Consider the following 71,404-nt stretch of genomic DNA (forward strand, 5'->3'; position numbering starts at 1 on the left):
GTATTCCTAGTTGGCAGACAGAATACCTCTTGGACCAAACATCTTCATGTAGCAGTGTGAACAGTATGGTTTCTCGTCATACTGAAACACAATAAGTTGGACATATTTACTGCCTCATTCCACTTACTTATTTTTTTTCTCAATATTTTGATCGTATATTTTTACATTTATTGTTCTTATAATACATACCTCAGCATGTTGTCCAGCTGTGAGCTGTCTGTTACACTTCTGACACTTTAGACACAGAGGGTGGTAGTCGCGACCTAAGGAGCGCTTCTTCTCACCTGGAATAAATAAAAGATTTAGGCTGTGGTAATGAGTGGCAGAGTGGAATACTGTTCATTATCCACTAATTCAGAATTGTATTTTCTTTTAACAAGATCAGATCTGGGTTTTTTCATAATTTAGGGCAGTCTTTTCAATCAACCGAGAGGAAGCAGCATGATTCACTTGTCTGGTTCACAATATGCAGACTGTTACTCTCATCAGCACAAATAGGCCACAGAATGTGGTGTTGAAAGAAACGAGGTAAGTAGGCCAGGTCACATCAGAGAATCTGAACTTAGCTGGCACACGAATCGGAAAGTACAGCTATTAGTAAAAGAACAACAAGACAGACTTACAAGTTATGGTTTGAGTGCCACTGTGCATCTATAATACTGAGATGTGTGGGAGAGCATTCAAAAAAACAAAAAAGAGACAGAAGGTAAGGAGGAAGCCCAGAGAGCAGCATGCAAGCTTGTTTGGCTAGACCCACATCCTGTTGTTATCATGGATATGTCTTTGTGTGTGATGGTGTGTGTGTGTGTGTGTGTGTATTTGTCTGTATGTGTGTACTTGAATTGAAACCATAGAGAAAGTCTGTTTTTCATTCAAACACAAAAATAAATATTAATTAACTGTTTTTTGGCACTTTTTAGAGCCTTTTCAAGGGAGATATTTTGACTTGCAAAAGCACATGTGTAACTTATAGGGTTAACAATGATTTAATTTCATTTATGCGTTTTAGTGAACCAGCATGCACAATATCATGGTATTGGTGGCATATCTGAATGGCTGCGTAGAAAGTTCTTTGTAAAAAATGCCATTATTATTCATTTTATCAAGAGATGTTGCCTATTTTTAGCCCCGTAGACTCGACACTGACTTTGTATTTATTTTTTTTGTCAAAATGTGTATAACCAATTTTCTTACTAATTCTCTCTCTCTCTCGTACTCTTGTGAAAAAACGAAACACACAAGCAGAAAGTAGTACAGAAATAACCAGCCAGAGACATACATATAGAGAAAAAAAAGAAAGAGGTCAGACTCACCGAAGTATACTGGCTTCCCACAGATTGGACAGTAGCCTACCATGATAGTATATAATTATTTATCATACAGTGTATGCCTCCACTTTAGTTGGCCTAGTGAGTAAATAAATCCTATGAGAGCACACGTGTGCATAAGTCTGCGAACTGAAAATTAACAGGAAAACCGTTAAACTGCAGTTATGTTGACGTCCTGTAAAGTCAAAACCAGGATGTGGTGAGTGAGACGTCACAGGAGGCGAGACAATGTCATTTCAGAAATAAATACTACTATCACATGTAAAACAGGGGACCTTCAGTATTTTTAATAGCAAGTTTTATAGAAAGTCATAGGAATAGCCATCATTTTGTAATTAGTTGTGTTCCTGTACGCGTCCATCAAATGTAAAAGGCACCGTAAAAGGAGAAAAAGTGAGAGAAAGAAAGACAGAGGGGTCAGGAGAGAAGGGACAAAAACAGCTGTCAGGGGCTCAGATTCCCAGCTATCTTCTCTCCTTTCCTGCTCTTTTCACCCTCTTTTCTAGATTAAAACAAGGAGTTGAGCCTCTGTATTGAAAGGGAAACCTGACACTTGGGCCTTTCTCTCCTTCTTTTGTCGATACTCTCTCTATTTCTCTGTCACATTCTCACACACATGCACACCCCCGCACACTGACGCACATAGACACACACCGTACACCCATTCTCACACACACTCAAAAGGCTGTACTTCTCCTCAATGACATCACATAAAGAGTCTACTGCCAAAGAGCATGAGGAAAGGTAGGGTGAGGCCGGGTTGGTTGAGGGATAGAGAGAAGTGTGTGTGTGTGTGTGTGTGTGTGCATGTGTGCACGTATGTGGAGGCGGTTATTCACTCTGGAAAGGTGATGGAAGAAGACCTGGGGAGGCCCAGGGGTGAGTAGAGATGAGTGAGATGAAGATGGAAACAGTGTCCAGCCTCAGCTCTGCAGGGACAAAGAAGATGAACTCTGATGAACTTCGCAGAGCTGAACGAGGGACTCACGTGTGTGTGTTTCTGTCTATCAAAGGAACTAATAAAACTAGACAAACTTTACAAACAATGCATTAAATATAGCTGTAGAAGAAGTGTTCAGATTCTTTATTGCAATGCCTTATGGCGTAGTTACTACATAAAAATAATAAAAAGTTAAAGTTTTAAATATTATCATTTGGAAAAATTAACCTTTAAATTAAATTAACCTTGGTCTTTGCTGGATTTCTTTCACATTACTTTGGGCCTATGCAGGATTTTATTTAGGAGTTGGCTGTTTCTCAACCTTACAGATAAACTCCACTAGTTATACACATCAAAGTCTGTTAAAAAGTCTTTAGGACCATTACAGCATATTTGAAGTGGTGTAAAGTCTTTTATTGCTTCAGAGTTGAGTGAAATAAAAACAAAAAATAAAAAAGCTCGAGTTGAAGCTAAAGATTACAGGTTTAAAAAATCTGGGGTTGTGAAGTTAGAAAGAAGACAGCTTACCAGATTTTAAGCGAGAAGCTCCAGGTTAACCACTACTAGCATAGCACACCCAAATCTCTCGCTGTCATTAAGTTGCACCGTGGGTAATGTAGTTGCCAGCTTTAGACATCAAAGAATGAATTAAAAAAAAATACTTTTTATGTTTTTTTCAAAAGTTCTATTCTAAAAATCGGCTTGTTGTGTCAGTGGCAATTTAACTATCTTGAAAAAAATGAGGAGTTATTAGGATTAAAGCTCAAAAATAACAATTGAGACTTCTGAAGGTTAGTTTTATTTACATATTTAACTACCTATTTTAAGCAAGTAAACAAGACCAAATTAACTGCCATGCTATCTGTCCATCATTTTGGTCCAGGCTGAAAATCTATACATTTGGATCAATTGGCATTGCTGCCTGTCTTAGCCTGGACACTCTTGAAAAAGAGATTATTAATCCCTATAAGGTATCTATAAAAATTGGCAACAGCATAATTTATTAAGAACCAACAAACCTATTGCCTACTTGGTTTAGGGCAGATGCATTTAATACATGTTTAAATAACACAAATATGCTCAAAACCAAATTCAAAGTATGCAAAAGTTGTTTATGATGAGCAAAAGCCAATAAAGTACTCATGCTTAAGGAACAACAAGACAAGACTACAGTAATGTAGAGAATAAGAAAAATAATTGTAATTCTGGTTAGTTTAATCAATAACAATGCATCAAATTTTATGAATTAATAATAAAGGGACAACTTTGGTATTCAAAACAAACATACATAGTGGACTGAAAATATTTCCTTCTAAAATTAAATAAAGTAGAAGTGTTTAGTACTGTACAAGTAAAAGTACAGCGATTAAGTGTCTGCTCAATTACTTTGCACCACTGATGTCTTGAGTGATATTTCCACACATTACAAATCTATCTGCATATCATTTCTGTTGCAGATGAACTTCAGAAGGTCTGTATGAAATATTTCATCATTTGCATATTAGCCAGCAACCCTCTCCTGTGTGTCATGCTTTTCAGAGGGATGGAATACCAAGTAGCTGTTTCATCTGACCAGCCTTCCCTACAGGATAACTTATCATGTCTCTCCATCAGCATTCATTGTGTGTGGACAGTGCTAGGAGAGTTCCATCCTGAACTGAAAGCCCATGTGCATACACAGTTTTCAATGTCTGTTGATGCAAATGATGATGTTTTGATTTTAATATAGAGCAGACAGTGAATATACAGAGAAGAGAGGCAGAGTTTGGTGTTATTAGAGTGAGAAGGTGTAGGAGGGCAGGATGTCCACAGGTTGAATTTGAGGGAAAATTAAAGGGAAAGGAGTGAAACTGTAAAAGAAAAGAAGGAATGGACCATGGAGAAACAGAGGTAATGTCATTGTGAAACACAGAGAGAAAGGAGACAAGAGGAGAGAAGAGAGGGGGCGTTAAAACCACATTTCCCAGTGGATCTTTTGGTAAGACTGTGTTGAGAAAACTGCCAAAACTCTTAACACACACACATTCCCGCACTGGCACGCACATATGCAAGGTTCACTTCTGCCAAGTCATATGAGATACACCAACACACTGGACGGAGGGATGTGGGGATATTTTGTGTGCGTTGGGTGTGTTAACAGGATTTATAATAACATTCAGTAAGTGGTGGAAACAAGCTAAGATTGGAGGAGAAAGAGAGAGAGAGAGAGAGAGAGAGAGAGAGAGAGAGAGAGAGAGAGAGGGAGAGAGAGAGAGAGGGAGAAACGCTGGCTACTCTCCTCCTTCTCCTCTGGTGGGTTGGATCTTTCCGAGGCCAAACCCTCTGATGCCGGCTTTGAGAACTGTGTGCAAGGGGGACACAGGAAGAGGCTCAGGAAAGAAAGCGGCTGGAAGGATTCCTTCTTCCTACACATGAATGCACTCTCGATCACATGTGCATACACATGAACATTCTCACACACACACATGGGGCAAAAAAAGGAGCCTTTGGAAGGATTCCCTTTCCCCCACTCACTCTCACACACACCCACTCGTCATCACGTTTCAGTTCTTGGCATCCTCTTTTCTCCTCCAAGCCCAGAATATGACATGGCTCTGGGGTTGCATCTCAGCTGCATACACACAATCAGCCTCGCAGTACAAGACATATGGCAAACAGAATCAAGCAGCATTTCAAACATTTAACAGATAAAGATAGTATCATTTGCTTTGTGGTACCTGTTTCACTTAGATTTGTTTTTTTTGCCAATTTAACCTGAAATTTCCATTAACTTATATTATTTTACACAATTACTTTTCCTTGCTTCTTTCGAGTTGTGGTCAAGGAGCAAAAAACAGCCTACGTTCTCTCATCCTTTGCTGTTACAAAGTCACTCTGGTGTTTATTTGGCACAGTTGAATAGATATTTTGGTGTGCTGTGCACCGTGGTGTGGTGAGCCATTACTGGGGTGTGTTTTTCCACAAATATCCCCCTCTGTGACGGCCTTTCTGGAGTCAGACGATATAAACGCTATAATCCTCTACTTAGGGTTCCAGTGGATGGAAAAGTCAGGAAAATAAGTCCTTGTTTTTCACTATTAATCTGGTAAAGCCTTTAAATCCCCTCATGTCTCTGTATGTGGTGATATGAATATAGCATGGAGACTATTACTACATGATTAGTGCTGTGAGTGGCCGGGTCAGTCAGACTACATTATAGGATATTCTGTTGTTTTGTTTGGTGTGTGCAGAAACCAAAGGAGGGATGCTCTTTGTTTGGATGTTTAACAGGTGCCGCTCTGGCTTTCAGTTCTCCATAGGGATGATACGCAACAGACACTACAACAACTCATGTGTAATGTTGCCCATATCGACAACCTAAAGAGTTTTTTTTAAATACATTTAAATACATTTTTAGTCCTTTCTTATAAGTCTTTCAGTCCCCATTTGACAACAATTTCTGGATGTATGGCCATTAAACTCTGGACATTCATGATCCTCAGGAAAATAATTAGATTGCCTTGGTAATTCCTCCACGGTACCTTTTATTTCAAATGTCTATCAGATGTTTCAGCGTGAGTTCTCATATATTAAGTGCCATATGTAGATTGCAGAACTTACTGATAATTATATATTAATATGATATATCTTGGCATACATTTTTTTCAGACATTCATTTAGCCTTACTTTGTAGATTTCCCTCTATCGCCAGCATTACGTTAAGTTGGTATTGTGTCCAATACTTTGTTTCATAGGCAGCATTATCAATACAACATTTTCTAAATTTAAAGTATTTTCTCCAATCCCTATACATGCACTAAAACATGCAACAAATTTCCTATATTATTTATATTTCCATATTACTGAAGTATTGCTATTTTTAATCACAGCCTCGTAGAGATGATAGCATGACCACAGACTCTTGGTCTTGTGTTAACATAACACACCTTTAAAGTGTGATAAAAAAAGGTTTTAAAGTGTTTTTTTAACGCTAGTAACATACTGTGGCCTGCAGGTGGGCCAGACCATACAAACTCATGCTCTTCAGTCAAACGGTGTTAAAGCCCAAAGAGTTTTATACTATATATATTGGTATTGATATATTGGGGAAAACAAAGTGTATTAAATGATGCACACGACATTTACAGCATTTCCATTTGATCTAGTGATACAACATTAAATAAATATTTTTGGTCTAAATGTTTCCCTCAGTGTTAATGCAATACTGCTTCACTGAAGACTTGGAACAAGTTGGTGCAGAATGAAATGGTTTTGCTGTGTGCAATACCAAAATTATACCAACCTTTAGCTATGGGGAAAAACAAATGGCAAATATGCACACCAAGAGAAGACCTGCTCCTCATGCAGAGATTCAAACTTCCAGAGTTGACTTTAGCCATTCAGCAGGGCAGGGCAGGTTCTGAGTATATAGTGCTCAGTTCTCAAGGTTAGTCCCACCTATTGTTTAGATCTGCTTGGGGAAACAGAGAGGCAGGCAGAAGGAAAGAACCTAATGTGTTGCTTCTTGCCTGTGCATTCTTGGCATAGCTCTTTTGCCCTTTTCATTTTTTGACTGTGATTTTTTTTTCTCCCTTGCTTTAATAGTCAAGCCAAGGGTCCACAGCCAGCCAAGTCCCACCGCTCTAGTCTGGCTAAGCCACAGAAAGCTTGGCTTCGTCTACTTTCTGTACTCTCTTTCTCGTTCTTCATGTAAAACTACAGTATGCATCCCTCTCTCTTACTCTTTTTCGTCTCTCTCTTGGTCGTCTCCTTCCTTTTTTGTGTCTGTCTGCATTGGTTAACCTGCCTCTTTGTCTCAATTTCTGATTTATTTTGTGTCTTGTTCTCTTCACACAAACACACACACACACACACACACACACTCTCTCTCTCTCTCTCACACACACACACACAAACACCACACTCTCTATTTCCCTGCCTGTCAGTCTGTCACAGGCAGCGGACTGGTTTAGCAGGCGGGGTTCAACTGGGCTCCACAAACACATGGCTCTCAATCTGCCTTCCTGTGTGTCCTGGAATGATATTTCTTTTTCTGTGCTGTTCATACTTTCTGTTTAATGTCATTTTAACTTTATGGACATGTTTAAAGACAGTCAAGCCTTTCCTTTCCACTATTCATATGAACATATGGCAGGCCATATGTGTCTTTTTTGTAGCAAACATTGTTTCTAGACTAAAACCTTTCAACCACTCTTATAATCTGAAATGTCTTTATTGTCAAATACAATCTTCAAAAACATATTCCATAACCAGTAGGTAGTGCTGTTTTTAAAGCCATGACGTGTCAAAATTCAGCTGCTCCACAGAAAACACAATGCAAGTTTGAATACATGCAAAAGAAACAGTGTTGGCAATTTGCTCCTCTTGGTCTCTCAAGTGACATTAAATTATAGATCAAGGACCCCTCGTGTGCATAACAACAGAATTCTCAGACAAAGCCGGCTCCCTGTTCTACTGTGCCTATTTCTATCTGATCAGCACCATTCATTCCGCCACTTATACAGGAATTTAATTAGACCAGAATATCAGCATTAAAACACATATCTTCCCCCCTCCCTCCTGTCTCTCCTTGTTTCTCTGCTCTTCACTACAGCTGGTGAGAGTATGGTTTGTGGCTGCCCCTCCCCCAGTATTTGAACAAGCCAATAAGAGAGCATGTCAGCAAAATACCCCCCCTTACACACACACACACATACACACATACACACCATCACCATCACTCGTTTTCCCTTACCACCCTATCCATTCCCAACCCCATCCCCCAGAGCCCTCTCTACACCCCATCCCCCTTTCCAACCACCCCTAACCCACTTACTCATCCTGCCTACACCCTCCCAAACACCCATGAGACTTACCCACCCTCTCTACTTTCTCACCCAAGCTCACTCGCCCTAGTAACTGCTCCCTAGTCTTCTTCACCCTTCGTCTCCCTCGGCCCACTCACCCATTTTTCTGGACACCCTTTCATCTAACTACCTCCCCTTCATTACACCCACTCACCATTTTCCTTATTCCCATCCCTGCCTCTCCACTTCCTTCACCAACCTTTCTGTCTATCCCCCCTCCTATGTGGCCTTATCTTATGAATATCAGTAGCACACTGGGTGAAAAATTGATCCTCCCCGCCTGTCTGTGGACGCTGCCACAGAGCATTAGCTTGTGTGTGATGTGCGTGCATGTGTGTGTGTGGGGGGGGTGAGGTGGCGGGGAGGAGTGAGGGAAAAAGGGTGGGAGGGATATTTGCATATCATCAAAGTAGGGAAAGGGAGTGTAATGAGGAGAGAATGTGTGTGTGTGTTTTTAGTGTATGTGTGTATTAGGAGTGGTACTGATGGGTTGGGGTTGAGTGTGTGTGAAATTAGAGAACAAGACCAAAAGAGGAGGGTATGGGAAGTGAGATGAACTGGGATAGGTTTAGGTGTCTGTGTTTGTGTGTGTGTGTGTTTGTGAGTGTGAGGACAGGCAGAGATCATATACATGTTTTTCCTTGCATGCCATCCATCACACTACCTCGCACACACATGGATATAATATCATTACTTCATATTATTACAGTATTTATATACACTATCAGAATGGTTTTATACACAGGGTGAATCTGTGACTTTTGATAAAAGGATCTTAAGTGTTTCAAGAAAATGTAAACTTCTCTCTTTAACTTCACTTATTGCTAACAATTGCCCTACCTCAACATACTATATTATATTACATAAGAAGTTAAGTTTGTAAATGTAAGGTTGATAAAGATAAAAATATTTTTTTTCACAATTTCTTCTTCAATTCCATCATCTTTTCTATCTACTGCCGAATTAGAGCATATGTAACATTAGCAAAGAGTGCGAATACTTATTTTTAAAGCGAACTTTCAGGCTCCAGAGGAAACAGCTGCAATGGATAGGCTTGGTATTTGTAAATAAATAATTTAAATCCCCTTTTAGCCTGCCTCTCTGCTATCCACAGCTTCTGATTTATCAGGTAAAACTAATCAAATACCGAGCCAACACCTATTCATAACGTCAGCAAACATGTAAAGTTATTGCGACGTGAATAAAAACTATCATCATTCAGAGCGTTTAAGTGGTGTATCACGTCCATTTGCTGTCTGTGAATAAATATGAACGATGTGCTATATGTTACAGACAGCTACAACTACAAACGCTTTCTGTTTTCCGGTATCGATTGGTCAAGGCTGGTGAAATCCGACTTGAGCGCTGACGGTCTGTCACATTTCACGCTGACACCAAGCGTTCACTGGGCGCACACACACACATTCGCTCACACTAACACACAGGGCACACAATATTATCGGCACATTCAAGTCAGGAGTACAGTCGAGGAGAGCACACTGAAGGTGAGTTGTTAAAAAAAACTACTCAGGGCAGAGACATTAGACCGGAATTCAGCCATAGACTCAGAGGCGGGGTCATTGGTTAAGATCGCGTTAATTTTAGCCGTGGTTCTTTCTTTGTAATTTTAGGTTGACCACTTTTTTATCTTTCTCTGTGCGCTTTGCTGTTTGCCCCTCTCCAGCTGGGAAAACATTGCCGGGTTACTCTTATTCAATGAAATCACCTCGAATAAGTTTTAACTTGATAGCTTTTTTGTTTTGTTACTATTATCTAAGCATTTTAAAGGGATTCATGGCGTGGGTGGCTAGCTACGGGATTTTTCTCTGTGTTGGTCGGCGCAGGAGGAGGGGTTGGTATGGCTTGCCAAGCTAACAAACGACATTACGCAGGCTGACTAAACAAGTTTAAATGTGTGTTAAAGTGACCAAAGTTTCCTTAAACTCAATTTTTGGAATAAACAGGGTTGTTGGTGAGCGACCGGATAGCACAGAACGGTTGTTTTACAGTTAGAATAAGCGTGATAACCGGTTTACTACAGTATGCTATGCGCACTAATGTTAGCATGTCCCCCCAATGTTAGCCTCCTGTGAGCTAGCGAGCCATGGCCGTACTCACTGTTCGGTTGTTACGGACTTAACGTCGTTAATAAATCATGAGACTTAACGTTGCTGTCCCGGGGTGGGGTGGGGGTAGCGAAACAAAAAATTACAAAAGTTACTGACCCCTGTCCTCAGTTGTGTTTAGTTAAAACACGAAGTGTCAATGGTGTCTTTGATTAGACAACGTTGTGTAACGTTAGTTGCTGAACCAGTTTGGGGAATCGTACTGTGTTTAGTAACGTTACTGAGACAAACTTGTGGGGAAGTGGCTATTTCAAAGTTGCAACACACACACTAAGTCAAAATAAACAGTGGCTTTTAATATTCAATGGTGACAATTTAACGTACATTTAGATTTGCAGCTCGTTGCCGCACTGCTCACTTTAACTGCTAGCTACACTCCAACCTTGTGTTTTTAAACAGTGTCTCAAAGCTTCTTCTGTGAGAGGAAACGAGAGGAAAACGCAGAAAAAAGAAACAGAGGAAATCCCCCGAAAGGAAATGCCAATCGCAGCAGCTGGCCAGCCAACGACTCAGGAGCCCAGAGTTTGCCCCCGGCTGCCCTCCACCCCGGAGCCTGTCCCTAAAGGGGCTGATTTATTCGACGAGGCGGGGGCGGCAGAGTCGGCAGAGCGAACAGAGTACGGGGGCGCGGAGGGGGGCAGAGGACTCGGGGGCTATAGTTACAGCCAGAGCGGCGCTAGGGGCTTTGTACAGCCCCGATCCACCAACGGCTCTCCGCCGCAGTCTCCGGCCGCGTCCTCCTCTTTCCACATCCACCCCTTTCACCCACATCAAATGGCCATGGAGCCTCCAAGGACTCGATCGCGTTCTCGGTCTGGATATTACCAGCAGTACGGTGGTGGGAATGGAAATGGAATTACTGGCAGCACAGTAATGACTAACCATCACCACCACCATCATCAGCAGCAGCAACTAAATCCACAGCAGCAGCAGCAGCAGAACGGTGCCGGTTGCGCACCACTTGGAACTCACAGCAACCACTCTGAGAACCAGCAGCGACCCCCAGGAAGTAACCCCTCTCCCGGCATTCAGAGGGTTTCATCGGTTCCCGGAGCGCACCGCATCCAGGCGGCAGGTAAATGTCCCCACTTGTCATTGTCAGTGATTGTGTATATGATAGTGTACCCTCGACCAAGAGTGGTGGAGGAATAACACGTTTATAGTAGACTTTTTTTTCTCCCCACAAGCACCGTCTAGAAGTGATAGAAGTCGAGGTGTTTTATACCTTGGGGAGATTTTGAAAGGCAAAGTGAGAGCAGGAGAGAGGGAGGGAGGGGTGGGGGGGTGTCCTACGGTTGGCATAACAAAAGTGTCTGTGCATGTGCGAACACATTTGCTGTATTCTAATTAGACGGGGTGTTTAACGTGCCTGCCACAAAGCTGCAGTGTGAATGGTGTGCACATACAGTAAGTAAATGAACAACAGCAGTCTGTGGTGTGGGCAAGGCTTGCCTGAAGTGTACTGAACTGCTGTGTATAGTTAAGTTAGCCAGACTGTGTTTCTTAAGGCACTGTGGCATGTCTACTTTTAGTTAGCTACACAAATATTGATGTATCTAGGTAACAAGCCTGAGAGTTTGTAGAGGCTAATCTTTGTCTAAACTAGGCAGGATCTATTCTTTTTTCAAAAGACTTACGGATACTTTGAGTCAAAATGAGGCTTGATAACCTATGGGTTAGAATTTGTGGGCTGCAAATGTGAAGTTGTGAATAAGAAAGAAAATGGACTCTCCTTGTATACATCTGTGGTTACACTCGTGTTCGTTTTGAGTACAGTCTTGCACAGCTTAGTGGGCGGATGGCTCTAACTGATGCAGAGTTTTTTTTTTTTTAACATACTCATAGCGTTGTAAATAATCACATGCTGTAGTCAAGAGAATCAGCTATATGACAAAATAGCATGTGTCATGTTACACAGAAGAGGTTGATCATAGGCTCTAATTATAGACATACAGACTCTATTGGGTTGTATGGGTATTTGCTTTGTCAGATAGTGGGGTTCTATATGTATTCACCTAACTGCCCAGAAAAATTTTGCAAGTGTGTGCATGGACTGGTGCTGGGTGTACAAGACATGTGAGGGCACTCTCACACAGTGAATGCAGTGCAGTGAAGCACAGGGCATAGAAACAGCACAGCTAGAGTTTCACATTCAGAGAGGTTATGGGAAGGCTTTTCTTTCAGCACACCTAACGGGCTTCTCAGGTTAGAAAAATTCTGGGTGGGTATTTGTCTCCTGTGGCACTTTTTATAGTGCCACAGGAGAAATAAGCTTTTTATATCGTGTTCAATTGAATTGCTAAAAGAATTGGTTACATGCATACATACAGTAAGTATACATTTAAATATTCACTACCGAATTGTAATTACTAAATGAAGTTTTCTAATAATTCGTTTGTTCTAGTCAGATGTGACAACTTACATGCTTTCTACATGTTGGAAAGAGTTATCATACACTTAGAAGACTCAGTTCAGCCATCTTTGTTATTGAGAAAGTCCTGTTTGACAGACTATGTGCTTAACCATGGAACAGACCAAATAAGTCCCAGAGTTGGCTTAGTCACCACACACATGTATTTTTGACTTCAGGCCACGTCATTCAACGACAGAGTGAGATGAAGATAATTGGTATATAAAAGCACAATGCAATGTTCTACCCATCCAAATTCCACACATACCACCAGCACCAAAAGTCTGTTTTGGTTTTCATTCAAATAAAGCAAGAACATATGCAAGTGTGCATGAGACACTGTTTGGTGACTGGAATTACCGGTCTGGGAAAGTGAGTGAGTTGGAAAAATAAAAAAGCTGATTAGACACACAAAATCTAAGGTCCTTATTAGGCTCCCAACCTATAGGCATTCTAACAATCTTTGTGATATATGTCTAGCTTTGTGTATGTTTGCTTGGTTACAGTAAACTCCAGCTCTTTCTTTGTATGGTTGTGATCTGAGACACAAGGTATGAAAACTGAATAAAACACAGGTCAGTTTGCCAAGTCAGAGTCACAGGAGTTGATCTACCCATCGTAAGACTTTAGTGTTGTGCCCTTGACCTGTGACCAACACTCTGTCATAGCATCTTGGCTATGAAATGAAGGATAGCACAAATCAATGGGAAGAATTTCTGTATTGCTTTTGTTTTCATCCAAATAGATTTCGATCTACAGGGAAAGGACATGACTAGAAATTCCTTAGACACTCATTGTCATAATTAATTTTAAGGCCTGCATATACACACATTTTTATTTATAGCTATACATGAAATAGGCCAAAAAATCAGTATGTAGCATGTATGTGGAAAAAAGGGTTATGTGTCATTTAGTAGCTATGAAAGCAAAGCAAAAAAAAATGCAGTTATTTTACTTTTTTGAACTGTTTACATTTTGAGTGAGCCAAATGAAGCCTCAGCACTAATTATTAGTTAAATATTCTCAAGTGAAGCAGCTGGTTAGTTACATCTTCCCCAGCACTACACACCTTTTATTAGACCCTCTTTCCTATCCCAGAATGGGTCCTGCTTTTTAGAAAAAGCAAGAGAAGCTGAGCTACTCAGTCTATTCTTCCCATGCTAGTCACCTGCGTTGGGCATGAAAGCTAATGATATCCTCTACTCTTCAGCCCCTCCCGTACTCTCTTCTTCTTGTAGCCAACTCGGACTCTTTTGGCCCCTCTTACCCCTTTGTTTCCTGTTCTATAAGGCCTCGAATATACAGTTTGGAGCTATCAAACTCTTTATTTCTTTTTTATTATCTGGTTTTAGGCACATAACTTTGTCTGCCATGCTGGGCAAATTAAAATGGGCTAGAAGATAGAAAGGCTCCTAAAAGATTATGTCCATAAAGTTTAGGGTCAAGGTGCAAAAAAAAAGAACCACAGAAAATGAAAAAGTACTTAAGTAAAAAAAGCCCACTGTAATGCTTAGATCTGCTGCCAAATTGGCCTGAGTGGATAAAAACATCCTCTGTAGCAGTTGATATGCTATCCTGATCCCAACCCACCACTGTCACAGCCTATCTTCTGTTAGTCACATTCATTTCGCCCTCCACTTTGGATCAGTCAACCCTTGCTGTACCCCTCCGGTCCATTTTCTCTGGCCTCCTCCATCACATTTGGTTAATGGAGGGATCGTTTTAATGGATTGCCCAAAGCAGCAGAGCGGCAGACGCTCCTGCCACTCTACCTTTACCCCTCCACTCCACTCATATCCTCTTCTCCATCCTTCTGTCTGCAAAGGACATGGAAACATGCACTCTGTTTTTTTTACTTTCTTTTGTCTTGTCACCCAGGCAACCCCCCCAATTCTAAGAGAAACAGTTTCACTTGGAAAGACCTGGTAGCAGGAGTTCCCTGCTACTCGCCATCACTCAAAATAAACAACAAAGCACTCAGTTTGGGCTGCAAGAGAAGATCTTGGCGATAGAGGACAGCAAACTTAAATTAGTACTAAATTCTAGATACAGGTCTGATCTAGTTTGGCAAAAAGATATACTTTTGAGAAGGGCTGGGAACAAGGCTGCCTGCCAAAGGTTACTAAAAAGGGTCCAAAGCTGTACTGGAAAAGAGGAGAAATAAGAGAATCGGTTTCAAAAGACCACATGGGTTATAAATTAGCAGTTGATGTAGGGAGGAAGTTAAGTGTGTGTGAGTTTCAGGAAGGGCAGGTGCCGACAGAGGATGAGGAAGGGAACAGAGAGATGATTATTCCAAAGCACAGGAAAATTGGCAAAATGAGAATGTGAACAAATTTTATTGGCTATGGCAGACTGTGGAGGAGACATAGGATGTCGTGTATTGTAAGGGAGGCCCGCCTCACGCAGTTGAGTGTGCAAGCTGGGAGGAGGCGCTAACTCTGACCGAAAATAGAGAGATAAAAAGCATTGGCTGGGAGCAGATGGAGGTGCTAGGAGGTGATGCTAGAGATGATTGAAGCCAAGTCCTAAGCTAGTGAGTGTTTGTGTAGCTGAAGGTGTGTGTCATAAAGACATGAATGAGTGTTTAGTAAGTGAAGAAGAAGGAAGAGAAGAGTTGTTGTATGTTACCCTTGCAGTTCCTATTGATGTAACTAGGAATGTCCACCGGAAGCAACCTGGTTTTGCTATGTGTCCAAAGCTGTGGTTCCAGTGTCCATTAGATGTAATTCAGAAGGAGTATGGATACCAAAAATTCTTGTTCTCTCACTTTTGTATTTTAATCTCCAGTAGTGTTTTGTAACAGTTCTGGGTCTGAACAGATCATCACCATCTTCAGCGTTTGCTTGTCATTTCAACATAACCTCTGTCTTTGTTCTTCCCTATTTCCTCATCTTTTTGTCCTCTTTCTGCTTCAGTTGTAACTGTTAGGCAATGAGATGGAACTTCCTTCAACCACTTCATGCCTGTATATGTTTACTAAAATAGTATCTAAGCTTGTATTGGACATTGTCTTCTGTCTGCACACATGCTTTTTCAGGATTATATATATGATAAAATAAAAGTAGAAAAATAAAAACATTAGACTGCAAATAGTTCATTTATTTATTAATTAAATTATTTTTATGAATGAAAGAACAAAACCTCTCAGACTAACATGACAACATGACAGGATCCTTTTAGAGTGAAGATGCATTCACCCTGTTGGATTTTCTGAAGATACAGAATCTTTCACGCAGTGGTTGTACAACTGTGTTACAGAGTGCAGTGTCTTCTTACGCAAACAATCTTTATGTAGTAATTCAAAGTATGCAAAGATGATTTGAATATAACTAAATGTGGATCAGAATGTGTTCTGATTTATTTTGGGTGGGACCACTTCTTTGAAACATGTTTTGATCGGTGCTGATCTTTAGTTTCAAAGCATGCAGATAACTACAATAATTCTGACACCTTTTCATATGCAAGCCATATGGGGAATGCATGTCCACATAATATCTTACTCTAAATAAAGTGTTCTGTCTTTTATGATGTTAGAGTTTAGTGCGGTAGAGCACCCATGGATAGAATGAAACATTTCTATATACTGAACTGACACTTAAACTACAACTACTGTATGAGCTGTGCACTTGCTGACCCAAACACATGTAACATGAACATTTTCCCAATTTCCCATTAAATTTCCATTTAGCTCCTCGGAATGTAGCTTGAATGAGTTGATGGCTCAGTTTGTGGTAAAAAGAATTTGGATGGTCATCTGCCTTTCTGTCCACTACTTTCCTCGCGACTAAACACTCAGCTGGTTTCTGTATTTCAGTGGGGGAGAAGGAGGCGAGGTAGGATGTGAGGACAGAAGGAGTGAGAAAGAGTAAAGCCTGTGAAGGATGGGTTAGCTGCGAGGTGTGTGTGTGTTCATGTAGCACTACTGAATGTGTGTATATGTGTGCACACACCTTGTTTACTTGCTGCTTGGGTGGGCTTTGAGCAGGAACAGAGCCATCCAAAAGGTATGCATCCATATAGAATGATGTCATTGTGGAAACCCTTTCAGAGAGGGAACTTAAAAGGCATCTAATCTATGTATTTTGTAGCGACATTTCACCGAAATATAAACCAGCAGGAATACTCTAATTGACTATACACTAGACTATGTGGAACTCAGACAGGTGGGCCGCTAGTGTGAATTGAGCAGTGGGTGCCTGTGTCAGCTGTAAACTACTTTAAAAGTAGCATTGGAAATCAAAACAGCCTGTTAGGTATGTATTTATATAATGGATAGTGTTTTTTATGTTTGCAGTGCAGGTCAGCATTTCAGAGTTGGCAAATGTTTATTGTTGCACAGGTTTCCTGGTTTTGTGACCAAAAATATAACAGCAGTATGACAAGATGCAGTATGACTGGGTTCCTTTTTAAGAGTTGCCAAGGCCAGCCCTGATTCTACCACTGAGAGTCTCATAAAGGAATGTGGTAACCGTACACACATTGTGTCTTTGAAGTGAGTAGAAGAACAAATTTAACATTACCTTGGAAAAGTTTATAGAGCAGTGACTCTTACTTTGAGCTTGAACCTTTTGCCTTAAAGATACCATATGCAATTTAGGCTAGAGCGAGCGTGAGACACTATGTAGTGTTTTCTCTGATTGGTTAGAAGGACTAACCCTAACCTTGCTGTGAGTCTGACTTAATGGAATGACTTATAAGAGCTGTCCTTTTATAAGATACATTTTAATGCATATGTGTACAGAAAAGTTGCATACTGTGTGCATACTGTCCGCATGTTGATTTGGCACAGTTGACCGTGGGCTTTATGTGTGGTTTTCAGACTTGGGAAGAAGTGCATGATGGAGGTGCAACCCCAAGGACTGCGGCGGTGACAGAACAGGGGAGAAGATAATGAGAAAGATAATGAGAAAAGGGAGAACAATAAATAGATGGAGGACTATGAAGTGGCAAAATCATTTCTGTTTCTATATGCACTCACTTGAGATCAGGTCTGTGTAAAGCAGTGTTGGGCAGGTAATGGCTGGGCAGGCGTTACATACCCGCCTATTTTAAGCCTGTATGCCAGCTTGTTACTCGACTCTGCTTTGCACTAGGGTGTGAAGTTTGCTGTGACATGTGTTAAGAAGGCGGGGGTGTGTGTGTGTGTGTGTGTGTGTGTGTGTGTGTGTGTGTGTGTGTGTGTACACATGTATATGTCCTCACTTTCTACGTTATAGAAATTAGTACAATATCTGCAGCAGTCAACAAGGTTTCCATCCATTTTCCCTTCTGGTACTGATAAACTGGATTTGTTAACCAAGCCTGTCACTTATCTATCATCTTATCTATCCATCCCCCCTCTCTATTCTCCCAACCTCTTCTGTGTTTTTGACATGAGAGGGAGAAGTGACTTAATGGAGAGACTGCGTAGAAAGACGGTGATGGAGATCATGGACAGAGATGGTGCGATAGGGAAAGCAAGGAAATAAGAATGCTGCAAGATAAAGCAGCAGGGAATGTATAGGAGAGACAGGACGGTAGATAGGGAAATAGATCGGTGGCACTGAGGGATGGTGATGAAGTGATGGAGAGTGTGAGGAGGAGGAGGACGTGTGAGGAGGGTGTCTGAGCTCAGTGCAAGGAGGGGGGATGAGAGAGAGGGAGAAAGAGAGGTGGAGGAAATGGATAGAAATAGCTGATGCACTCTGAGGCTTACAGAAAATCAATAGCAGTCAAGAGGGGAAGCCACAACCCCTATCCTGCTCCCTCTCTCTGACTGCTCTCTCACCCTCCACTCCCTCCAGTCATCTTCCTTATGTTTTTTCTCCTCTTTTGCCATTTCTCCTTCCCTCTCAGCGCTTTCACCCTTTCATGTGACTTTCCAGCCTCGTCTGCTTCTTTGCCACCTCCACCGTGCCCTCCTCTTGTCCCCTGCATTTTTCTCTTTCACACTCCCTCTTTATTCTCACCTCCCATTACTCTTGCACCCATATTGTCTTTTGACCTCTTTCCAAAACATCCTGTTTATTAGTACAGACTATTGCATGCTTTGGATGGAGCATCAGGGACTATGAATGCGTTTGTTCATATTTTCAGGAGCAAGAAAAAGATTTGATATGAATATTTTCCATCAAGATGCATAATAACGCATGAACAGTTAAGTTTGTCTAAATGAAAGTAATAGTACCAGCATCTAATCTGTCACCTGGGACTACGTCCTGTTTACAATCATCTCTGTGGCAAACATAATCTCATCCTGATTCTAAGATAGACGTCTTCAAATAAAACCTGTTCATTCTTAAGGGTTGTAAAGGAGCATTTTTATTTTTATTTTTTTATTCATGTCTAATTGTGCAGTTGTTCCACTGAATTCTTTTATAGATCTTGCTGTTATTCTTGCAGCTCTTTTCCAACAACATTGGCAACATGCGCATGTCTATTTTATAAGTTTTGGTAAGTGTCTTCTTAGAAGTGTGTGTGTGTGTGTGTGTGTTTCCGTGTATGTGTGCTTGCTTGTGTGTAATTGCGTCGTCTCTAGTAAGCTAAGAGTCACAGTGTGCCCATGCAGACAATCCGACTCTGGTTCTTCTCTCCAAGTCTCTGCTCTGATGCACTGTGTCTCCCTCTTGAGCTGTGCTGCAGCTCACACTTTTTTTTTTCTCTACACACAGAAATTTGACTTAAGGGTTCACAAATACACAAACAACAATACTACATTTAAATGTCAGCATTTACCCTGTCTCAGCAATTGAAAGTGGATTCAAGGGGAGCTTGTGCTTTACAGAATCCCTGTTTTGCACAAATGAATTCATACATGAGAAAATCTTTCATATTACCATAATTCTATATTAGCATTCTGTAAAGTGTAACATCACGCATATTGCAATTCTACCTTTCAACTTTCCTTAAACTAGATTGTGTGTACTATGCAGTCTGTGGTAGTATAACAGTGGACATGATGTCATTTAACATTTTTAAACTGCTCTGTAGCTTCTGTATTGTACTCTGTAGAGTGACTCTGACTAAATGACTCGCCTCTGACTCAATTTACCAGACTCTGACACTGTGCAAGTAAGACCACATTCAGGGAGGGAGCTGGGTTTTTGCCTATTGTGAATGGTGAATGTGTGTTGTACAGAAGAGCACCATGCATCTGGCAAGTCCAATGAATGCTTCAACAGTATTCCGTCCCAAATCATCTCTGTGAAAATAGCCGTTTAGCTGTTTTTTACAACTCTAATATAGGCTTTACTTACCTCAACCTTTTTCAAGCACTTTACTTTGCCTGCTCTTGGGATTGGGGTATGAAAGGAAAGGATTTTTTTCTTTTTTTTTTTTTAAGGACTGAGGAATTCAATTGTGAAAACCTCACTGTCTGCCTCTTCTTTCTCTTTCTTTCGCCCCTATTTTCTTTGTTGTCAATCATAGCTTTTCTTCAAAGACAGAGGCTGCAAGCTGGCAAAATCCCACAAACAAACAGCCAAGAGGTGAAAATGCTCTTTTTAAAAAGGCTGTTTTGCATCTATTCCTTCTAGGTTACCTTTCTTCATGTCTAGCGTAAAGGTAGCCTTGTCTGAAGTGCCCTTGGGAGCAGTTACCCTTGGATTCTATACCACTGCCACCATCTGTGGTGAGGACGTGCCCATGACAAAGGAACAAACAAAAGCCAGAATAAATAGTAAAGACAATAAAAAGATGAAAGGATTGTGGTGAAACAAAAGAGTAAAAGTCTTAGGCATGATGCAAGCGGCGGTATCATCAGAAAGCTTTTCTAATCCTGGATTACTGTGTTTGGTGTGTGTGTGTGTGTGTGTGTGTGTGTGCGTACGTACATACGTACGCATCTACATCTACAGCCTCTGTTTTGAATACACCATATGTGTTTTGGTCACTTTTGTGCTTTGCACATGGTCCTCACCCCTTGTCATAAACATGTTGTCATTGTTTTTATACTCTTGTGTGTTAAGTCCAAGTTGCATGAGAACAATAACAACAAAAGGATTAACTGTACTGTATGCAGATAAACATTGGATTGATTAGAATGGCTGAGTATAAAGATGCTATCAGTTTCAACAAAAGGTATTAACATGTTTTGTGTAGTATATTGCAAAATACATAACAACAATTGATACAGTAGTGTTCAAACATTCATACATCTGCTTATCTGTAACTGAAGGAAATTGTAGAAAAGTGTAGAAAAATTGAAAATGAGATCATGATTTGGCTGACAGTTTACTTTTAGGAGGCCTTTTTTTTCAACCACTGAAGCAATCCCATGCTTTCACCAACTCAAGGTCTATGTGTTTACATGAAAAACAGTACATTGTTGATGAATCATAGGTAAAGTTAAATGCGTTTGTAAGAAAATGATCACGTTTTCAACGGTTTCCAATTTCACTTTTGTTGGGGCAACATTGTAGCACTAAGAGGTCTCAGTTTTGAATGTTACAATGTGTATTAATAATTTATCTCACAGTGTGACCTGTTCTGCCCTTTCCTCCTCTGTAGGAGCCTCTAGCGGGGCCTACCACTGCCACCCAGACCATGCATATGGAGAAGAGAGTGATAAGGTAAGAAACATGGTTATACTAGCAGAGAATTTTTTTTATTTTTATTTTTTAAACGTCACATCATTGTGATTTAGATTATCCTAAACTCAGCAGTAGATGATATTCGGGAATATAATAAGAAACTCGGAGAACAAGAGAAGTTTTCTACTCTGAGTATACTGGCAGCAATGTATGAATCTCATCCTGCCCTGGTGTCTTTAACAGAATAGTATGCTGGGGCTGGAATTATTTTTGTGTTGTTGATGCTGTGGTCATGAACTCTATTAACTCATGAATTTGACTTATTTGAATATTTTGTGGATTATCTACAGTCCAGAATAAATCACCATGCATTTGTCATTTTAAATAGTTTTGTACAATATAAGGAACTTGAGGTTTATGTTTACTACAAATGGAAATGAAACCTTATTGTAGTGTAAGTAAAACTAACATCCTATGATTTTTAGTATTTTAGTGGTTTTGATCTACAAATTATGTCTATGAAATATCTTCCTATTTGCCTTTAAAATACATCGAAAAATGTTTAAAATAACATGTTTGTGAGAAAAACATATAGAGCATCAGACAGTTATTAATGTTTGTCGTGCAGATTTTTTCTTAACAGCTACACAAATGTTTCTGGATTATACATTATACAGTTTTAAATGGGCTGTAGCAGCATAAGCCTGTGGCAAGAATGCCCCCCATGAATGCTAAAATGAATTGTGTGCTTGTTTGTTGTAAAGGATATTCTTATGGGAAGATATGCTCACATTGGTGTGTGTGTGTGTGTCTGTCTCAATTTGACTAACAGGAGAGATTGTGACTTAAAATGGAGATAATTTTATGTTTTTTTTTTTTGAGGATATAAGACTAATTTAAAACTTAGCAAAAGATGTGAGTGTACTTCAGAAAATGACAAGCATCATCACAAGTGAAGGCCTGTGGTAAAAGCAAGCATATGAAGTGAGGATAGAGACGAGAGGAGACAGAATGCTGAAGAAGGTGTTGCAGAAAGCTTGGAAAGAGGAAAAGGGATGGGGAGGGGGCGAGGCCAAAAATAGGGAGGGGGTATTGCTAATGACTTCACCTCCAGCTGTGGGACTTGGTTGGAGCGAGAGAAGGGGAATGAGTGAAGGAGGGAGGGGAAGGAAGGGAGGAACAGTGGCAGAGGAAACAAAATGAGCTTTGAAATCTTGTTGATGGAAAGAAAATAAGAGGGGGAGGGAGAAGTGTATGAGTGTTAGTGGAAGCATGTCTGCAAATATTAATAATTCTGTAAAAGCAAATGACCATATTCAGTCACTGGGCACATTTGAACACCCGGGCATAGTTGTATCTCTAAGATGTGTGTTACCATGCGCTCTTTGGGGTTCTCTTTATTTACCTGGTTCTCAGCAGTGAAGCCACAATGGTCACTTACCAGTTACTTTGAGTAGATCTAGGCATATTCTAAATGTGGGCACAATATGGTAGGCTGTGTTTGTAGTCAGTACATCTGTTCCGCTGGGTGTGTGTGTGTATTCAGTAAATGTGGACAGAGTGGAAAGGACAAGGTAGGAGCTAGACGCTCATGAGCCATTTTCCATTGACTTGGTGCGGGATCTAGTAAAACACAAGCCGGCAAACTGGGAGTATAGTCATATACACGAAGGTAAGGACACACTTATTAATGACTCAGCCCAGTCATTAAACCAAAGAAAATACACAACTTTTAGAAACACTGCCCACAGTGTTATTATTTTATAGAGTCACAGGCAGTGGGTTTGATCAGGCCTATCGTAATTAAGTGTTTTGTTAACTTGCAGTGGGCAGATATGATTAGTTTTGTTGTGCAAATAGTAGAACTGGATGGATACAGGACTTTACAGGCCAACGAGCTCCCCTTCAAATAGCAAATGATCAATTTCTTTAACCTTTATTGGATAGTGTTGTTTCTACTATTGCAGGTATAGCACAGCTCACCAGTGAGTGCAAAGTGAGTCAGGACAGGGTTAATGAATGTTACAGAGCAGTGACAAAATAATGTGAAATTCCTACAGCCTTTCAAAAGAGCAGAAGGCCTGTGGTTTCTGTTAATTGCCATCATGTCACTGTCATGCTTTTCTGGTCCTTAAAGTACGAATAGATCCAACGCAAATAACATCTTTAGAAGAAGGTAAATCAAACTATATCAGTTATATATCTTTTGTCACACAAACATTTGAAATTTGTTTTCCTACCTTGAGTAAAATGTGAAAGTGCATGTTTCACTAACAGATGTGTTAGAGATTCAGAATGGATTTCGATTTCATGAAAGGCTTTTAGGCATAAACCCTTAGGAACAAGTGTGTCTAGGTGGTTTTTACACTGTGAGCACTGCATAATGTGCTTTAATATTGGGTATATGAGTAATATTGGGCATAAAGAAGCTCACAGTGTCTCTAAGCTGTGCACAACTGGGGGTGTTGAGCTTCTGAAAGTCATCATGTTTTGCTTTCTCCATAAAGTCTGGCTTTAGTTGAAACATGTTTTCACTAGACTTGTATGAATGTATAAGTGTACACAGGAAGCTAAGGCCACGTTATGGCATATTGCTTGAGGACACACACACAGACACACAGACAGTCTGCCTCAACACATGCAGACTATTGGCCATTAGTATGAAAGTTTGATGGGCCTGTCTACCCGCGTTAGTGGGAGAGAAATAGTGTCAGACAAAGGTGTGTGTGTGTGTGTGTGTGTTTGTCCTGTCTTAAAAACTAGTGTTGTCCCCTCAGATTTCAGGCCAGGGTCTTGGACAGGAGAGACAGTGGAGAAAAAAATGATGAGGGAGCAAAAGGAAGAGAGACTTTAGAGGAGCAGTTTAGCTTATCTGATGGAAGAAAAAGTGAGGGGGATGGGATGATGATGATGTTAAAAAGGGTGGGGAGGGTGTGTGTGTGTGTGTGTGTGTTAGAGGAGAGCCAGAACATGTCATGCTTGGGATGGAAGACAGTGGCTTAGATATGAAAATGGGCACAGTAGATGTCCCTAGGGTTTTGGGGTTGGGGGCTAGGTTGGTACAGGGGTTGTGGGTTGTCGGGTTAGAAGAGAGGGGGTTGTTGTTGAGACGAACACAGAGGTTTAGAGTGGGGGTGGATTGCAATGAAAAGTGGCATAGATGATGCGTGTCCTCCATATATCTTTTTTATTTTTTATTTTTTTGACTCTGAATTGTGATGTAACTATGTGTCTTTTTTTACCTTTACCAAAAGAATATGTAAAAGTATATTTATATACTTTCTGGTCACTTTTTTTTAGGTATATTTAAAGGCATATAATCACAAATATCTAATGAACCAGTCAAATGGTAGCACTTCAGTGCATGTAGACATAGTCAGGATCAGTATCATAGATGAAGTTCAAAACCAAGGATCACAATGGTGACAAAAGGTGATTTAAGTAACTTTGAAAGTGGCATGGTTGTTCTGTCAGATAAACTGGTCTTGAGTATTTCATTAACTGTCTATCTGCTCAGATTGTTTCAGAAGGGTCTGAAAAAGAGAAAATATCCAGTGAGCAGACGTTCTCTGGGGGAAAATACCTTGTTTGAAAGACAACAGTAACTGAAATACCCACTCGTTACAACCAAGGCATGTAGAAGAGCACAGCATATCAGACTTTAAGGTAGATGGGCTCCAGCAGCAAAAGCAAACACCAGGTGGCACTCCTGTAAGCCCAGAACAGGAATCTGAGGTAACACCAAAATTGCGCAATGGTCTCAATTTCCATGCCATGAGATTTTGGTGTTAGGATCAGAATTTGGAGTAACCATAAAAGCATTGATCCATCCTGCCTTGTTTTTAATTTAATTGTACAAATAGAGCACAATGTAAAGGCCACAACCTAACTGAGTATTGCTGCTAACCATGTCCATGCCTTTTGTTTCTGATGGCTACTTACAACAGGATAACTTGCCATGTCACAAAGCTAAAATCATCTCATACTGGTTTCTTGAACATGAAAATGAGTTCACTGTACTCAAATGGGCTCCACGGTCACCAGGTTCTATTCCAATAAATATCCTTTGGAATATGCTGAAATCAGAGATTTACATTGATAAAGTGTTTCAGCAGCAGAAGGGTCCAACAGAGTACTAGCAAGTTCTACCTAATAAAGTGGCTGAGCATATCAAGCTCTTCTTTTTTGTACCCTTTAAGAGCTCTTGCTTTGTTTCCTCAGTATAAATGTCAAGTCAGTCATACTGCTGAAATATTATAAGTAAAAGATTAAAACATGTAGTCCACCCCTAAAATTAAGGCTTTCTTTTTTTGTAATTAGAGGCTTTTTGTGTTTGACAGAGTAATTTATTTCAAATTCATAAAAGCATATGTACATTATTATTGTCTTCTTTTTTTTTTTGACATAAAAAAAGTTGACATAAGAATGTTCACTTTCTTCAAGCAATTAAAAGTGATTCAATAACAGCCTTATCAGAGTTGTTCTGCCAATAGAACCAGATTTTGACTAGTTGAAATAAGGGATAAATATAAAACCAGGAGGAACTGAACAAATTGTTACTGTTTGTCCTAACATACTAAGAAGGACTTTTGACTTGTCCCCCCAGGGGTTGCACGCGGATTTGGCATTTTTACGCCAGATGCCCTTCCTCAGACAACCCTCCCTTTTTATTCGTTGTGGGGACCGGCACCAAGGTGGCCCTTGGTGGCTAGGTGGGGCCATACCTATTGGGGTGGGCCCCCTCCTAACATACTACCTATTACAATGCAAATGCTTGCTGTCATCGACAATTGGCCGGAAAATATAAGCCAGTAAAATTTGTTTTTTGAATAATGCATTGATTAGCTCGAGCTTTGAAGAGGGTGTAGGAGGTTTGATGCTGCATCAACTACCATGTGCCCAAATGTTCAGGCATGGTAATTTACATGCCTTAATACAGCAGGCACAGACAGACTCAAAATCGTGTCATGCCAATACCCTCTCTACGACCCAAATTTGCTCTGTCATTTTGTGTCTTGTGTGTCCTCGTGCTGCACCTAGCTTTACTGCTATTTAATATCTTCCTGACCTACACACTTACTCCAACCCTAATTCACTTTTTCCGCCTTCTATCCAGCTGTGTCCTATCCCATTCTAGTCAGGATCAAATGAAGTCATTGTTATTGTTTTGTTTTTCCATTAGCTGCTTATGCTCAGGTCACATCCAGTGCTATGAGTGAGCGATACAGCCATTAGTGTTCAGCGTGTTTGGCCCTAAACTCAAAATACATTTTGTTCAGATTTGTTAAAACAGCAGTTTCTCTTCTGAAGCATTGTTCTTTATAGGCTGTGGAACTCATACAGTGGCAGCTGTCTGTGTATGAGTGTGAATTTGCGCATGTCTGCAGGCGTGTGTGTGTGTGTGTACACTTAGGCTGCTCTCCAGCTGTTTCCTGTTAGCTATCACACTGATCTCAAGGTTGCTGAGCTGTGTGTGTGTGTGTGTGTGTGTGTGTGTGTGTGTGTGTGTGTGTGTGTGTGTGTGTGTGTGTGTGTGTGTGTGTGTGTGTGTGTGTGTGTGTGTGTGTGTGTGTGTGTGTGTGTGTGTGTGTGTGTGTGTGTGTGTGTGTGTGTGTGTGTGTGTGTGTGTGTGAGAAAAGTCACAGCCGCTGAGTCATTTTCATCACACTTTAACAACATGTCTCTCCCGCAAAGAGGGAATCAAGTAGGTAAAGAAGGGAGCAAAGTTATGAGAAAGTGTGTGTTTGTACATGTGAGGTTTCGCTTTTAAGGAACCTGTGTTCTTCAGAGCACAGCTAAGGCTCATAAGCAACAATGACTAACAACGGTGACACATAAGTGCGTGTGTGTGCGGTATTGCCTCACCAAGTGCCAAGTGTGAGAGTCACTGCTTGACTGGAAGTGTGGTGACTCATGGATGAGTTGATGGGATTGAAAAAAAGTGGGGGGGGGATACATGATAACACCTTAGTCAGTCCAAACCTGGATGACTCCATCTTCAGATCGGTTACTGATTCTGTGCGTGTCACTGAGTGTCCCAACTACATGAGAAGGTTGAGCTGTTCATTTGTGTGTGTGTGTGTGTGTGTGTGTGAGAGATATGGACCAATGGTAGTGAGCGCATGCTTTGCGTTTGCATGTCCCCACTCTAAGAGGAAGTGACTTTGAACCCTCAGGGCATCAGAGTACTGCCGGTGTAATAAACACACACACACACACACACACACACACACACACACACACACACACACACACACACACACACACACACACACACACACACACACACACACACACACACACACACACACACACACACACACACACACACACACACACACACACACGATCACGATCACGATCATACAGGAAATGCCATGTGTCACAAAGGAACTCAGTGTCCATGCACTATAGGGCATGGGGACTGTAGAGCATGGTGAAATTGACTACGTTGATACCATTGCTATGGGTCACTAACCAAAGTTTCCCCTCTCCCACACTCTTCTTCTCTTCCTTCCTGTCCTTTCTCCTCTGTTTTTATGCAGAGTGAGGAAAGCCCTAGTCCAAAGCGCCAGAGGCTGTCTAGTCAGTCAGTCTTGGAACAACTAACGTCTTCTGCACCCCCACCATCCACTCCTTCTCCCCCAATTCGTCCCTGGGAGTCAGGACCCCCAAGTCGGAGACAATCTCATCCACACACACTCTACCACCAAGAGCGATGCCTCACTCCTGCACGGCTAAGACGCAGGTAGGTGCTTTATCGATCTCTACTTTCAAGTTCCACCATAATAATTTGATTCAAATACAAAAGTATCCCTTTTCTTCCCACCTCTAGCCCACCAGCAAGGCGTCAACGTGGTCGTCTCTCCAGACCTACCCGTCACTTGCCTCCCCATCATCACCCCTCCACCCAAGGCCCTGCACCCCGGCTAACATCATCAGAGCTCCAGGATGAAAACTACCAACGCAACCCCCATCACACTGCACACCAGACATACCCAACAAACACTCCCAGCGCTTACGCACCACCCCCTACAGCCGGTGGAGCAGCGGCAGGCTCAGAAGAGCCTCGAGCTTTCCACCCACCCACCTTGTCGCCACGACTCTTGCATCCGGCTGCTCACCACCACCACCATCACCACCACCACCACCATCAGCAGCAGCAGCAGCAGCAGCAGCAGCATCATGCAACTCAACAGCAGCAGGGTGCTGTAGTCATGGACTTGCACGAACAGGTTAGTCTGCGAATATTTTCAGTTTTTGTGTAATGACACATTCCGTGCGTGTGTGTGTGTGATTGGAGGCTCTGCAATAACTATAATGTGTTTCTTTCCAGCTGCCGCAGGGCAGTGTACCAGTTTCCTACACAGTGACCCCAGTCCCTCCTCATGGTCTTGCAGCTCCTTTGTGTAGTGGTCAGCACCTACCCCCCACCTGTTCATCGCAACAACCGGTCCCCACCTGCAGTGTAGTCTTCAGCGCAGGACAACACTACCACCCGGTGAGGAAAAACAAAGCCTTGTGTAGCTTGGTTGTTTGGTTTTTTTTTTTTTTGTTAACAAAAAGTACATTTTGTGTTGCATGGTGTCTTCAGGAAAAGTAGTTAAAAGACAGGAAGGACCCAGGACACTTCAGATTGAAGGGGATTATTAGTGTCTTCAGGTCTTGATTGCCACCTTGTGGCAAGACTCAGAACAGCACCACAGTGAAAGAACACGCAATTTATTTTCTTACGTTTCCCCCCTTTTCAATTCTCTAGATGCTTCAAGCATGTTCAATGCAACATTTGCCAGTGCCCTACGCTTTTCCGTCACTGCTGTCCAGTGACACTCAGTTCCTGCTACCTCCTCCACACCACCTTTCTCACCATCCACCCCACCTCCCAACACCCGGACAGTTCCTGCCTTTCCAGACGCAACAGCCTCGATCTGTAAGTAAATGATCTTTGCTTACATAGTTTACTGAGAATGTATTTATATTAACCTAAAATGGATCTAATTTAAGGAATATGGTATGGACTCCAGTATTTGCTAGTACGGATTCTAGATCTCCTACAGCTTCAGAAATAATTGCTTTTACGCCACATATAATCGTGTCATGGTTTTGCTAAAAATATAACTTCAGCAACTATCATTAGCCCTTAATTGCTGTCCCACTTTAACATCTCTTATCCATTTGGCATGATAAGTAACATAGAACATTTCTTCCTAGCCATTACAGAGGATTGAAAATGAGGTTGAGTATATTGGAGATCAGCTTTCTGTAGGCGGAGGTTTTAGCTATGCCCAGCATCACCACCATCACCACCACCAGCCTCCCTCCACATTGCCGCCTTCCACACCCATCCAGTTCCTATCACATCATGACCCCCTGTCACAGGAGCTCTTTACAGTGGTGAGTACATAAATAGAATGACACATTAGCTAAAACACGATGTATTTTACTTTAGAGGAGTAAATAATTTTCTTCTTCTTCCATTATTCTCAGCCGTATGCTCATTTTATGCCTCGGCGATTTACAAGCCGCCGTTACCGCTCTCAGCAGGCTGTTCCTCCATCACCCTACCACCCAAGCTTCCTGCCGTACTTCCTGTAAGTGTAAATTTCAACTTGTCCTTAATATGCCCTAGAGAGATAATATACCATCCACTAAACTTGTTTTTAACCACACTCTATAGGTCTATGCTTCCTTTACCCCCAAATGTGGCACCTGCCATCAGTCTAGAGCTGGATGTGGATGACGGAGAGGTGGAAAACTATGAGGTAGGACATAAAGCACATAAATTAATTCCAGTCTCTTCCCAGTTTTGTTTGAAAGAGCAATATTTTTAATACTCTTTAAATGGTTGACATGGCCTAGAGTGCATTCATTTATTTAATTATATCAACAATTCTTATCGCGCTGCAGTTTAACTGATCATACTTCCATAAAAAGCGCAGTCCTCTTAATTGTTTTGTGTGTGTGGGAAACCCTCAGGCTTTGTTGAACCTGGCAGAGCGGCTAGGAGAGGCCAAGCCTCGTGGTCTAACAAAGGCAGATATAGAACAGCTTCCATCGTACAGGTTCAACCCCAACAACCATCAGTCTGAGCAAACGCTGTGAGTACCTTTCTTCATTACGGATTTATTTATTTTTTTCACTTGTGGTTGACTTTGGGATGGTGTGATTTTTAAAATCTCTTTATCATCTTTATGTTACAGTTGTGTAGTATGTATGTGTGACTTCGAGTCTCGCCAGCTCCTAAGGGTCCTACCCTGTAATCACGAATTCCATGCCAAGTGTGTAGACAAATGGCTTAAGGTGAGTGAAGACACTAAGCTGATGGAATAATTGCTAATTCATCAGGTTTAGCCACTCGCACATAAGAATTTGGCATAGGAAAACTTATCCAAGTGTCTTTTAACTATATTGGGTTCTGAGGATTTTGTGACAGGGCTAATTGGTGAGCTAAGCGCTAAAATGCTGATCTGCTGGAAACTTAACAGCAATAGTCAATCACAATAACGTACTGGTACACAGACAGCAAGTTAGCTCAGAAGATTTAGCAAACTGTACTCCAGCATTTTATTTATCAGATTGGTGAAACTGGATAGAAAGAGCAACTGATAAGTTGTCCTAGCTTTCTGTTATGGATGCTCAGCTTGTGCTTTTTAATCATAGAAAAACACTCGAGGTCTGATTGGTTTGGGTATTGCAACATTCTAGCTTGCCATTTGTATCAATCTGGGTGTTAAAATGTTAAAAAGTTGCACAGTAATTGAACCTTCGTTATTTTCCCTTCCTTCCAGGCTAACCGGACCTGTCCTATTTGTCGAGCCGATGCATCGGAAGTGCAGCGGGACTCTGAGTGACCTCTGTGTCATATCAACACCAAAAGCCCACAGTCACAGACTCCCCTGTGACTCCTTTTTGGATGCACCATTCAGTGAACTTGTACACCTCTGCTCACAAATTCTGCCACATACCTGGGACCAGTGCTCCTTAAAACCCTTCAGTCTTCACTATAAATCCCCCCGGGACACTGAACAGTAAATGTCACCTGGCGTCTGCATATAGGGGTGTGGAAACATTCTACTGACTTGTGCTCACTTTATCGCTGGACTTCCTCAAACTACTACACCCCTACTACTCTGCCTTCTGCTCATGGTTTCTCCTTTCTAAAAATGGCCTTGTAATACAGTGTCAGGTGGACGTATGTGTATATTTTTCATAATTAGCCCTTTCAAACTGATGTAATATGTTCCGATGATGGAAAGAGAAAAATATAGTTATACTGACAAACCCAGAGGGAGAATTGGCAGTCCAAAGATTCTGGTAATTTTATTGTTGTTATCCTGGTTCTAATTAAGCGTTCATCTTTTCTTGGAGAGACTTTTTACATTATCTGCTGAAGCATTCACAATAATATATTTTTATGAAATTCACTCTAATTACAGTTGAACAGAATCAGTCGACTTTAAATTCTGTGTGTATTCTTGCATTCCTTGGTGTGTGTGAGCAGTGTGTAGGCCTGAAACAGAACTTTAGAAAAGTGAAAAATACACGTCTGGAGAAAACAAAAGTGTGTGTGTGTGTGTGTGTGTGTGTGTGTGTGTGTGTGTTATTTCTCCTGTGGTATTAATAGAGTTCATGTGGTACAGTGGAATGGCTTTCTGATTCCTGTTTTTCCCCCACTATTTTTCAGATTTATTTAAACTCACTGGAGGCCCAGGGTAACTTTAGATCTTTTACAGTCAAGATACGTTCAAACGTTTAGGACCAGGAACTCCTTCTGGGAATTTATTACTATTTTTTTAATGCCCCACATTATTAACACACTTTACAGTTAATTTCTAACTATGCGTACCCATCTACCTTGTTCTTTTCTGAAATGAGTCAAGTCTGAAGACTTTTGAGAAACATTTTAGTTATTTCCTCATTAAGAGACAAATTGGGACCCTTTATCCATCTTCCCTCAGTGCATATTGTAAATATATTTTGGGTCTTACATGTGGATGGGAAAACCTTCATTGATGCTTAATTTACTAGCCTTCTTTTAGGAATAAGGCCTTTGAAAACATGTCTGTTTTGGCACCCAAGCCATTTTCTGTACGCATCGACAAGAGACCATGTTATATCCATCACTGACAAGGAACAAGTTTAAAGAGACTTACAAGGTCACAGCTAAATCTACTATGTTTCACCAAGTGGTGGCTCTGGCACTTTAATATGTAGATTTAAGACCTTCACACTGAAACCACTGATCATGTCTTTACAGCCAGTGTGAGAACAAACGTTAATGTATTAAAATCATACATGTTTTCCACTTTGACTTCTTGTACCTAGTATTCCAATATACTTTTTTTTTAAAATATATTTTCACTGCACATCTGTTCATTTTCAGGTTTGGGGGCTCTTTCTTGACAATAGTTAGTCTCTGTAAGGCCTTTGTCAATATGATTTAACTCAAATATGTTCGCCACCTGCACACAACAGGTTTTCTAAAGTAATTTATCACCATGTTTTTCAATTGGTATTTTAAGTGAGGATGAAAGACTAACATGAGCCTTCGCAGGAGTGCCAAGACAGAAGTTTGGTTTGGGAAGTTCACACAGCTGTCAGCTGAGTCTTATATTGGGCGATGTCTTTTATAAATATAATTTTCCAGTTACAGCCTGTGTCGACCTAGTATCACACATGAGACCCATCAGTGTCTAGAAAGAACATTCATTTTATACAACTCCTTTTCAGTGTATAAAGTCATGTAATATCCACGGAAATGGAGGAAGATTCTATTTCCTGTCAAGCGTTTCCCTTGAGGGTCAAAGGACACAGTTGTGGCGATATGCATTCATTTTGTGTTTTAGGATTGTTTTGTTTTTTTGTGTTGGACAGTTTTCTGTTGCTTGGTACACTAGCAATTACCTCAGTCCCACTATTTATGTCTTTTCAGAAAATGGTGCCACCAGTATGATTAGTGCTTACCAATCCCTATTTGCTAATCCTTTCCATGCAAGTTGTTGGGTTCTTTGAATATTGTTTTCGTTTAAACGCTATGAAACTCTGTCATTAAAATGGTGTCATAGTAGTTTCATTATGTATTATATCTGTAACCAAAATCATTTGAAAGTCTGTTATGATGGTAATGAAATTTTTAACAAACATTTGTACATTTTGTATGAGAGTTATTATTAGTAATACCTTATTAAGTAGTGCAATGATTTTTGTTTTATTTTTATTTTTTAATCCTTTACCCCATCTTTTGGATTTCAAAAGCTGGTTCAATAATAAATGTATAACATCTTCTAAACCGTTGTAGTTATTCTTTCTTGAACCCCCTTTTTTTTTTTCCACGAAATGCACAACCCAGACAACAATCCACTTGGTGGCAGTGTAGTTCTGTTATCCCTTTAAAGAGCACATCATAGAATCATAGAATACAGTGCATCCATTAAGTATTCACAGTATTACTCACAGTAATTTTTTTTTCATATTTTTTTTTATGTTACAGCCTTATTCCAAAATGGATCAAATTCATAATTTTCCTCAAAATTTTCTAAACAATATACCCCATAATGACAATGTGAAAGAAGTTTGTTTTGCATGACGTCCATGGAATTGTCTGGAGACGTCCGAGACAGGATTGTATCGAGGCACAGATGTGGGGAATGGTGCTGAAACTTTTCTGCAGAATTGAATTGAAGGTCCCAATGAGTACAGTGGCCTCCATCATCTATAATGGAAGAAGTTTAGAACCACCACGGCTCTTCCTAGAGCGGGGCGACCAGCCAAACTGAGGGATAAATGGAGAGAAGGGTTAGTCAGGGTGGTGACCAAGAACCCAATGGTCACTCTGTAAGAGCTCCAGCGTTTCTCTGTGGAGAGAGAACCTTCCAGAAGAACAATCTTCGCTGCAGCACTCCACCAATCAGCCTGTGTGGTAGAGTGGCCAATAATCGGTGAGCCAAGCTTGTAGCATCATACTCAAAGACTTGAGGCTGTAATTGCTGCTAAAGGTGCTTCAACACAGTATTAAGCAAAAGCGGTGAATACTTGCATACATGTGATTTTATTTTTAATACATTTGCAAAGATTTCAGACTTTTTTCACGTTGCCCTCAGATGAAATCACTTGAAGGAAACATTAGTTCAGATTATGTCATCTTGTTGCTCACACTATGGAGTTTTTAATCATGATCAACCTGCTTTTCCAGAGCTCCCCCTGATGACATCATGCTCATCGTCTAAAACTAATTTGGGTGATGTCATCTGGTGGAGCTTTTCAGCTAGAAGTGGAGAAATATTCTAATAAAGGGAAGTCAGAAGGAAGTTTGGGGTGTAAATGTAGATTATTAGATTTAAAGTAAAGTCATTCAATTCAACTTTTCAATTCAACTTTATTTATATAGCGCCAATTTACAACAAAGTCATCTCAGGGCACTTTACAGAATAAAGTCAAGATTATAAAGATATATAAAGAGAACCCAACAATTCCCCCTGGAGCAAGCCATAGGCAACAGTGGAGAGGAAAAACTCCCTTTAACGGAAGAAACCTCCAGCAGAACCAGGCTCAGGGTGGACGGCCATCTGCCTCGACCGGTTGGGGTGAGTGGAAAGGGGAGAGAGAAAAGAACAGAGCAACAAAAAGCAACAACAAAACATCGGGCAGATTGGTGGGACCAGTAGCTGCATGCTGGAAGCCACACAGCTTCAAAGCCGGTGGACACCTGCAGAAAGGGACAGAGAGAGAGGGACAGAGGACGACAAAGACAACTATGGGAGAGAACACACAGAGTTAATGACATACAGTGGTGACAATTGCGGGGTGAGAGGAGAGGAGAGATGGTCAAGAGGAGGAAAGGAGCTCAGTGCATTGGGGGGTGGGTCCCTAAGCAGTCTAAGCCTATGGCAGACTAACTATAACTAACTATATGCTTTATTAAAAAGGAAAGTTTTAAGCCTAAACTTAAAAGTAATAGTAGTAAAAGTCATCTAAATGCTTCCTCCACCACTCATTACTGGTGCACAGTTTGTATCAACTGTGTCAGTGGTGTAGAAGGAGCCAGTGGTATTAATCTGACTCTGTGATCTTTATGCATGTCTGCTCTTCTTAATTCACTCAAGTAATTTTTACCTCAATACATAAAGAAATAAAAAAAACACATTGTCATATAAATGAGGCAGATGTTTCTACTCCCAGCTCACAGGAATGTTTTCTTATTGAGAGACTGGACACCACAGTTTGACTCTGATCCTGTATTTTTTGTCATTTTTGAATAATAGTACATTTATCTGGGACTTGATGTTATTTAGTGTGTTTATATTTTTCATACATTATAAACAGCAAGTGGGTAATTACCACTGGGGACGTGCCTCCCCTTCAAAATAAGAAAAGTGCAAATATGAGCACGATGAGCCATGCACACTGGATCACTCATGGGCCTACGCCACAGGTTATAAACGGTCAGTTTAAATCCCAGCATCACTTATGTTGAATTGAAATTCTGTTACTGCTTGATCGTTAAGGCAACACAAACAGTCATGGGCAGAAATGGTGTGCAGCAGAGCATGCATTGTGTGTGGTGCACTGTGTCCTTCAGTGATATAGAAAGCTGTAGAAAAATACTGTTGAATTTTTTACAAGACATGCCCATTTATGCTCAAAGTTAGTAAATATGACAAAAACCTCCTGTTTTTCGAATGGGAAACAGTTAAAAGCCAAAAACATCTCAACATTTACCTTTATTTAAAGCAATTTTGCAAATATCTATTAGCCAGATAACGTTTGATTACAATGTTGTATTCAAATATTCAACATATTTCCTTTAACGCTTGGCATTTGCTGCTACTACTTAAATTTTATTTGGCTGGAAAATGTCTTTTACTCCTCATGATAAATGAGTATAAACATGGTTCAGAAATGCCTATTCTCAATGCAGCAACATTAGCAACTGCTTTATCTGAAAATACTGTCTGTACTTTTAGCTTCTACAGACACACAAAAGCAAACTTCAGCTGCTCTGGTTGTTATCACAGCCTGTTACCAGCCTGCTTAATGCTCTGTCATAGCTTTAGAACTTAGGGGCGTGGCGCCGACCTCTGTCTCTAGTGCTGAGCAGCACATCAACAACACAGACACCCAGTTGTTTTTCATTGTTTTTTACTCAGTTGTAACAAACAGTCATTTTTCTTCATGTAAAGCAGCCATGGTTGAGGATCTGTGGTAACCCCTTCTTAAGAACTTTTCCATATCATTTCCATCTTTGGCCCATATTTTTTTTAACTTTAAAATTATAATTTTTGTTCAGGAGTTCCTACCAAAAGTCTAACTATAAAATTTGCCCTTGGTAAACAGGGTTGACATTTATAATACCAGTTCAACAAGTTGTCAACAAGTGTGGTAAAATTCAACAATTATTAATTTTTGTTACATAATATGGACTTTGAGATATTTAAAAATCTTATTTTATGAAACTTTTCTCCACATACCATAAACAAAACATTGTTTTTAATATGCTTATTTAGCAGGAAAGGAAAAAAAGAAACAAAAACAAAAAAAAACAAGTAAACAAAATAAAATTGGAATAACTATATACACAGATGATTTCCTACTTCACAGTGTTTTCCTGCTACGAGCAGACAGTTTTTTCGATCCTGCTAACGAAACTAATGAACCAGCCCATGTCCTTTTTGATGGTGTCGTCCACAGCCGCCTCGTCCAGGTTTACAGACACATTTTTTGGACCAGTAATACCAGTGTCCCCATGAATAAAGACGGTCAAAGGTGCAGTACCGTCTCCCTGTGAGGACGGCCGCTGAGTGACGTTCGGCTCCCCCATGTTATCCATCAGGTATGTAAAGTTCATGTTTTGGCTGCTGTCACTCTGTTGCCCCACAGTGAAGAATGGATACTCCAGCACTTTAAGTGGTATTATTCGGTCATTTTTATCCACCACCAGCATCTTTTGTAGCAGATCCACAAATTGTTCCACCTCATTCCTATTGGCCTTGTTTCTATAATACAATTTCTGGAACAACAAGAAATTTGGAAATGAAAAAGGCTCCTATGAAATCCATTTTTATTGAAAAGTTTCTTGTAGTAGCATAAAATTAATGAGTGACTGATCACAGAAGAGCACTTACCATCTTCAAGACATTCAGAGACTGAAAACCTCTGGTGTCTCTGAATTTGTACCCAGTGATGGTGGGAAACTCATCTGGAGTCTACAAAGAAACAGTGTTTAAGTTAGACGGAAAAGCACACAACAGGCAGAGAAGCAGACAGGCAGACAAGCAGATAGCTACCTTCATTATCCAGGTCTGGGTAAAGCTGCTGTCAAACTTGAAGAAGCAGGTGCTATTTAATGCACATGTCAGCTGATAATCTGGTGGCTGACCAAGAGTGTCCACAATGAACTTCATCTAAAGACACAAATGCACACAATTTTATAGTTTCAAAAAAATTCAGTGGACCCTGATTTAGTCTCCAGTTTAAGAAAAGAAAAACATCTTCTTCAACCTTCTTACCATTTCATATTCATTGTCTGCAGGGAAAACTGGGTAGCCAAGAGCAAGTTCCGCTGCAACCAGACCAAGAGACCACATATCTATTGGTTTTGAGAAATTCAGACCCAGCAGGACCTCTGGAGCTCTGAGCAAAGAAAGAATAAGAAAATGTAACTTTGTATGAGACGTCAACTCTCACCTCTGATATGCTTTTAGAGCTAAACCATTATTTTTTTCTAGCTCAGGGGACTCATGAGCCACCTTACCTGTACCACAGAGACTGCACCCATGTGTCTGGAACATCAGACACGTGGTGAGCAAGGCCAAAGTCAATGAGCTTCACTTGCATCGGCTGCTGCCTGCGGTCCACAACCATTATATTTTCAAGCTTTAGGTCTGCATGCACGATTTCCAAGCCCCCGAGGTGCAGTAGTGCTGTGGTCAGCTGAGAAATCCAAGATTTGTTCCTGTTAGGTCCAGAAAATTTGCAGCACAGGTTTGGAAAAGGCGTATAGCAGAGAACATACCTGATGCAGAATGGGGCGAATCTCACCCATGGACAGAGGCCGGAAGTGTCTCTGCTGCATGTAGTCATACAGACTCAGGTCCAGCAGCTCAAACTGCAGACAAATTAATGTCTGATGGAAGAAGGAGCCATTCCATCTCACTAGATGACATCTGTCTGGGTCCAGAGTTTTAAGCTCCTCGAGAATTTTAATCTGTGGAAGAAATGTTTTGTTGTTACTCTGTACTGACACTCTCCTGTCAAAAACTCCAACTGCATCTTTTAAAAAACAATTCCTACCTCTTCCAGTGCTCGTTCTTTTAAATAGGGTTCGTCTTTGGTTACTTTAATGGCCACCTCTCTGTGGGTCACAGTGTCCACACACTTGGCGACCTTTCCAAAGCTCCCCTCCCCGAGAAAAGCCCGCACCTCAAACCGCAAGGCCAGCAGGGTCCCTTCGTGTATTTGGAAGTTGACTGTGATGAGCAGAACAGAGGATGAAGTTACATTTCCTTTCAGATTTAGATTTAAAGCCTGTAAGCTTTGTTACTATCCCTGTTTAAAGATCTAAAAACTGTTCAGATATTAGCTTTGTACTAGTTGATAATACTGAAAAACTACTGTTTCAAATTTCCAACTAATAAAATTAGTTTGTGTCATAAGGAAAATGTAAGGGTTACTTATTAGTAGATACCTTTTCTTGATTTGTCAAAAGTAGTCACAAAGATGATTGAAGTGTGTGTATCTCTGTTGTTGTTTTTTTGTCTAAAATTGCAGCCTTAGCGCTTACCTGACATGTCTTTCAATTTCATAATTGTTTTTGAAGCTATTTCGATGCTAAAGTTGATAAGATAAATGAACAATACTTAAAGTCAGTTAGACGTTAAAAACCTCAAAGGCAAAGCGTCCATGGTAATAATGCGATGTCGGTGCTGACGTCAATCGAGACGCGGTTGACGACGAGGTAGCTAAGAACCATAAAACGAACAGAAATCAGAATAATAACAATAAAGATTAGCATATCATTACAGTGAATTATTCTGCATTTCGACTGCAGGTGGTGAAAGCATCTCCAGAAGAATCGTTGCTCCCAATCTTCTTTAGAAGTCCTCCTTCCAGTCCCACCAGTTGTGTGAAATCTGAATTTACACAAAGAGTTACTATTAATATTAGTATAACTATTACTACAATGTTTCATACAGCAGCCTCCAATACATGTATGTGCATTTGTGTATTTAAGTTCTCCACTCAGCTGTCAGCGTCCTTCATCCTGCAGTAAATTGCCTTCACGAGGATTAGCTGTCTATATAACAATATAACGACATCATTTGGAGACATTGGTTTCAACTTGGTCTAACTGCTACCTTACAAACTGCCAACTGAGTGTAGCTGTTAATAAATCACTTAATTTGGTGTTTTTTTTTTTTTTAAGCCAATGCTGTTGTACACAAACTTACCAAAGTCATTAGCAACAGGTGAAGCTACTCCACATTCACGTCTCTGTCCAGGAGCAGTTTATTAACCAAACGCTGTTGCTTCCTCCCAAGTGTGTCTTCATTTGGTTAAAAATTGTGTTAAATGTTTGGTTAAAAGTTGTGAACACATGCTTGATGTCCGTGTCCAGCTTAAAGTCGGTGTGAGAGGAGCTATAGCAAGCGAGCTAACATTAGCCTCCCTCGGCTGGGTCGATAGGTGACCATCGTTTGATTGGCTGGTTCTCGTTGCTTTCATTGGTTAGGCTGGTTGAACTTACGTTTAGAGTTAGCCAATCAGAGGTAGAGTAGGGGCGCGCCTTACATGGTGCTACTGGGGTTTAGCAGGTGACAAGCAATTGAAGATGCAAACAGAGAGGGGGCGCTGTTTGACAGCAAATTTGAATAAATACACCAAAAAACATGGCTATATAACATACTGTTGCAACTACTGGCCTAAATATGAAAGTACCACCTCAAATCAAAATCTTTAAAATCTCTCAAACCTGTACAGTAGTTAATGGAAAATAAGGGTCAAGGTAAAGGTGCAGCAGACCACAGGGTCAGTGGTTCGATCCCCAGTCCCAGCCACACACTGAAGTGGGTCAGCTAAGCACCTCGCAAGGCAGGAAGTGGCCATTTTCTTAATTCGTATTTATACATTAGCATTTATCAGTTCATTTTAATTTTATAAAAAACTACATCATATATAAACATAGGTCAGCGGTTGGAACCTACCACATCTTCTGTGTGGAGTTTACTAGTTCTCCCAGGTTTGTGTGGGTTTCTTCCCCCCACAGTCAAAAGACATGCATGTTAGGTTAACTGGTTATCTAAATTGCCTGTAGGTGTGAATGTGAATGGTTGTTTGTCTGTGTAGTTCTCTCTGTGTTGGCCCTGAGATAGACTGGAGACCTGTCTGTGTACCCTGCCTCTCATCCAGTGACAGCTGGGATTGGCTACAGCCACAGGATAAGTGGTTAAAGATGATGGATGAATGGAAAAAGAAGTATTTTTTTGTGGCTGATTATGGCTCAGTTGGTAGAGTTGCCGCCTACTGGCCATAGGGTCCCTAGGCAAGAGACTGAACGACCAACACTCCATCTCTAGTCATGCAGTGCCCAGTAGAAATTGGGGAGGGTTGTGTCAGGTAGGGCACGCGGTGTAAAAACTATAGCAAATCAACATGTGGACAAAATGATGTGCTGTTGTGAACCTGAACTCACAGGATAAACCAAAAGGAGAATACAAAATGGAATAAATATTGTGGCTGACTGGTTTACACTCATCAGCAAAAACACTGCTGATGAGGAACATTTTTACCTGTAGTTAAGGAGCATAGTGTGTGTGTGTGTGTGTGTGTATAAATATATAGTATATATAATATATACACACACATATGTCTATACTCCTTAAGTACAGGTAAAAAGTTTCCTGTTAACACAGGGTTATTTTTTAAGAAATGTAATAATTATATATTGTCCCTGTCAAAAAATACATACGATTTTCGACAAGAATCATGTCAAAGTAACTGGCGGTTTGAAATGAATCCTGGCTGCCGTTAAGAGGGATCAGTTATGTAGTAGGTGTTGTTTACACTGAGAGTCAATGAATCCACCTAAACTGAGTGAAGCACCTCCAGAAAACTGTGCCAGCGAAGAAGACAGTCATCCAGCAATGAATAGCTGTTAATCTCATGTAATGAACATTGGCACTTTGTTGGCTGACATTCAGAGACAGCCTCACATATGCAACACATGTCTGTTTGCTATGGCATGAATCTTGTGACATCCAACCATTGTATGATAAAATTACATACATGAAATGTGCCACATCATCAGTCTGTGTTGTTGTTTACCTAATATTTAATGTAGGGGTTAAAAAGAAAAAGAAAAACTAATGCCAACAATGAGAATGAAAAGTTTTTGTGTTTTATTGTAAGAGATGGTTGACCTGGCATGTTTGCTATGGTATCAGAGTGAAACTACAGATCACAGGACTCTCTAGAGATAAGATTTTCTGTAGTCTGGTTGCAGATAGTGAAAGCCTCCCTGGAAATGCTGCTACTCCCAAAATGCTGATCATGTCCCACCAGATGTGAAACCTCTGAAATCACACAAGTAGTGTTATTAACATTAAAACTACGAATACAACTCTGTATTGGTATATTGCCATTTATTTTTGTGTATACGGCAGATTACTATGGGTGTCAGTAAATTGAAATATGTGTTGATTCATGTATTTGTTTAGAACTACAATCAGCTGGTACTTTCTTACAGTAGTTGGCACACATGTAGTTAATGCAGTCTAATAAGTCCTGCAGCAAATATTTCCGCTTGAAGTTGATCAAGTTCATATTATTTTTTTACTGTTCAGCAGTTGTAACTGCTTGATCACGTTCTGATAACAGTATAAATCAGTAGTAGTTTTAGGCTGATATAATTTTTACTCTATCAGCTGTTTTTCATTTTGTGTGCTAATAAAAACAATAGGAATACAAAATAACATTACTAACCTGAGATAAATACTTGGAGACAAGGTGCCGCACGATGAATTATGTTTGCGAGCGCACAGATCCAAAAGCAGAAGTTTTGTAAGTTGTCACTCAAAATCACTGACCAAATATCAACAACATCAGACACATGAAATGGTTCACAGTTTGAGGAGCCTGTTTTGAATGGCAACCTATTTCTATACTGAAACATCCTCGGACAAAACAAATTATTTGGAGCCAAATAGACTTTCAGTCAATAACTGTGTACCTCACTCAAACCTAGTCTGCAGTGCTCCCAGTGGAACAAAACAAGTTCACTAATGATGGATTGAGGTCCACTCTAACTGTCCAACATCCAGCATCCATTGCAACTGCATCCATTAACAATGGATGCAGTTGAGTTGCATTGTGGGAAATATAAGGTCAGATTTTTTGGAACTTGACGCAAATTTAAGGACTAAAAGTCCCATGAAGGCATGCAGTCTGGTTTCTCTTTCTACATCTTGCTATTTTCTTGTATGTGTGATGGGTTTGAAGTGATAAATGTTGTTTTGCAGCTCAGCAATCTTTTTACCAGGGGTCACCAACATAGTGCCCGTGGGCACCAGGTAGCCCGCAAGGACCACATGAGTAGCCCGTGGGACTGTTTTAAAAATAGCTCACCATAGCGCCATTTACCAGTGAGCTGCATCAAATTTTTTTGCAGTTCTTCTTTTTTAAAACCCATTTGATAGTTATTGTAAGAAATGAGTAACATGATCCGTGTCTTCACATAGATGAATATCATTAATTTAATGAATTATTAATAATACCATATAATTAACGCCAAATTAAGCAAATTTGTTATTTCAAAAGTGCGTATTAAACTGGTAGCCCTTTGCATTAATCAGTACCCAAGAAGTAGCTCTCAGTTTCAAAAAGGTTGGTGACCCCTGCTTTATACTATAGAGTACTGGCACATTGATGAGACCTCACATAGATGACTCAAGATTCAAATTACAGTCTCCAATCTCTGTAAAATTGCTGCTGGACAGTATTGGTACCACCACACTAACAGTTTTACGGGTACAATCTTGGCCTTTTTGTTTAGCAACCGAAAGCAGCCTGTATGAGAGAGGTGATGGAACAGCAGGAGTTAGAAAGGGACAGTGTTTTGAAGTGCTATAATATGTGGCACCCTCATGCCAGTTAACTTGACTGAAGCAAACACACACTTCCATTATGGCAGATTGAAGTCTCCACTGGGCCGTGTAGGGGAGTAATGTGTCAGTTATATGGCCCGGACTGTGAGGGATTTATTCACAGGCTTAATCCATTGATAACAGCACAGGAGTAGATCGCTCATCTTTATATATAAAACCTCTCTCTGTATTTGCATTATTGCTTCTCTTTTTCTGTTCTTTATCATCGTGTGTGCACAAATTCATATTAGAATCAAAAGTCACCTGAAGCAAAAACAAAACAAACATCTCAAGTAGATTATTGTATCATGTAATGTTTGTTACATTTTTTTTCCTTTTGCTTTTCACACAATAAAGTGTCTCCAGGGGGTTAATTGTCTTCATACACGCTACATGTGCACTGTCACAAAAAATTGAATGAACAAAACTTCTTTTTTTTTCTCTTTAGCTCCTTTTATTCAGGAGGGACCAGGAGATTTCTCATTGCTTTCACACTCGAGCCTTTCTGTCTTTTCACTTTGACTCTGGCTGCAGAGTGACCTGCCACTGGCTTGTCCTCTATCTGTGATGGCAAATCATAGACATGTGCACCCAGGCAAATGATCAAAATACTCCCGGTGTGAGCTTATATAATACAAATACATGTAAGAGGAAGCCCAATATGCACGACATGGCTTTGAGCACTATTTACTAGGCTTCAGAGTACTGTACATAAATATAGTATTTTACACTTTATTAATTTAGGAAAATAGCACTCAGAGTCCTCCTCTCCTTTCCTGCAAGGCTTTGATCACATTCGCCACTGGTAGCAGTCCGGTACATGCACATGCCCTGAGCAGCTCTACATGAAGTAGTTGGGGTTAGGGACCTTGCTGTAGGATACTGAGGATTACTTTTGACTGCCAGTCTCAAACCTAGTCTATCCTGCTAGTCCGGGGAACAGAGCAGTAGTCTAACCATTTCCCTCCTTAGATTTAGTTCCTCAGTTTTACCTCCTCGCTCTTATCCACGCTTTACAACAATTCTATTCTGGTGGTTTTAATGTTGGTGGACAGTGGTTAGGTTTGACACATAAAACAGGACGGTGCGATGCACTGTTGTTCTGACACCTGTGGCTCATGGCCACCATTCAATTTTGGCATTTTGGCAATCTGTTCACAATCAGGCATGTCTCATGGAAACTTTGCTACAAAAACTGAATACATATTATTCATATTGATCTGTAAAACAAATAATTAAAAATAAAAACATGTTTGACTTTGTTATTTTGGCTAACAGCGTCTATAGACTGATGGGCAAAATTGAAACATTATCCATTTATATTTAATTTTCAACACAATAAAGTGAAAACAGAGAACAGAATGCTTACAGCTGGCACTGGATCCTAATGCTAAACTTGTGACTAAAAAGTCATCTCAGATAAGTTTATTTACCTGCATTTGTGAGCCTTTCTTCTCTTTATTGTCTAAAGGGCAACTTCATTAATTTTAAACTTGCTTTCTATGGCTATAGTTTAGAGTGTAAATGCCCATTAATGCTCTTAAAATTTCCTCTCTATCCAAATGATGGAGAATATTAAAATATTTCTCTGCTTCAAGCTGAAAAACTGCTCCAGATGACATCACTTGTAGGAGTTTTTCTTACTATTAGAAGTTCAGATGTTGTCATCTGGAGCAGCTCTGGAAAAGCAGGTTGACCATGATTACAAACTTTATAGCGTGAGCACAAAATAACATAATTTGAACTGAAGGTTCCTTCAAGTGATGTCTTCTGCTAGATATTTTTTAAGTTTTATGGCATTCAGTAACATGTAATACTTAAACTAGAACCAAAAGAAGCAAGTTCAGTACCAGTGAAGGCGTCCTTTAAGTTAACAGCATGGACGGAGACTTGGCACCTGAACATCAGTCTAAGCCATGACGTGAATTTGTTCGCGTCACGTCAAGGAGCTCTCTCACACGCAGTCAAGCCTCCTCCTGCTTCCCCCTCTGGCTTCTCCTCGGGGCTGCACATAGTTTCATGGAGTTTCCAGCTTCTTTATGGACTTCACCTGCAAGCAGTTGCCCCGAGGATCAAATCCACGTCCTTGCTGTGCGCCTCACACTTTGAGCTGCGCCAAACTCTTCACGCACCAGTATTTGTCTGGGTTTCATCACAAGACAACGCAGTTAATGGAAGTGAACGCTGCTGGTTTCATTTACAAAAGAAGAAGTGAAACAAGAAGTTATTTTCTGAGCACTATCAGTACAGTTACTCTGATTTCTGAATTTGGATCGGAACCGCTTAAGATGTCACCACGACCGGTTTGTGGCTGAGGCGGCGGCGCACAATGGGCAGCCCACCTATCTTATACTCTGACATAAAGGAGCAACATGCCACCTTTGGCAAATAAACATTTTCTAAACATAACCTCTTTATTGTTGTAGGCAAAGTTCCTTCGTGTAATTTTTACGCTGCTCGACATTTCGTCAACAAACAGCTGGTGAGGGAGAAGAGGGAGTTGTAAGCACGGAGGCTGTGGTGTCTTTCCTCTGCTCATAATAAAGGCGCTTCTCTCTGTGACGGACAGTGTCAGAAAAGCAGGAAGGAGATGAATACCGACACTCATCTCCTGCTCTTCATTCTCTCTCTCGCAAGTAAGTTCTTTGTTTTATTCTGAAAACTTCCCAATTCGTTGAATTGGGACGAATGATGGACTAATAATAGGTTTAATTAAAGTGCTTTATTATTACTAAAAGCATTTTGTATTTCTACGAATAAAACAATGAATGCTTTCCAGAGTGCTGACACAATTTGCCGACATCTTCCTCACTCTCTCTATCTCTCTCTCACACACACACAAGTGTTAATGAACTGTTGAGGAGATAACTTGCACAAAGAGGAATGGATGATGTGCCCTGTGAAGAAACATGCACAGATCAATTCAAACATGGGGAAACAGAATTTGATATCGACTTGTAAGAAGTTAATTAAATGTTAGTGTGTAGCATCTCCATGCAGATTCACTGTGTCCACATTAATTATTTTACTGTTAGAGAGCTCACTTCTGGAACTCATGTTCATCACAACACACAGTCTAGTCCATCCTGTTTGAAAATGCTTCAAACTTGTATTTCTTCTTTTTTGCTGTTTCTCCACTGGCTACCGAGAAAAAATATCTGCAATGCTAATTCCTTTAGTTATTCACTTAACCTTGTCCTCCACCTATGATAGTATAAATCATATTACAAATCCACCTAGCAGGAACATGAAGAACATGAATTCCTTTTCTTTTTTATAAACAAAAATAGCCAAATTAAAATATGTGTGTAAAAAGATATCAGAGTCAGACAGAAGAATTTGAAGAATTTAAATTCCACATAAAGCAGCTAAAACCTGCCAATTAATAGAAATAATATCTGGGACATGTCCTTAGTATCAGCTATAAACCTGCTTAGTCATAATCATTTTGTGTGTGTAAACAGCCTTTTTTGGTTCCAGTGTGTGTGTGATGTGTGCTTTTGAACCAAAGGCAGGCACAATACTCCTCACAACAAATTTCACCTTGGGGTTTTGTAAACCGTGTGTGGTGTTTGTGCTTCTAAAATACTTGTAAGTAAAAGCAGAAGGGCTCTTTGAATAATTTACAGAGGGCTATTTTATACTTACTTCCATGAAAGCATTTCCTGTCTTTTCAGCAGAACTTGCACGTGTCTACCAACACCCTAAAAGAAGTGCTGTCTTTTATTCCTCTGACCTTAATTCAGGTGTTTGTTTCATGGAGTGTTGACATCTCTGCTCTCTAGTCATGGATTTGCTTAAACCTGTATGTTCTTGTTCATCAACAAAACAAAACGGATATAACAGAGAAACAAAAGCAGAGTCATAAAAATTCATACTTACTGTACAAATCTGACTGCACTCTGACAAAAACGGAGTCTGACAGGAAACACAGTTGAGGATGTTTCTGTAACATCCATCAAGGCAAAGATACCCTGAATCCAGCTCTAAATTATTCAAATGATATAATACACGAAGAAGGCTCAGAGCACCTCTCTGTGTCTTCCACCATGTTGCTGTGAGTGTTTTTTTATTTCCCTGCAGCTCTGAAGACTTGACCAGGCCCTGTACTATGGTATCATGTTTGGCACCGTTCCTCAGTGACAGCCTCAGGATTTTTACTGAAACATATGGAATTGAATCACACACCAAGATTCTTTTTCTGAAATTGTGAATAAAGCTCCCTGAATACAGTAGAGATTAGACAGTAACTGCACTGACAATGTTTAAAGGGGTAGGATGGTGCACTAGTTTATTACATTAGCTTTCTCTCACATTTTCAGCACTTTTTCCTTAAAGCGCAACTTCATCCATTTTCAAGTTGCTTTCTACTGTAATGGCTTTAGTTTAGGGTGTAAATGTTCACTAATGCTTATAAACTTGCCTCCAGCTTTCCTATACTTAAATATCTCTCTGCTTCTAGCTAAAGAGTTTTCCCACATGATATTACCTGGAGAGGTTTTTCATCATTAGGAGTTAAGATGATGTCATCTGGAGGAGGTCTGGAAAAGCAGGTTGACCAAGATGAAAAACTCCATAGTGTGAGCAACAAGATGACAAGCTGAGTACTACTGTGTACTGTATGTGAGATTAGTTGTATAAAATTGTGGCTCCATACTGGGCTTTTAACAAATTATAACATTTATTTCATATTTCTGTTAAGTTGAAAAACAAACAAACCAGATGTGAAGTGAGAAACAAGTGAGCAGCCCACTCTCCATCTCAGCCACGGCTACATTAGCTGCTAATGGGATCGCACACACACAGGGTCAGAGACGAGGTCTGCTGCACAGCATTGACACTGGAACAGAAGATGGTAATTAGTGAGCTTTAGAGGTGGTGCTAGGTGCATTGGGATAAATTTGAACAGAGCCAGTGTCTTTAGTCTCTGTGCTAAGCTAAGCTAATGGGCTTATCGAAAAGAGTGGTAATAATCTTCTTGTCTTCTTTTTTATCCTAAACACCCCTCATTTCCTGATGTCTCCATATTCTTATGTATACTTGTATATTAGGCTCATGTATGCCAATCTGTGGGTCGCATCTAATGTTTAACACAGAGTAAAAGCAGGCAGTGCCTCTGTGCTGGGGCCACTTCACCTTAAAGCTAAATGTAATTAGTCTCTAACTATTAGGTTAACCTACTTTAATGATGATGAAAGCTACTTCAGGTTCTTAGTTGATGCAGAATTCATTCATCGTTTGAAGTGAAAATAAACAATGGTTTGAAGATAGATGTGTTAGTTCTAAAAAATTCCCTTTGCCTCTTTTTCAAACTGCTTAAAACACTGGCACTGACTGTGACATGAACACTTGAAACAGCAGGACGCTGCTGAAAAACGAACATCCATGCTCACTCTGCTTCCCCTGCATACAACCATGCGGAACAGACAATTCATGTGGCACCGAGGGGTGAAGCAGTCATCCACATAGTAAACCCTCTGTGTGCTTTTGTCTCCTTTGTTTGACACTGTCGAGATAATGTCTGAAAAAAGCCAAGAGAGTGGGTCAAAGACATTTTTGCTTCTGAGTTTTTCATACAATCACTTTTACATAACCAATAATTCAGGGCTGAGGAAACACAAAGCTTCAGGGATCCTCTACCAGGGATGTAGATGCATGACTGGATTTTTGTCTGTTCCCCTTCTGCTGCCCTCCCCAACACATGTGTTCACAGTGTGAACATGTGATTTACCCTCAATGCCCTTTGGTAAATTTACTTCACTTAAAGTCAACTTCGGTATTGTTCATAATTCATGATATAACCACACACACATACACAGACACACACACAGACAGGATAAATTTTTTTTTGAAAGGGGGACATTGGTTCTCCTGGCAGTTTGTGGCATTTATTCACTTATGATATTTATGTTTGGCTGACTGTATTCATTTCAAACACAGCAGTGAATGTGTCTCCAGGTGTGACTGGTTTGCACCGGTTTCCAACAGGGAGGCCTCTTTAGAGGACTTTTAAAATGAACACTGATCAAATGATTTTTTTTTTCTGCTCTCTGTGTTTCGCCTGTAGGCAGCAGGGCAGAGAATGCAGAGGAGCGGCTGGTGAACTACCTGCTGGGTCCAGAGCGCTACAACAAACTGATCAGGCCAGCTGTCAATAAGAGCCAGCAGGTGACCATCTCCATACAGGTGTCTCTGTCTCAGCTCATCAGCGTAGTGAGTATATAACACAGAACATGATGTATTGATTTTAATGAACATTTTATTCTGTTTAATCACTTAATCAGCATTTGTTATGTGCTGTCTGCTGTCTCCGAGTATCCTGCTGTATGAGCAAAGTTGGGTTTGAAAAAGCTGTAACTAAGCTGCGTATCTGTGTAAATTAAACTTAAACAACAACGCTGCAACCTACATAAATATTATAACAGCAGTGGATTAATATTTTATTATTATGTGTCATGGTACGAGCTTTATAATGAAGTCATACTGCCAGAGTCTGACCAAATGTAGGGTGTATTAGGTGGAAAACGTAAATGTTTGTCTCTGAGTTAGTCCTGTAGTAGACAGTAACTCCAACACTCAATTATGTATCATATAACCAATCTCTCTGGATTTTCGCCTCCCAGCCATGGCCGGAGGCATTACGTTTTCAGATTAGCACAAACATATTTATTGCCCCTAGTGATGAACTGATTAGATTTTTGGGATCAAAGGTCAGGGTTCCTGTGACCTCAGGTCCATTCGTTCATGCAAACATGATATCTCAGGAATGCCGGGAGAGAATTACAGGATTTCCCTCGTCATTTAAGTAAAGCAGTGCTAATCCTCCTGTTAGATTTTTCACTGCTATCTCATATCTGTTACACTTGACAATTTGACATCTAAAATAAATCCACACTCTGAAACTTGAAGGAACAATATGAAACTTTTTTATAGATAGATACTTAATTCATCCCAATCAGAATCTAACAAATATACACATATTATATGTTATATAACATTATATATTATGCTTTCATTAGAAATATGATTCTCACACATAGAAATATGAGCTGGAAGCCTCCCAGGGCTTTGCGTTATTTGAACATGTTGGCACAGATATTCACTTCTAAAAGTTTTTCCAACCATTTAGAGAAGAGCAATAATTTCTGCTTAATTATTTTGCAACATTCCCATTTATTTCAATTTCAGAATGACAACTACCTCTCTGGCTGTGCAGAGCATGGTGGAGCTAAAAGAGCAAAGCAAAGCTCAGATGATAATTATTATTATTACGATTAATAAGCTAAAGCCTTAAATTTCACACTGTAACATATATTTTTGTAATTTTTCAAACTTTGTGTAGACACAGATTTTCCTACACAATAGAAAACATTTTAGTTCTGTAATAAAGTTTACATTTGTGTCTGTGTATTCATGTTATAAGATCCACTCCCTTAAGGTTTGCGGTGACATTGGAATCTGATCTTTAGACTGTCCTACTAATACCATTGCCTGTAGACAACATTACAACATCTTATTTTGTAAAGTTAAATATTAAACATATGACAAGGTGCCTTGTTTTCCTGCAGAATGAGAGAGAACAAATAATGACAACCAACGTGTGGCTGTGTCAGGTACAGTCCAATCTTTTGTCACTGTCCAGTACACATGCTATATGTACAGTGTCTTGGTGTATTTGGTAAAAAGGGAGTTTCTGAACCCTCTGACTGCAGGAGTGGAATGACTACAGACTTAGATGGGATCCAGATAAATATGATGGCATTAAGAAACTACGGATTCCTTCCAAACACATCTGGCTTCCTGACATAGTGCTCTACAACAAGTAAGTATGAGGATGTCAGCCTGCCAGATAAGTATAATTTCTCAGTGGCTGACTTCTGGTTGACCTGGTTGTCTGCAGGTGTGTGTAGTGGTATTTTTACGAGAGAATGCATTTGACAGTAATAAAATGTTTTGCCTTCTCTCTTTGCATTTTTTTTTTGCAGAGGTTTTGGGGATTAGTGATTATCATTTCAGCAAATCATGAGAGCTAGTGTGTGTGTCTGATTTTTACTGCAGTATAAGGGAAGGAAGGTCATGGAAACCAACCTTGTGGTAAACTGATGTCAGCTACATCCTATTTGAAATCATTAGTTTGATATTTTTGGAATATGTTTATACATAAATGACAAAACTGATGCCAGTCCAAAGTCTTTCTGAGCGCATTTATTCACCCATATATCTTGTTGGGGGCAGCTGTAGATCAGTTGGTAAGACTCACAGGGTCAGTGGTTCGATCCCTGGTCCGGGCTATATGTCGAATTGTCTCTGGACAAAACACTAAACCCCTAACAGCCCATTCCCCTCCCCAGCTGTGCAGTGCTGGTACAAGCCTGGTAGAAATTGGGGAGGGTTGCGTCAGGACGGGCATCCGGCCTAAAAACTGTGCCAAATCAACATACGGAAAATGATCCGCTGAACTCACGGGATAAACGAAAGGACAATAAAAAAATAAATTAAAAAATGTTGTTGAAATCAAACAAAAACATAAATGGAAAATGGACTTTTTGTAACTAAGCTGACACCGCATGGCTGTAGCTGCATATTTAATATATAGAATGAATGAATAAATAAATGTATTTTTTTAAAACATTGAATCATTCATTTCAGTCTTGTTTGTAGGATAGGAGGGTCACAGTCACTATTTGGCTGGATTTTTTCCTTTTTCTACATCTGACTTCTTACTCTCTTTAACATTATTTCTGGTCCAAACCTCTCACAGTGCTGACGGTGTTTACGAGGTTTCCTTCTACTGCAATGTTGTAGTCTCCAACACGGGGGACATCTTCTGGCTCCCCCCAGCTATCTACAAGTCAGCCTGCGCCATTGAAGTGCAGAACTTCCCCTTCGACCAGCAGAACTGCACTCTCAAGTTCCGCTCCTGGACCTACGACCACACCGAGGTGGACATCGTCCTCACCAGTGACTTTGCCAGTCGTGATGACTTCACACCCAGTGGAGAGTGGGATATTGTCTCTCTCCCGGCACGTAAAAACGAGGATCCAAATGATAAAACCTACCTCGATATCACCTATGACTTTGTGATTAAGAGGAAGCCACTGTTTTACACCATTAACCTCATCATCCCGTGTGTGTTGATCACGTCTCTGGCTATCCTGGTCTTCTATCTGCCGTCAGACTGTGGGGAAAAGATGACTCTGTGTATCTCCGTGCTGCTGGCCCTCACTGTGTTTCTGCTGCTTATATCAAAGATAGTTCCCCCCACCTCCCTAGCTGTACCACTCATAGGTCAGTACTACCAAACTTCATGTATGTGTGAAGGTGTGTAGGTTTAAGGAAACTAGAGATGTGAGATGTATGGACTATTCCTGAATTAATTACAGAACAATCCACAAGTCAACTCAAAGTATCCACTACAAAAACAAATCACAAAGGCCTTTTTGTTGAAAACCCACCTATGTTAGAGGGAGTGCAAGATCTTTATTTTTTTATTTCCCTACATTTTTTTCAGCTTTTATCAACATGTTTTAAAGTCTGGATGCAGCTCAATCTTTTCATTCTTTACTGCTGACTGGATAACACAAGGGTAGAGCACCTTTCTACTGCACTAGTTGCACCAGTATAACAAAGCAGTTGTGCCATAGCTGCTTCTTTTTAACAGAAGAATCGCTCTTGCCCATTAATTATTTTCAGTTCTACTTTGCAGTTTTTTATTCATTCATTTTTATTCATGCATCGTATACTGCTGTCAACAAAACTCTCAACTTCTTGCACATGTTTCAGACTAAAATCCTCAAGAAGCATAATACCTTCCTTCCTGGGTAAATTTGCGATGTGAAACATGTGCAGGAAGTGCTGCACCTCGTTAACAGTAAAAAAAACTTCAAAGCAGGAATGATTTTGTTTATTAAAAAAACAATTTAGGATAAAAATGAATACATGTATGTGTAAGATGTATGCTTAACACAGTTTGTTTGGAATAATATTGGAATTAGTGCTTAAACAAAACCACAAAGTCTTAGTTTGCTTGTGTCGCGCATGCTGCTGATTACATTTGGATTATTGAATTGTATCATCTTGTCTTCTCCAAGGTAAATACTTGATGTTCACCATGGTGCTGGTCACGTTCTCCATTGTAAGCACCGTCTGTGTCCTGAATGTGCACCACCGGTCGCCGTCCACCCACTACATGCCAGTCTGGGTCAAACACCTCTTCTTAATCCGCCTCCCCGCTTTCCTCCTCATGAAACGTCCGAGAGCTTCCAGTGTTCGTGATAAGCTCCGTCAGAAGTATGCAAACTGGAGCACCACTGGGAAAAACAATCCCCAGAGTGGCAGGGAGAAGAAGCAATGCTCCAATATAAGACTTGGTGGGATTCGAACCGACTCCGACAGCTTCTATGTGAATGAGGATTTGGACCACAAGTTTCGCTGGAAGATGAGTGAAATTCCAGATGGGGGTGGTGGGTTGTCAGACTTGCAGAGACCTTTGGCTGTTCAGTGGGATGCAGATCTGGAAGAAGCAGTGAATGGAGTGAAGTACATCGCTGAACACATGAAGACGGAAGACGATGATGAAGGGGTAAGGAACTAAAAACCAGTTTAAAAATGTATGATGAGTCAGAAGTGATTGGATTAAACGGTTAAAAAAAAGAAAACAAATGCTGAGAGAATATTCACAATGGCAGCTTATGAGGATAGATAGTGACAAATATGCAACAGTGAGGAGTGAGCACATTTATTCAACAAATTTAGAGTGCAGGGCAAGATGAGATGCGGAACACGTCTTAAATAATTCAGTATTTGCTTTTGTCCCTTTGTGACATTATTCCAACTTGTCAAACATGTATTTCTTTTAAACATTAGACATCTCAGAAAACTGCACACGCAAACACACACAGACACACACACACACACACACACACACACACACACACACACACACAAATTAGCACTGACTCAAACCCCAAATTTGTGGCTTTGGGCTTCTAAACTTTTTAAAAACTCCCAAACTTAATAAATATTACAAGCAGGTTTTGCAGCTGTGATTGCTCATGGCAGGTTTCTCATCAGGCTGCCTCTGCTCCTCTCTGCAGTGCAGTTAAAATCATACCCTGATATGAATTAGCTGTTGAACACCCTTTATAGCCACAGCAGCTATTTTAAACTCCTTGACGCAAATGAACTTTAGAAACCATTCCTTCATACTCCATGCATGTTCACTTAACCAGGGAGGGAAAACATAGTGATTCCGTAAATGTCTGTGCCCCCCCACACACACTATATAGTGATGATTTGATCTGTCTAAACACTCTTTAATGTTCCTATTTCAGATCATAGAAGACTGGAAGTACGTAGCTATGGTGATCGACCGTCTGTTCCTCTGGATCTTCATCCTTGTGTGTGTAGTGGGAACACTGGGGCTCTTCATGCAGCCGCTGTTCCAAAGCTACAACACACCCACTGTTGATGAGATGGAGTGAGTCACACACTATTGCACACTGTTGCATCATAACACATTAAAGGATGGTTAATAAAATATAGAAAGTAAATTCTTGGGAAATGGGTTGATGCTATGCACACATTTTTTTCCATTTTTGTCTTGATTCTTTTCTGTTGTCCTGTCTCTGCCATCTCAATAGCGTGACAAAGGCATAATCATGTATTCATAGAGAATTGGTTTTGAATTAAAGCAGCTTATGTTCAAACATTTGTTTGATTTGTTCGTTGCTAGAAACCTTTGGTCAAGATACTGTAAAACAAATTTAAATGTGATTCTTCTCTCCCGCTTTACATAAACTTTTCTTTTTATTTCAAACAAACCCACTGCTCAAACATATCTCATGGCATTGTCATGCATTAAAACATGATTTTAAAAAGTGTTTGAGTGAATTACTTTTGACTCTGTCATGACACAGGTATCAGAAAAGTGAAACTACAAAACTGCCACTTAAATCTAAATATATGTCTTTACTTTTACTTTGGCCACACTATGTTTTCTGTCTTCTGTAGGTATGGAGATTTCTAGGACATCAAAATCAAAAAGCATCTTTCATAGAAACTTTAACTGGGGTCCTGCTAAGTGTCTGGCTCTGATCTGTCTGTTGGGTGGAAGGGACAGATATCTCGCCTGGTCAGTGCAGCCAGCTATTTTGTCCAGGAGTGGACTTCAAGCAAAGACGTTTATACTGGAACATTTTTTTGTTGAAGTGCATGTCTTATTTCTGATGGACTATGCCTTCATCCACCATCGTCACAGGCTTGGCAACCTTAAGATCCTTTGTACAACTCAACTTGAGCAAACTCAATCAAGATGGCTTTGTCACAGAATCGTAAAATGTTTGACACAGTATACAAGACAGCTGTGGACATTTTTCTCTAGAATCTCACTTTCACAAAGGAAAAGAACAGCCAAAAATGACCAGAACTCATTGGAACTTCATCCACTTCCAAGCAGAGATGTAACTGCTGCTTTTCTTGCTGTCAGATGTGCTTGGTTCTTTTGTCATTTCTGTGCCATCTTACGTCGTGAGATCTGTCAGAAAATGCTTGAATGCTTTAAGAAAACGTGTGCTAACATGAAGCATTACGACTAGGACATAAAGATGGAAAGTAAAAACAGCATAGACAATCACACAAACACACTGCTGGTCCTTCACTTTGAAAGAATAATTCCACCTCCTATTTGGTTTTGCACCTTTCCAACCCTCACTTTTTCAACTGCCTTAAACTGAGGTTGACAGAGAATTAATCAAGACTGAAAAGTAAAATTTTGCTGCACACATTACCAGTGAATTTTTGACACTAACTGTATTCTAGGACAACGTGTGGAATAAAAAGATGTGTATTTTATGTGTTTGTCCAATGCTCTTTCCTCAAGTCTTTTCACAGAACAAAACACATATGAAGATTATGTAGGCCATATTAAGAATTTTTTTAAGTAATATATTTACTTTATCTTGTTTAAGTTTTTCTTTAAGAAATGTGGTTCTTACAGAATGATGGTAATAAACCTTCCAAAGCACATTTTTTTCACTCTTCCCACCTACTGGTTACAGATAAAGAAGAAGCCAGTACTGTAGAAGTTGAGATACCTCATCTATTTGTTTGAATTATTCAAACCAAAAATGCACTTTGTTTGACTGCTCTTAAGTTGCATGATAAATAATGACTAGCTGCAATTAATATATAAATCAAGGTGGTTTCATAGCCACCACCACCATCTAGATTGAGGTAGAGCTGTATCAATGGATGTTTGGGTTATTTGCTGAAATGATGTTGGTGATGTTTTGTGCTCGCTACAATATTCTAAGCCACATGTTTAACATGTCTTTTACAGTTTTTTTATGCCTTGTGCTCCAGTGCGTTTATGAATATTTTACTTTGTGTCTCTAACACAAGTACAATTCGACTGTATAGGTAATTTATTCTAGCAGCTGAAAACAACAAAAACATTATATTACTATTAACTGACATTAGGTGGCTGTATTGAACATAATCCTGTCACCAAGTATTCAGACACATAAGTTTGTAAAGAGGATGGGTCACCACAGCACAGGATTTCCCACAGCAGAGTGGAGCTCATATCTAGGTTTTGTTATTGTTGTAAATGTGATGCACATCATGAAGCTAAGGAAGCAGAGATTTCTAAGGCAAATTGTGGGTGTTTTACTAAATCCAAATATGATTATTTAGGGTCTAAACTCTGAAGTTTTTGTGCCTTGACCCAACTATGCTGCTGTGTGTTTTGTCAGCCACTATTATGGTTCCAATATAAGTGTCAACATTTGGCATTTTGGTGGCTGGCATCAAGAAGTAGGACCATATGATTTCACACACGAACTGCCACCCACACCAACAGGTTCAACCTTTCTTTTTCTCTTACCTAAGGAGTTCCTCACTAAGCCTTCAGAGAAAAGGAAGCTTTCTGAAATGGTTTTAAGGTAAAACTCTTAGCTGGCTAAATCCCTGCCCTCATTCCTCTTCCAAAGTTTCGAGGGTTGATGTCTGACCATTTCTGTAACCTCACAAAATCAACCATCCAGTCTTTCTGAGCCAACTGAGCCCTTCGCATTCAATCTATGCACTTTATTTACTTAATCGAAATGCCTCAACAACCACTAGGCTTTAGAAAATTGATATAATTGCACAAAGACTTGTTTTTCACATTAGCAAACTTGAACCTGTCACACTTTTTTCTCATTCTCATGAAAGGTGATAAACAACAACAACCAAAAACATTGGAACCATTTTACAAGCCCTGTCTTCATGTGATATGTGTGGGCAGATCTATGTAGTGTAGAGACTATTTATCATCTGTCTGTACAGATTACTTTACCCTGAGTGCTGACAGCAGACGTTCTGCACTAGAGAGGAAAGAGAAACAATTAATGGAAGAGAAAACACTGTGGATGGGATCATGGGGATGGGATAAGTGGCATTCTGCACACACAGAGACTGAGTACTGACGGCGCACGATAAAAGGAGGTGTTCGGTGATCTGAAAGGGACAGGTAGGGTCAGCAGAAGGTGGTGTAAATATTTTTATACTTTTCGAATGTTGGCACAATGACACTGATGTGGTATGTGTTTTATTTGGATGACCTCAAATACATTTTGAAATTTTACTAAACTTGTTTTCTTCATGTGCTGATCAAACAACCCAGAAGACAGCACTCAAGCAATTGTGTGTGTGTGTGAGTGGTCTTGTGTAAGTGCTGCTCTGGATGAGAAATACACATTCAGACAAAGTGCATTTGTCCTGTTTAAAATTGTATTAATGTTTTTTCAGTAATATTGGTGAGTTAAAATGAACTATAGTGACATTTTATGGACGCACACACGCAGACACACACACACATACACACACACACACCTACACACACACACACACACACACACACACACACACACACACACACACACACACACACACACACACACACAGACATGCACATAAGTTAAAGCTCTTTCAAGGCCTTGGCTGTGGTCAATAGATCTTTCTGAAGTAGAATCTGAATCACATCCTGTAAATGGACATTTTGGTGGGTGTGTGTCTGTGTGTGTGAAGGAGACTCTTTGCAAAAGAGGAAATGTGCTTGGCAGCACTAATGCTCTTTTGTTCCAGCTAGTGTGTTTGTGTGTGTAAGTGCATGTGCCCAAACTCCAACAAAAAGGGAATATCAGGTGAAAAAACCATCACCTTCTAGCTGTCAGCAGTCTCTGTAGACAGACTTTTTATGTATTATTGCATGGATGAACACGCACACACATAACATACTGATAAGATTTAACTGACCCAAATCCTTTTTCTCAGCAAAAGTGAAGCACTGATTCCTTAAGTCAGCACATCAGCAAAAATACTACAAGGCTCTGGTGTTGGACAGCTATTGACAATACACAATTTACTGTTTTGTGAGTGCGTGTGTGTGCGCACGCAAGTGTGTGTGTGAGACATATATCACATGCACCAACCTATCAATATAAGGTTGACTGGAGCATAAAGGTGACAGATGTGTTGTTGTTGTTGTGTCGGTGGAAAGGAGAGGACACAAAAAGACCAGCTGTCATACTGCACTTTTAGATTTTGTAATGTAATGTAACTCTGTGCAACTTCTCTGAAACATTCGAAACACATGCAGAGACTTAACATTTTATGAGGAGTTTTACTCACAACACAACAAAACACATAATAGGGTTAGAAGCATTTACAATCTTTGTAAATGCAGGTTATCAAGAACTACAGTTGGTAGTTAATTAATGAAAAATGTAATTCCTGATGAAGGAACATTTGTACTAGCTCACTGTCCATCAATGTTATGTTAGGGGAAAAAATGGGGATGCAAATATTTGCACCCATCTGTATATATTTTATCCTTTGTACTTGGTTACCTGCATACTACTACCATCTAGCCTATCTACTTGTGTGTTTTGTTGTATATATCTTGCATCTGTATTCAACTACTTGAGGGTTTACATGATTACATAAGCCATGTAAACATTTTAAGCTGTTTAAGGCTGTATGACCTCCCAGCTGTAAGGCAAAAAACAGAACACAATTCCAATAATTATTTATTATATATCTGTAAAATATGGTGTAGAGCAGCTCTAGTAATTAGAAAATCATAGAAAAAAACGAGCACATCTTACCAGTCATCTTACCAACTAAAAGTTATCTGTTTTTTTATAGGGTTAAAACAGTAAAAAGTAGTGAATACATGGTTTTTAGTTGTTACAGCTAATGGATACACTGAAAAAAAATATTTTCCAAATAGCTGTAAATTTAAAGTAATACATTGTTGATATAGGCAGCTAAACAATTTCATAGATCAACCCCAGGATAAAATTAGTAGTTATTAAATAAGTGGCTGAAATAGAACAGATGACATTGGTTGAAGTGGTTTTCTACATGTAAAGGACAGGAGGTCAAAAAGGTTTCTGCCAGCAGCTTCAACACACAGATTATGATAGTTGGGGGAAACAATTTGCAGACCACTGTAATAATTACTGCATTCACAATGCATAAACACATGTTTATATTGTTAATAAGAAAGGAGTGCACACTTTTATCTTTACATATACAGTATCAACATTTTTAAAAACATACAATATAATATTGACTCTGATTTCTGAGCAGTGTCAACATTTTTCCCAGAGCAGCACTTTGCTTTGTAACCAGCCACTACTCACTTTCACCCTCACCTCATTCTATCTCTGCTGGCAGAGCTGCTCTCAGCAGTGGTAATTTAAGTGAACCCACCTTCTGAGATCAGCAGTTTAGTCCAGTACTCGCATGTGCAAACTGAGCCTTTTGCCCAGCAAGCTGTCATGAAATGTACCTAAAAGTCTGTGAAAAGTAAAGCTACTCACATGAATTCACACACTATACTACAGAAATAGATTGGAGAACAAAATTGACCAATCAACTTGTTTATGTATAATATCAGCAGTTTAGTTTTGACCACATTTTTAAGTTTCCTCATTGGAATTGTTTAAGGAACATGCTTAGAAGCTATGCTGAGATGTATTCCACTTACATATGAGCCGTCAACCCTGTCTCCTACACTGTTAACCTAGGATTAGTTGAATCTACTTAATTTGAGAAGAGTGATTGCTTTGAATACATTAAGCTATGGATAGTGGAAAAAGTAATTTGTTTAAATTGCATTAACTAAAATGCTTCGCATGTTATTCACATTTAGTTATTAGTATTGCAATTTATTGTTGATCAAATATTGAAACTATGTGGAAAACATTTAAACTATGTATTAACTACTAAAACACACACAATCTAACAGCACAGAAATACACATCATTGTTCACATATACATACAAAACTCTGAACACTGAAAGAAGAGGCACCAAAAATAAATTTTTCCAAGGTGATCCCTGCTTTTTCTTTCAAGCTGTCCTCATCCATCATCTTATAACCTACTGTGTTTGAAAAACAGGAACGAAAGGACATACTATTTGCTGGTAATATTTTTCAAGAGGTCAAATACAAGTGTATTTCTTTTTCCCAAAACACTGTCATTACACTTAAATTATAGACACTGTGAAGTTCCCTTTACCTTGTTAACTGTTGGAGGCCTCGAGCACCATCTCGTGATCCACGTGCTCGGATTATCTGTGCCTGCCACAGTGGTAACAATCTTTTACCTACTTTTTTTGCATCGCTACAAGGTTGGTGAAATTGTTCACATTTGATGGACATGGAAGGTTTACCTGGAAAATGTTTTTCAGTGGCTCGGGGCGAGATCTGCCTATGCACAAGCTGACAAACTGCCAGAGAACAGTTGTACTCGGAAAGGTGAGGCAGCATTCCTCTACTGACCTCCTATGGCAGCAGCCTGACCTACTGTAGTGACACAGACTCCAACTCAGCAGCAGAAAGGCTTAAGAAGTCATATCAAAGGCCAATTGTGTCACATCTGCTTCACATTCTTTATAATGCAAGTAATCTAATTCACACAGCTTTTATGTTTTGTTTATTTCATTGAGGAAACTTCTAAACATTTGCATATAAAAAAAAAAATTAAGAGCATTTTCTTTCTTCTCCAGCTTTCACTGCTAACAGTTTGTTTACCTCACTTAGAACAAAATGCCTCAAACCGGAAAACAATCGGCTGATTTATATTCTTATGCCCTCGAAAGTCTGTCGGTGCAAGCAGAGGTCTGCACCACAGTGGAAGATCTGGCTCCCTGCTTTGCCAAACCTCCCTGGGGTTGCTCTCCTAAGTAAGCAGGATCTGTCAGGAACGCCTGCAGTCATCCAGAGGGCTCATTCTGCTTCATCTACCCTCTCTGCTGCCTGAGGGTGGACACACTCCTGCTCCTTCACTCACACACACACACACACACACACACACACACACACACACAAACACACACACACACACACACACACACACACACACTCTTACAATCCTGGACATGTACCAGACCCCATCTCTGTGGCCCATTCTCTATATTCTTCATTGACCCCCATTCCTCCTCTTCCCCTCATCCTTATCCTTCTCTTATCCCCCTCTCTCTCCATATCGTGTTCTTAAGCTCCCTCAACCTCTCTTAGTCTTTTGTAAATTCCGTGTGGAGAAATGGGAACTAAAAATACGCCAGTGATAAACCCAATTATCTGTCCTTTTTCACGCTACACGCCCAAATAGCTTAGAACATAGGACAGGCTGTGTGCCAGATATCAGCATTCAGTGTGGTTTCCTGTATTTTTTTTTGTGCCCGCACCTGTGCATTACACTACTCAGTGAACTCATTTAGCAGCTTCTCTGGAGGTACAAATCTGACTGCAGCATCCACACTTGAGAAATTAAAAACAGCTGATAAAGTTAGAATCAATCATCTTGGACTGGGGGAGTGCTGTATGTGCTCCATCCCAGAGTCAGAAGTAGTTGAGAAATAAACAATCACAATGAAAATGTGCCAGTCCAGCAATAGACCCCTGTCCCACGACCCTATGGTATTAAACTTTCTGCATTTCCACAGTCTTTGTGGGTAGATATCGTCTGCTAAGTCTGGTTTAAGTCTGCATGTCCTGCTGGATAACCCACTTTCAGCTCCACACGAACAGCATTAGATCACTTTGTGTGTTTTTTAGCCTGCTTGCTGGAGGTGACTAACAAAGACACCAGTACATAAAATGCTGTTAAATACATTCAAGTTCAAAAGCAGATGTTTCTGTCCCCTGAACAAACGTCAGTGCAGACTGTATATTCAGACTTTTTCCATTTTGAAATTTCAAACTGTGCAGTTCTGACTTGACAGCTTTAGTTCTAATTTAGGCTCTTCAGTTCATTTTAGATATCCAACCCATTTAAAAACATCCCCAGTGTTGACAGTACATTTGGCTTCACCTTGTGCCACGGCACTGATGAATAAAAGATATCCAGCCCTGCCGACAGTAATGAGAGTGTGATGCTCTTAGACAGCACTTATGATGTACTAACAGAGGTTTGGAGCTTGTTTAAGTATTCTTCTTGCCTGTGGCTTGAGTGCGTATAAGTGTCAGATACTCCTTTCCTCACTATCACAAGCCGTAACAGTCAAAATATTGCCAGAATATGGAGCTGACACATTTATTTCACATTCATAACCATCAGTTTACAATCCCTGACTTGCAGTCCCTCTACAGAGACCTGTAGAGCTCCCTGTGTATGTGTGTGTGTGTGTGTGTGTGTGTGTGTGAAAACTATTGTATCTGTAGGACCATAATCTTGTCGGCTTGAGGTTTTAGATGCAATTTGGGACACAAATTGTTGTCCCCAACTTGATTCAATGCAATTAAAGTCAGCATGAGAAACGCCAATTTTTTTTGTCTGCTTACACCAGACCATGTCATGTAACTGCCCCATGGGAAATTTGTATTGCAAAACCAGCACAAAGTCATGGAACATGAATGTACATGTATATCATGTATACTGTATACTGCACCCTTAGGTGTGCCTCAAGCTAAGAGACTGTACAATCAACACAGAGCACTAGTTGGACACAGCCGATCAAATTATAGCTCTCCTCAATCAGACAAATGTACACATCCTTTTTTGTAGGCATATGAATGTCAGTGTTTATGTATGTATGTGTGTGTGTGTGTGCCCGCTTTATCACACCAAAAAAGGTGAACTGGAGGGACCACCGCTGCGACCCATCCTGGTCAGTCATTTCATTTGGCCAGTCCACACATTCATGAATGCATTGGTTTGTCCACTCGCCTCAGGGATGGGGGGGGGGGTCGCTTTGGACAGCTTGGGGGCTCTTTGTATTTTTAAGGGACAGTTGGCCTCAAACTGCCAACTACTTTACCCACGGAGCCACACCTTTTAAAGTTGTTTTACTATTGAGAAAAAAAAGTATTGTGTTGAAGTGTATCAAATCATTTGCCACTTCCAGTGGAACACTTTGCCTTATAATAGTTTAGAAACTTTAGAAATGTTTTGTTAACTTCTATGAGTCTATGATTCTATGCACAAAGACATCAGTAGAATCCTAAAAAAACAATTGCACACAGTATGAAGTACAGGTTTGGTTTCCGCCAGCGAATCAGAGGTCCTTTACTTCATTTATCATATGTGTCAAATTCTTGAGTCCCACTGCGTACAACGCATCTGGACACACCAGGTCTATAAGCTAGTGACAAGTTCACTGCAATGCGCTGCCCTGACCTCCTCACTCTACCTATAGTGTAGTTCTTTTTTCCCCCATATAAGGGAGAGATGATATACACTTCCCTGCCTTGTGGAAGCTTCAAGAAGCATCTGATCACCTCCGCTCTATTAAACCCAGCTCAGAGAAATGATCATGCCAGGGAGAATAAAAAGGGGCCATCCAGATTTCATTACGTTGGGTTGGAAATAAAAGCACTTCTCTCTGGGTCATGGGATGTGGTGCAGAGATGTGGATGTGAATAATTCAGCATGGTCTAAAAGTTCTAGCGAGGAGTATAGATATTTTTATGTGTTGTGTTTCATTTGAGGCAGAAAGATGGCACCAGTGTACATTATATGAATAAGAGCAGGTGCAAGGGGGGAAAAAGCATGTTGGAGATGTGTGAGGTGGAAAGAGACGGGCAGCAGAAAGCATGGAAAGGATGACATGTATTGAACACAGAAAATCCACAAGAGGTGGATTTCGTACTCATTCGTACTGTTGAGATGAAAGAAGAGGATGTGAAAAAGATGACATTGTGGGGAAAAAAGAAGGTGACACTAATGGCTTTTGGACTTTGGTGCATTCAACTTTTAGAAAAAGCATGAATTAAACATGCCCCAGGGCAGAGCAGCGGGGCAGGTTATGGTGCGTCACACTAAACAGTCCTGGCAGAAACACTGATTCTCACCTGGTTCCTCCTCTAAACCGCTTCACTAATAAGGCTGGCAAAGACACGTGTGTCATGACGCCACACTGTGAGCTCAGGACTTGTCAGATGGTGACACCAGCAACAGCAAAAACGCATTATCCCAGTTGTGCTTATTCTGTTTTTCTTCTTCTTCTGTCCTTTTTATGCAGGGCTTGTCGACAGGGATTAGACTCAGAAAATGTATTTTAACAGCTAAATATGACATTCACAATGTTCTGATGGTTTTTTTTGGTGTCGAAATGAGGACATACTGATTGTTTTGACAAGTCTGACGCATTGTTGTGTAGGCTGATTTTGTTTATCTTTGCTGATATGGCCTGAGGTTGAATGAAAGGTCCTGTCCTAAAGTGTGTGTATGAAGCCACTAATGTACACACACCTTTGCTTTGTATGTTTACAGTGTATTTATATCCCATATCTTACATCTGAGTTTCTCTTATGTTTGATTGTATTGGCTGTGAATAAGTGTTTGAATGGTTAGTAAGTGTTGCTAAAGGACGTACATTGATAAACTATGCTGCCACAATTCCACTTGTTAGAAGAGATTCATTAAAAACTAGGTAATGAGCATATAGGATATATGAAGCCCCCAAACCTCTGTTGACATACAGTTAAGCACAATGTGGTTTTCTGAGTTGATAGGTTTCTTTGACTTTGTGGAAAGTATGCTTTAGGTTTGTTAGATGATGGGATGAGTAGAAGTTGGGTAGGGGGCGCTAAATATATGTGGCTAGTGACCCATTATCTGAGGAGTAATTCAAATCCAGCTAAATATTTAATTAACTCCAGAAAGACTTGTTTGACATGGACCTGTAGTCACAAAACATACTACGCATCTCTCGCTCCATCAACACTCACTCAAAGGTTCTGTCGTGGTTCAGCTCGGCTCAGTCCGACCCACCATTGCCTACGTCGTTTGGTGACGTCAAACCAAGCGTGGAGAATCACGGGCTATAATTAAACTTCATCAGCGCGATCCGGAGGCTGCTCCAGGGGCACCTGGGGAGAAAAACAACATGAGCGGCGCGGTGCAATGAGGCCGGAAGGATGGTTCGGAGCGGGCGAACTTTCCTCCTCAGCACAGCGCAGTGCTGCAGTTTAGTGGCTGGGAAAAGACACGACATGCCACATGAGCTGTGTCTAATCTGGGCTTTGGTCCAAGTAATGCAGAGTCTACTTTGTGAACATTACGATACACACTTCACAATGACACATACAAATAGACACGGTGTGAACTGCTAACAATTAAATCAATTATCCATCTCAGTGAATGAATTCTAGAACACGTACAGTGATGAGGCAGCTGACGTAGCGCGGTGGACCGCTCCTCTCTGCCGCTCTCCGTGGTGCTGAAACCAGCTGCGTCGCCTTCAACAAACTGGGACAAATCAACTTTCTAATACGTCTCTGTCAACTGAGAATCTGGCAGCGGAAGAACTGCCGACTAAGCATTTGTTTAAAAGTATGAAATTATTATATTTTCTCATATTACATCTGTAACCAAACACACCACAGCGAGTGTTATTAGACTCCAGAGTCAAACACTCCTCCCGATTTCAGACTCAAATTGTTTTTGTTTTTTTTTTACTTTTTTTGGTTAATCTCTCTGTCAGCCAATGAACCCAGCTGCGCCCGTTGTCTTTCAAGGCAAATGTTAGGGCGGTTTTCTCTCCCCGTGTGTGTGGAGTCCGTATGGATGCGCCAGAGGGGAGCCTGCGCTCATAGGGGAGGGACGAGAGAAGTCAAGTTCGGATCAGATCTAGAAGCAGCGCACAGGCAGAGCTACACAGACAGCACCAGGGGAGAGACGAACGTTGTCGGGTCATTTGCCATTTTTGATTTCATCATTACTGATTAGAACGACTTGGTTCATAAAAAAAAAAAAAAAAAAAAAAAAGAAGAAGAAAGAAACAGGAAAGGTGAAAGGGATCCCCAAGCGAAACCGTGGAGAGATGCAGCCAGTGGGGACATGGACTTTGCTGCTTCTTCTGGTGATTTTGATAGTGCAAGGTAAGTGGGCTTTATCCCTTGTGGGCTTGTTTATCCTGTAGATTTGATACTTTTAGAAACATGCAGATAATTGGATTTAAAGGACGAGATGGGGATGCTGTGTGAGAATTGGGGGTTTCGTGATGGTTCAGTAAAGCGTAACTTTGTTTTATTCTTGTGAATACGGAAGATACCTGGAGTTTCTGTCCAGTAGGATACCTTAAATGTGTCGACAGCTATTGTTGTAACTTCTTTCAGTTTGGTTATTTTAAAAGTGACTAAACTGTTTAAACACTCAGAAACTAATTTCAAACTACTAATTTCATTCGCGCGTAACCAACTTCATCTACCCCCTCCTCCCCCCCATATGTGATGCAACCGTCTTTCTTTCTTATTAACTAGGCCAACAGAATAAAATGCAAAACTATTCGAGAAAAGCCAAATTAATTTTGATGCATGCAAATTGTGTTTTGAGGCTCAAGTCACGACTTCAGGAAATTAAAACAGATGAGACTTTGTTTACAGGATTATATTTCTCTAGATAGAATGTTTTTAGTCAGTGGAAATTGGTTTGGGTCATCTGCGGGCATTTGAAAAAAAAAAAAACAACCCACAAATTTCTCAAAGCAACATTTGTCATGGATGTCGTTTTATTTTGTGGATGAATAAAAGTGGATAAAAATATCTTATTATTGCTTCTTTTCCACTCTTTCTTTTTACAAAAAGGCATGTGGGTTTGGAGGTTTACAGTACTTTGCAAAGAGGGGTGATTTTGAGGTTGTGTTCGACAATGTTTTTAAAATGAGAAAGAGCAGCTTGTGTGTACTTCCACTTTTTGTTGAAATTAACTAGAGGAGCAGGCGAGCAATGGATGGAGGGAGAAAGGAAAGAAGAATGGTAGGATGAAAAGATGAAAGCATGTAGGAAAAGAAGGAAGGACCAGGCAGAGGTAGAAGGAAAGAAGGGTGTGAGAAGGAAGAAAGGAGGAATAGGAAAAGGAAGGAGGAAAGGACTTGTTCTTACTGAAATGCACCCAATGACTTTGCTCTAACCTGGAGCCACTCTGTGGAATAGATGCAGAGATGGTAATTATGCTGTGGCATTTCAAAGCATTAACGTAAACATTTGCTCCCAGGGCATTAACTGCAGCTATCTGATTTATGCTTGGTGGCAGACAGGCTCTTTTATGGTTTATCAGCCTCTACACACATTTGTTATTCCGTGCGTGGCCTCTTGGCTTGGAGTGTGTTTTCTCTCACTTGTTATTTACATAGAGGCATGTGGAGCCAAGTTGATTTATTTATTTATTATTACATGGTGGCAAAGCAAAGAAAAATGTCCCCGTTATGCAGAATTAGCTCAAAGTTACTATGACAAGCTCAGATTAGCCAAAAAGCACTCTACCATTCTTCCAAAGTTGCTGCAGATTGGTATTGATTGGATTGGTGAATTGTGTGTGTGAGGTGAAATTTCCAAATCTCACCACATCATTATCATTTTTTGTTTATATTAATTATTGTTTTGAATCAAAGTAAAATCAACCTTAATTTCATTAGGTTCTTATTCTGCCATTCAATACCTGTATTCTGTTGTTGCAGCACCTTATCTGTGGAGAAGTGGTCCATGCTCCACATGCTGGGAGGCTCAGTAGGCTATTGTGATGAGATATCATGTGCTACCATGTTGTTTGAGTTTGGCATGAAAACACATGCTTTTGATTAAACATGGGAACAAAGGAAAGATGGGGGTGTGGGTTAAAAACACATTACCATCCGCCATGATTTTCTTCTCGGAAACACAACAATACAAATTATTATTGCAACAATATAAACGACATCACCAAATGCAACTCCAGCAGCCTGTCATATGACTATGACTGCTAGATGTCACCAATTTCTCAGACAGCTTGCTCATAATAACTGTATCAGTAGGTAGCTGGTTACCTGCCAAAAAATATGTGCACTGATAAGCTGCCATTCAATGACACAAGAACACTTAAATCAGCAGGAACATCTACTACCTTACAAATGTCAGCGTACACATCTGCAGACTGTGTCTATATTTTATATTCTGCTCTAAATTTCTATATTATTAAAAGAAAAATTATGTCTGATCTTATCTGAAAAATGTTCCCTTTACATCTATTTAATTTGATTTTCTTATATTAATTCATGGCGACTGAAACACAATGATTATGTTGCTTGAAACACTTGATTAAACAAAACACTTGTTCATGTTAAAATGACAGTGCTGACTAAAAGCAGACATTTTTTAGTGTACACAGTGCAACCTTTCCCTGCTAAGATTTTAACACGGACAATTAAGTAATTATTATACAGACAAGATTAATTGAACACATTTTACATTTCAAAAACAGATTTTCCAAACAGTAAATAAACAGTAATAATCCTGTTCCTTATAAATTTAATCAAATATTATTGTTACAGATTCTTGTGATACTTACTTCAACTGCACATCACTGTTAAAAACACTGAACATTTGTTATTTTAACGGTTTTTCAAACCGGCTTAACAGAACATCATATATCCATCCAGGCTCTTTCAGCGTTTTTACACTTTGTGACTGCTCTGATGTTTGTGTATGACTTCATATGCTTTTTGGGGGCAGAGTGCAGGTAATTGCTGTGGAATGGATGTGGCTAATGTAATTATACATTTAACTGCAATTTTAGTGTCACACAGATGCAACAACAACAACAACAAAGACAACACACACACACAAAAACACACAGAGTGAGTCTCTGAATTTTTTGAATACATGACTGATTGTCTGGATAGTGAACTTTGATGATGATGATGATGATGAGGATGATCACTGAACCCATCTTTTCTCTGCCTGATTGGTGCAAGGTAACATTTCCTCACCCACTGAGGAACCATATGATCATATGGTGTAATTTTCACGAAATCTCAACTGAATGAACACTGGTAAATCAGAAGACCACCGTTCAGAGGCAGGATCTTGTAAAGTTGAACAATTTCCTCACATGAAACATCACGTAACATTTATGCAACCTGATTTTCTGGAAATGTACCTTGAAAGGTTTGTGTAATTTCCATCTGCTATCTACCTGTTGGCTAATTTTAAAGGTGAAAAGAGTTCATTTTCTTTCTTTGTTAAGATGTGTAAGTGCAAAGACACATATGCATTCTTATGTGAATGCCCTGTGGCTTTTATTAGAAGTGTAATGGATCTATATTGGTGTTAATACGCAGAAAATGTTAGAAAGAAAGAATAGAAAAAAGGAACAAATGAGAAAATGTTTGCAGGCTTTGATAGGAAGTCGTTGTAATGATAAAGAGCATTCCACTGTCACAAACATCAAACACATCTCATTCTTTTCCACTTACTGGACACACACACACACACACACACACACACACACACACACACACACAGACAGGGTCTATCCCTGCTCCACTACCCTATCTTTCTCCCACTTATTCCGTGCCTCCACCACACTTTCTCAGCCATAAATCTCTCAGGTTCTGATGCTGTCGTCCACTGAGCATTAACTTTCAGAGTTTTATCTGCCTTTCCCGTTGTCTCTTTCCCTTTCTTCACTTTCCTCCTCCCGCTTAATCTCTGTCAGATGAATTCAGCTCATTTCATCTCAGCTTTACCGGAACAAAAGAAAAACAAACTGTATGAGCAGAGTGTTGCAGCTCACCGCAGAGCAATTACTTGTTTATAAAGTGTTTACTGTATAAGCACTGTGCATAATAGAGACGTGAAGGTAAAGACACACTTTCACTTTCAGCCCTGTCTTGTTAGCTTTCTCTCACACACTCTCCTTTAAAAGCATTTGCAAGCTCAGGGGAAAATGAAGGCTAAATGGTTCTTATACATACATCCTACAGCCAGCCCATAAAATGCTTTCTTCTTCTACATCACTCATTATCTGTCCTTCATCCCCATCTTCCCGCCTCCCCACATTCACTTATCTTTCCTCTCCTCATATTAATTCTATATTATCATCCTTTATGACAGTGTCTCTTGATTTTTTTTTTTAGTTGAGCTTCACCACAACCAGGTGTAGTGAACAGTTCAGTTGTGGCTGATCTGTGACTGTTCACAGTTTTTTAAGTGAGTTATGACACACTGAGGAAATTTAACTTGCAGTTTACTTACATCGATCAGTCATAACATTTTGACCACCTGTGCAATGTAATGCGATCCAATCCAATCCAATGGATCTGCCATGAATTCTACTTATACAAAGTTTTAAAAATGTAATAATTCAATACTGATAATTTACGCCGCATGCTTCCTATACAGTATTTGTTAGTTAAAATCTTGACAACAATATGAAGCCTTTTACCTGGTCTAGTAAGCTAGTTAGCCAGAAAACACATTGCTTAATTTATTTTATTCCTATTGTTCCTAGTGTTGCTTTATGTAAGGGAGAGATTTAGAAAACTGCATTTCTGGTAATTCTTTTACACCTTTTGACATCTTTCCTTTGTATATGTGCGTCATGACACATACATTTTTCACCAGTACTGAGACTCATTTTTCTTAATGCTTCTCACCCCTTTACCTTTTTGTAACGTGAAATGTTAATCCCAGCACAATTGAAGCAGCCAGTAAAAACTGGCGAGTGAAACTGGCGGACTAATAACTGGAAACATGGAGGAAGGCGGAGCATAATGAGATGAATCAAGATGAAAGAAACTGTGGTTATTTTCTGACGTAATTGGTTCTTTTTAGGATTCTCACCGTGAAATGC

At 40.1% G+C, this 71,404-nt stretch overlaps 5 protein-coding genes across 7 annotated transcripts in view; 3 read left to right on the plus strand and 2 right to left on the minus strand.

Annotated features, from left to right (window-relative positions):
• zgc:195282 (uncharacterized protein LOC100192223 homolog) overlaps positions 1-1,505 on the minus strand; it is a 1,932-nt gene extending 427 nt beyond the window's left edge. Inside the window, exons 1-3 of the mRNA XM_067499686.1 lie at positions 1,314-1,505; positions 190-284; positions 27-81 (exon numbers count right to left, since the gene is read on the minus strand). Coding sequence (XP_067355787.1) covers positions 27-81; positions 190-284; positions 1,314-1,356 — 193 coding nt within the window. The 5' untranslated portion in view covers positions 1,357-1,505. The remainder of the gene's footprint in view (positions 1-26; positions 82-189; positions 285-1,313) is intronic.
• Positions 1,506-9,485: 7,980 nt separating this feature from the next.
• Positions 9,486-33,452, plus strand: rnf38 (ring finger protein 38). 3 transcript variants are annotated; one of them, XM_067498200.1, is made up of 13 exons: positions 9,486-9,619; positions 10,640-11,315; positions 21,141-21,202; positions 27,709-27,911; positions 27,999-28,398; positions 28,500-28,664; positions 28,923-29,093; positions 29,375-29,557; positions 29,651-29,754; positions 29,841-29,925; positions 30,140-30,261; positions 30,364-30,463; positions 30,952-31,112. In XM_067498200.1, the coding sequence occupies exons 2-13, from the start codon at positions 10,718-10,720 to the stop codon at positions 31,012-31,014; spliced, it is 2,256 nt and encodes a 751-aa protein (XP_067354301.1). In that variant the 5' UTR covers positions 9,486-9,619; positions 10,640-10,717; the 3' UTR covers positions 31,015-31,112. The 3 variants fall into 3 exon arrangements, with proteins under 3 accessions (XP_067354301.1, XP_067354300.1, XP_067354303.1); XM_067498199.1 differs by lacking the exon at positions 30,364-30,463 and having other exon boundaries at positions 30,952-33,452; XM_067498202.1 differs by lacking the exons at positions 9,486-9,619; positions 10,640-11,315; positions 30,364-30,463 and adding an exon at positions 17,846-19,085 and having other exon boundaries at positions 30,952-33,452.
• Positions 33,453-36,017: 2,565 nt separating this feature from the next.
• LOC137123922 (homeodomain-interacting protein kinase 2-like) lies at positions 36,018-40,250 on the minus strand. The gene is made up of 9 exons (XM_067498332.1): positions 39,610-40,250; positions 39,182-39,291; positions 38,453-38,628; positions 38,175-38,366; positions 37,914-38,092; positions 37,669-37,792; positions 37,447-37,563; positions 37,285-37,365; positions 36,018-37,169 (listed from the first exon to the last, which is right to left on the minus strand). The coding sequence occupies exons 4-9, from the start codon at positions 38,232-38,234 to the stop codon at positions 36,771-36,773; spliced, it is 960 nt and encodes a 319-aa protein (XP_067354433.1). The 5' UTR covers positions 38,235-38,366; positions 38,453-38,628; positions 39,182-39,291; positions 39,610-40,250; the 3' UTR covers positions 36,018-36,770.
• Positions 40,251-45,016: 4,766 nt separating this feature from the next.
• chrnb5a (cholinergic receptor, nicotinic, beta 5a) lies at positions 45,017-56,121 on the plus strand. The gene is made up of 8 exons (XM_067499612.1): positions 45,017-45,935; positions 49,367-49,512; positions 50,868-50,912; positions 51,012-51,121; positions 52,061-52,587; positions 53,391-53,881; positions 54,633-54,778; positions 55,312-56,121. Exons 1-8 carry the CDS (start codon positions 45,890-45,892, stop codon positions 55,325-55,327), a joined length of 1,527 nt encoding a protein of 508 aa, XP_067355713.1. The 5' UTR covers positions 45,017-45,889; the 3' UTR covers positions 55,328-56,121.
• A 9,878-nt stretch (positions 56,122-65,999) lies between these two features.
• Positions 66,000-71,404, plus strand: part of chrna6 (cholinergic receptor, nicotinic, alpha 6) — a 21,537-nt gene continuing 16,132 nt past the window's right edge. The window contains exon 1 of the mRNA XM_067499316.1: positions 66,000-66,675. Coding sequence (XP_067355417.1) covers positions 66,618-66,675 — 58 coding nt within the window. The 5' untranslated portion in view covers positions 66,000-66,617. The remainder of the gene's footprint in view (positions 66,676-71,404) is intronic.

The sequence above is a fragment of the Channa argus genome, chromosome 3 (genome assembly GCF_033026475.1).
Source record: "Channa argus isolate prfri chromosome 3, Channa argus male v1.0, whole genome shotgun sequence".
Classification (NCBI taxonomy): Eukaryota; Metazoa; Chordata; class Actinopteri; order Anabantiformes; family Channidae; genus Channa; species Channa argus.

Coding starts and splice junctions, on each gene's coding strand:
- rnf38 (XM_067498199.1), top strand. CDS start 10,718: ATGCCAATCGCAGCAGCTGGCCAGCCAACGACTCAGGAGCCCAGAGTT. Junction 28,399..28,499: donor TCATGGACTTGCACGAACAG/GTTAGTCTGCGA, acceptor GTTTCTTTCCAG/CTGCCGCAGGGCAGTGTACC. Junction 28,665..28,922: donor CAGGACAACACTACCACCCG/GTGAGGAAAAAC, acceptor TCAATTCTCTAG/ATGCTTCAAGCATGTTCAAT.
- LOC137123922 (XM_067498332.1), bottom strand. CDS start 38,234: ATGCAGCAGAGACACTTCCGGCCTCTGTCCATGGGTGAGATTCGCCCC. Junction 37,793..37,913: donor GTGCAGTCTCTGTGGTACAG/GTAAGGTGGCTC, acceptor TTCTTTGCTCAG/AGCTCCAGAGGTCCTGCTGG. Junction 37,170..37,284: donor CTCTGAATGTCTTGAAGATG/GTAAGTGCTCTT, acceptor TTGTTGTTCCAG/AAATTGTATTATAGAAACAA.
- chrnb5a (XM_067499612.1), top strand. CDS start 45,890: ATGAATACCGACACTCATCTCCTGCTCTTCATTCTCTCTCTCGCAA. Junction 45,936..49,366: donor CTTCATTCTCTCTCTCGCAA/GTAAGTTCTTTG, acceptor TTTCGCCTGTAG/GCAGCAGGGCAGAGAATGCA. Junction 52,588..53,390: donor CCTAGCTGTACCACTCATAG/GTCAGTACTACC, acceptor GTCTTCTCCAAG/GTAAATACTTGATGTTCACC.